General features: G+C 44.0%; 2 protein-coding genes across 2 annotated transcripts in view; both read right to left on the bottom strand.

The window, feature by feature from the left end:
* CPA4 (carboxypeptidase A4) overlaps positions 1–23,125 on the bottom strand; it is a 31,177-nt gene extending 8,052 nt beyond the window's left edge. Inside the window, exons 1-10 of the mRNA XM_007982915.3 lie at positions 22,969–23,125; positions 17,413–17,494; positions 16,826–16,960; positions 15,350–15,448; positions 11,665–11,766; positions 10,322–10,426; positions 9,326–9,436; positions 7,795–7,885; positions 5,198–5,397; positions 4,064–4,148 (exon numbers count right to left, since the gene is read on the bottom strand). Coding sequence (XP_007981106.1) covers positions 4,064–4,148; positions 5,198–5,397; positions 7,795–7,885; positions 9,326–9,436; positions 10,322–10,426; positions 11,665–11,766; positions 15,350–15,448; positions 16,826–16,960; positions 17,413–17,494; positions 22,969–23,036 — 1,078 coding nt within the window. The 5' untranslated portion in view covers positions 23,037–23,125. The remainder of the gene's footprint in view (positions 1–4,063; positions 4,149–5,197; positions 5,398–7,794; positions 7,886–9,325; positions 9,437–10,321; positions 10,427–11,664; positions 11,767–15,349; positions 15,449–16,825; positions 16,961–17,412; positions 17,495–22,968) is intronic.
* Positions 23,126–26,144: 3,019 nt separating this feature from the next.
* Positions 26,145–48,972, bottom strand: CPA2 (carboxypeptidase A2). Its single transcript, XM_007982922.3, has 11 exons — positions 48,802–48,972; positions 46,658–46,739; positions 45,865–45,999; positions 44,876–44,971; positions 42,487–42,588; positions 40,359–40,457; positions 38,864–38,974; positions 37,691–37,781; positions 35,947–36,146; positions 33,427–33,511; positions 26,145–26,688 (listed from the first exon to the last, which is right to left on the bottom strand). The coding sequence occupies exons 1-11, from the start codon at positions 48,876–48,878 to the stop codon at positions 26,501–26,503; spliced, it is 1,266 nt and encodes a 421-aa protein (XP_007981113.3). The 5' UTR covers positions 48,879–48,972; the 3' UTR covers positions 26,145–26,500.
* Positions 48,973–71,637: the final 22,665 nt, after the last annotated feature.

The raw sequence follows: 71,637 nt of genomic DNA, 5'->3' as shown, positions 1-71,637 counted from the left end.
ATTGCAAAGGACATCAATCAGATAAAAGCCACATTTCTTTAGGGAACCGTGAGGCTGACTATTGAGCAAAACACGTCTCAACCAATCATCGAATTCCCCAATACCTATTTCCCCTCATACAACATATCCCCTCCTTTTATCCTAAACACCAAATACAGCAACTAGTTATGCCAGGGGCACAATTGAAACCTCCATACTGGTTCATACAAAACAAATTAGTCCCACCTAACCCTGAAAAAAACAACTCTTTTATGAGACATTCAAAATCTTTTCCATAGTAGCCATTCCCCTCTACAACATTTCATGAGTTCTCATATACACATAACCCCAGATATAAAGGAACAGTTAAAAGCCATTTCCCATCAATGCTCTATTTGCCAGAAAGCATCACCCTATTCCAACACTAAACCTCTTCTTTCCCAAACCATCAAGCCAGGGGACACCTTTCAGGACAAGACCGCAAATTAATTTTACCCATATGCCCCAGGAAGAAAGGCTCAGTTTCTTTTAGTTCCGGCTAATACCTTTTCAGGATGGGTGGAGGCTTTTTCCATCCAACAATAGAATTTCTATTGTTGCCTCCAAATTAATAACAGAAATCATCCCCAGGTTCGGGGTGCCTCTTTCTTTCCAATCTGATAATAGCCCTGAATTCATTTATCAAATTACTCAAACAATTGCACAAGCCCTGCTAATGACCTGGAAGCTACACATTCCCTATCAACCTCAATCTTCAGGAAAGGTTAAAAAAATGAGTAACATTCTAAAAAACAGCCTCACCAAGTACTCACTCCAAACACATACAAACTGGGTTACACTTTTACCTTTGGCCCTTCTAAAAATGCAGGCACTCCCACCTAAACCTCCAATGCTCAGCCCCTTTAAACTTACGTCCGAAAGACCACTCACCCCTTTTGTTCCACCTCAGAGTCAAGCCCCGCCTCTATCCACCCCTCTCATTTCCCCTTTTCTACATACCATCCGCCATTTTATTTGGGAATATGCTGACAAATGCCTGCCACAACCCGTAACCGACTCCTCTAATCCCTTCCTATAGCCAGGAGACTGGGTTCTGGTAAATGATCCCAGTCCTACCCCCAATTACCCCCCTCACACCTAAATGGAAGGGACCTTACCAGATCATCCTTACCACACCCACAGCAGCAAAACTCCAAGGACTCCCCAACTGGTTTCATTATACTTTTCTCAAGAAAACAGACTTCCCTTCACCACATACCCAAACAACCAAGTCTAAAACCCCTTCAGCCTTTTCTTATGTCTCCATAGGACCCACTTCCCTTCACCTCACCCGAATCCCAAAAAAAAAGGAAGAGAAATCCACGTAAGCCACTTACGTCTCTTTCTCTCCCAAACTTTTCATCGCTTCCTAACCAACCTCATTACAGCCCTTCAGTGGTACCCTTACAAAATTCCCATTCTACATCCTGATCAGCTCCTTACTGTGTTGTGGGACCTATGGCTTCAAGGAACTTTCCGGGACTTTACTCCTACCCAAATAACTTTCTTCTCTTTTTGCTCGTTTCTTTCAATATAAATTCCCTAATCACATCAACCTCACCAATACAACCACTCCTCGCTGCTCTCAAACTAGAACTCTCTATAAACCTTACACGATCCCTCTTGCTGCAAGCTAACTGTTCCTTTGCTCCGGAATTCTGAATGTGCTTATCACTGTCTTCCTCAGCTTACACAGCCCTTCCTACACCCCTTCATGACCTTTTAACAGGAAACATAACCTAATTTATAAACTCCAAAAAGGAGCTTCCTTTTTTAAAAGAGCTGACACCCTGGTCAGCGATTTTCCCAATTCCAGGGCCAATCAGGCCAACAAATTATTTCAAACCTATTACAACTCCCTACAACACCTCAAGCCCCAAGGCCCTCCCATTAAAGGGCCCATAACTAAACACACCCACCTTTTACTACAAGCCTCACTTTGCTTTTCAGCCTCTGAGGAAAATTTTCCTGTAGGATCCTTAACACCTAACCAATGCAACCACACTATCATTATTAAAAACCCCTCTGACCATCAAACTAATGAAGTTGACTACCAAGGATCACCAGAAGCAAATGGAGCATTTCTGCAACCAGCTCATTTTACAGCCTCTCCCTCAACTAATGCCTCCGGCCCAACTTGTGTTGTCCCTGGTGCTCACCTTTTTCCATGGTTGTATATCAATGGTGCAACGTCCAACTGCATATTGTGTAAAAAATAACTCTTCCTATATCTCTACTATAGTGGGTGCCTCCCTGGCCTCCTCCTTGTCTACCTGGAGTAATGAACCACAGGAAAGGAACAGTACCCTATCTTTAATTCACTTGTTTTCTTTCCATATCTCCATCTGTATTTACAATGAAGGCTTGTTCTTTTGGTGTGGCACCAACACATGTCTTTGTCTCCCCACCAACTAAACTGGAACCTGTGCCCTAGTTTATCTTTCTCCCTCCACTAAACTAGTTCCTCCTAATCAAACTTTACCCATTCCATCTGTCCGATAGGTTTTAAAAAAGAGGGCCATCCACGTCATTCCTTTGATGGTGGCCTGTAAGTATAACCTCTATACTTGGATTGGGAGCAGGCAGACTTTAAAAAACTCTTTCAACAGAACTACAGGGTTCTTTTAAAAATATAGCCCAAAGCCTTATAAAAGCCTAAGACCAACTAGACTCCTTAGCTGGAGTAGTCCTCCCAAATAAATGGGGATTAAATCTTATAACAGCTGAAAAAGGGGGCCTCTGCCTCTCATTGGGTGAGAAATGTTGCTTCTATCTCAACCAATCAGGCATAGTAAGAAACACTGCTGAAAAACTTTTAAAAAGGGCTAAAAAGCTAAAGAACAGCAAAACAAACAAATAAATTATTGGTTTGGAAACAAAATCATAACACAGGCCATCCCATTCCTGGGCTCCCTCCTAATAATATGCCTAGGACTAATGTTCTTACCCTGCCTAATCAACCTTTTTCAAAGATATTGAAATGACAGAATCATGCCTATCTCACAGACTACTACCCAAAAGCATCTACAGATAGCATTACTCCTACAGTCAATCCGAGACCAAAAAACTCTCCATGCTCCCCTCAGCAGGAAATAGCCAAAAAATAAAAATAAAAAACCCCGCCCTTCATCCTTTTATAATTATAAGGTCTGGATTGACAGAGCAGGAGCATCACCATCATGGGCAAACACCACTATTTTAAGTTCCCCTTGATTAAAAATCAGCCCCAAACATCAGCCTAATGGGTAATGTCAACATGCCCAGAAACATTCCAACTCTAAGATAAACCTCCCCTCCGACCAGATATTCCAACCCTGAAATAAAACTCTCCTTCACACAGAAACATTCTGAGCCTGCAATAAGCTCCCCCTCCCTAAATCCTTAAATACCCTTAGTCTGTAAGAGAGAACACTCCTGACCGAAATCAGCCAGAAGCCCCTCTCAGGTTTATTCCCAGAATAAACCTGTCTTTGACTGTTATGCTGCTTTTCATGTTTCTTTCCTCTTTTTTAACTCTTACAAGAAGAGGGCTTGTGCAGGAAAACTCCTTGTTATAGTAACCATCAGATCTCGTGAGATTTACTCACTATCATGAGAACAGCACAGGAAAGACCTGCCCCCGTGATTCAATTACCTCCCACCAGGTCCCTCCCACAATATGTGGGAATTCAAGATGAGATTTGAGTGGGGACATGGCCAAACCATATCAGATGGGGTCTTGCTATGTTGTCCAGGCTCAATGTTTGTTCATCTCCTTTAGGAAGATGAGGGAGTCTCCCCCAACTCCATTACCACCATCAGTTTACCAATTGAAAGGTGGGTTTCTCTTGAAAATGGAGGGATGGGCATGAGGAATTTTTGATATGATGTTGATGAAGGGGACTGCATGCAACAGCTGTCACCACACAGGCATGACGTAGTTCAGTCTATTACTCACAACAAAAACAATCAGATGGCAAGTAAGTCTAACAGCTCTCCTCCCATTCCATTTCAAGTTTCCTCTCAAAGTGCTTTCTAAGTAACTCATAAATAAGTGAGTACTTACAGACAGTGGTGCAGGTGGGACCCACTTGGTACTCAGTGCCCGACACAGAAGCCAGAGCTTTGGCCGCACGCCTCGCCACCTTGTCCTGGGAAGGGGGAACGTGGAGTGAGAAAAAAATGGATCCTGGAGCTTGACCTTCCTCAGCTGCTCTGCTCTGGGATGGTTTGGAAGATTCTCAGCCCCTCTCCTGATTTCCTTTCTGGTCCCTTCTTTCCCCTTCACCCAGTGCCAAGGCCCAACTGTAAACTGAGGGAGGTGGCATGGTTCCTTCAACTCCTTCTCCCACCACACACCCAGTTTTTGACTCCCAGTTTGGGGGAGGAGATGAGGAGGGAAGTGGAAGCCTGTGCATTATGTACTTAGATTGGAAGAGATGGGGGGTCTAGGGCTACTCACTGACCCGCTAGGAATCTAGTAAAGGCACCATCTTCACCTATCCTGAGAAGGGGGACGTCACTCATACATGAGGGAAGACCAAGTATGTTCAAGGGAAAGCTCTCAAAGAGTTGGGTGTTGCAGAGTAGAGGAGGAGAAGGACCACCATAGGCGAATGGTCCCTGTGTAGAGTGCCTGCTCGAGAGGCCAGCTGGGAGTAGGGGAGCAGAATCAAGCCCACAATTTGCCATGAGCCTGGGAGGGGCTGCATCTGCCCAAGGTTTAAGGGCTGGCTGTGGCCCTGGGCAGCCACCTGCAGTCACCCTCCAGATGTCAGGCCTGCTCCTGATGGCCCACGTTCTGGACAAGACACAGAGCATCCCAGGCCGTGGCCTTCACCCTCCTTAAACTCTTCCTGCACTAGAGTGAGGAGCTCTCCCCATTGCTCACCCGGGTGCCACCCACAGTCCTTGGTAAGCAGCGGGTCCACAACACATGGCAGTCAGAAAAACAAGAGAGAAGGAAAGGCAGGGCAGGCATGGTTCAGGGAACTCATAGCAGACACAGAAATAAAGAGCACTGTCTTCCTGTCCCCAGGAGATGACAGCGTATCCCAAAAGGCAGGGAGAGAAGACTGGGCCTTCAATGAAACATGCCCAGGCTCCTGGACTCTCCCTATAAAGCTGCAGAGCTACCACCTTAGCAGCGCCAGGAGGGTCAGGCAGGCCCCAGGCTGGGTGGGAGGCAGCTGTGACTCACCAGCTCCTTGGCATCTGGGGCCTTTTTGGCTGAGTATCCATATGGATACATCAGCAGCTGCGAGTAGCTGTGCAGATCGATGAAGCACTTGAAATTCCCATGTTTTTGGATGAAATCTACCACCGATTTCACCTCCACTTCTGAATTGGCATGGGGTCCATGGTACACTTCGGAGCAAGGGTTGTCACTGGCTCCCTTTCCTGTTGGGGATAGCCCAAGAAGAAACATTAACTCATAATCCGGGAACACAGAAATGCAAGACATTCCACCTAGAGAGGGGCCAAAGGTATTGGGAATGGGCAGGCCACGGTGAGACGGCCCAGAGCACCTAGTCCACGGTGGGTGTGGACGGCAGACAAGGCACAGAAGAGGGAGGGTTGGGTGTTGGGTCTGCTACAGCTGAGGAGAAAAACTGTTGGAGTTGACCTTGCCTTGTACCAACAGCAGTTGTCATAAATAATTAATAGCACCCTTGAGAATGAGTTGTAATTAATAAGTAGTCTAGATAATTAATACGAATACCAATAAATAATGAAAATGACTCCATTTATTCTGGTGTCAACTTATTCTCTTGGTTCAGATCTTAAAGGCCAAGTGTGCCAGAAATAATCGATTATTGTGGCTAAAATCTCTTGATTATTTGACAGGTTTTTAGAAACACTGCCTTCTGTATTACTTCATAATGTGGTTCCCTTGGGTTTCTAGGGTGTGTGTGTGCACACGTGCGTGTGTGTGTGTGTATGAGTGTGACTGAAACCACCCCAGTGGTGGGAATATCTGACTTAACTTTGAAGCTCTGAGTTCCCACATTTGTATCAGTTCCTTTCCCACAGTCGTCATTTTCCCCCACTGGTTTGTGTGGTATTTCTATACAAGTAAAAGAAGTACATTAAAAACAAACCCTCAGGGCCGGGCACAGTGCCTCATGCCTATAATCCCAGCAATTTGAGAGGCTGTGGTGGAAGGATCACAAGCCCAGGAGTTCAAGACCAGCCTGGGCAACATGGCAAAACCCCACCTTCACAAAAAAATACAAAAATTAGCTGGGCATTGTGGCATGTGCCTATAGTCCCAGCTACTCGGGAGGCTGAGGTGGGAGGATCGTTTAAACCCAGGATGTCGAGGCTGCAGTGAGCCGTGATCATGCCACTGTACTCCAGCCTGGATGACAGAGCACGACCCTGTCTCAACAAAACAAAACAACCAACCAACCCCATCAGCACAGCCATGGAACAGTGGAAGGGAACTGTCTGGATTTGGAATTGGAAGGTGAGTTTAGATCAGAACTCTGATCACCCATGTTATCTTGAGATTGTCTCTGAGCTTCCGCCATCTCATTTCAGATCATAAAATTCACTCGCTAGGTAAGAAGAATAAATATGATAAATATGGGAAGGTACTTGGTACACAGTCAGCACTTTTGTGGAGGGTGGTTTTTAAACCGCTGGCACTCAGAGCCCAGGTCTCCTAATTCTCTTTCCCTTTCCATGACAGCCAGCTGCTAAGGTTCATATCTACACATCTAAGGGTACTGGAGTGGAATTTTCAAGCATGGTCTTGTCTATTGGGGTGACAGTGCTAATTCCTCTCTTCTGAGTTGCTGCCAGGAGTCCTTCCACCCGCTCAGAACTTGCCCAGGCAGGGCTGGTAGGGTCAGGGATAAGGAAGGTTCCCCGTTTTGTATGTCTTAGAAGAGGGCGTTTTTAAAATATTAGTGCGGATGACAATCTCAATGTAAGATGGTCTGTCCCACCATTCTCTCAGGAGGACAGACATTACTATCATTCCCTTTCAAAATTACAAAAATACATTTTAAAAACAACAAACAGGCCGGGTTCGACGGCTTATGCCTGTAATCCCAGCACTTTGGGAGGCTGAGACGGGCAGATGACCTGAGTTCAGGAGTTCAAGACCAACCTGGTCAAAATGGCAAAACCCTGTCTCTACTAAAAATACAAAAATTAGCTGGGCATGGTGGCATGCACCTGTAGTCCCAGCTACTCAGGAGACTGAGGCAGGAGAATCATTTGAACCTGGTAGACAGAGGTTGCAGTGAGAGTGAGCCAAGATCCTGCCACTGCACTCTAGTCAATGGAGCAAGACTCCGTCTCAAAAAAAAAAAAAAAAAAAAGGCTGGGATCGGTGGCTCATGGCTGTAATCCCAGCACTTTGGAAGGCTGAGGCAGGTGGATCATAAGGTCAGGAGATCAAAACCATCCTGGCCAACATGGTGAAATCCCATCTCTACTAAAAAAAAAATGCAAAACATAGCCAGGCATGGTGGCAGGCACCTATAGTCCCAGCTACTCAGGAGGCTAAGGCAGGAGAATCACTTGAACCAAGGAGGCGGAGGTTGCAGTGAGCCGAGATTGTGCCACTGCACTCCAGCCTGGGCAACAGAGCGAGACTCCGTCTCAAAACAACAACAGCAACAAACAAAACACTAAGTCAGAGCCTAAGGAGTGCTCCTCAGTTTCTCAGTGACGCAGCAATGGAACCAGAGTGGAAATGGGCTCTGTCCTGGCCAGCTCAGAGCACTGGTAGACCAAGCGAGCCCAGGGACAGCAGGATTTGAAAACTGTCTCTCCACCACCTACCTGCAAAACTAGCGTTCCAGTTTCTATTTGGGTCAGCACCAACACAGGAGCTTCCAGGATTTAGGGACCGCGTCTTCCTCCATAATCGGTTCTGAAAAAGCCACCAAGGAGGGGACAAACAACCCGAGGCAGATCAGATCACTGAAGAGGGCTAAGGTGGAGACGACACACAGGCAGGGCAGGCTGCTCGCAGTTCTGCCGTGAGGGCCCTGGGGCTCCGGTGTTCACTGAGCAGTCACCTCTCCTCCCGCAGAGAGAGGAGTATTTCCCCTTCTGGCTCTAAGAGAAGGACTTCTTCCAAATGTACTGATGAGACCTTTATGTGCTAGAACCAGTCAGAAACTACCTGAAACCACTGAATCATTTTTGGCTTTGGTAGAAGTGGGACAAATGGACACTATATGCCTCTTTGATAACAGACGTAACTGGAAGTGCACAGCCCGTTTCTTGCTTGCCTAAAAAATTCCCCTGAATCCAGTCAGGCTCTAGACCTGGCAATCTGTGAATAGGAAATACCGCAGATAAGGGAACAAACTAAATGGCATAACAAAGAAGCCATCAGCCAAATTCAGAATGTGAGACACAGTACAGGGCAAATTACTTGGCTTCTCCCCTAAATGAGTGAGACTTTTAAAAGGTGTGTGTGTGTGGGTGCTGTTGTAGAATGAAAGAGACTGCAGAGACACAGCACCACGTGCATGCGCAGACCTTGTTGGGTCCTCACTTGAACTAATTGACTCTTAAAAACACTTTTTTTTTTTTTTTTTTGGAGACGGAGTCTCGCTCTGTCGCCCAGGCTGGAGTGCAGTGGCTGCCATCTCGGCTCACTGCAAGCTCCGCCTCCCAGGTTCACACCATTCTCCTGCCTCAGCCTCCCGAGTAGCTGGGACTACAAGCGCCCACCACCATGCCTGGCTAACTGTTTTGTATTTTTAACAGAGACGGGGTTTCACCGTGTTAGCCAGGATGGTCTCGATCTACTGACCTCATGATCCGCCCACCTCAGCCTCCCAAAGTGCTGGGATTACAGGCGTGAGCCACCGTGCCCGGCCTCGACCTCCATTTTTAAGATAACTGGGGGTGGTGTTAGATGATATGAAAGAACTTCCATTATTCCTTTAAAAGTGATAGTAGCACCACGGGGTTTTTTAAGGTTTTTTTGTTTTTTTGTTTTTTGTTTTCCATCATCAGTTAGAGATGCATACTAAATTAGTTTAGGGTGAAATAACATAATGTGTTGAATTTGTTTTAAACACGTCAGGAAAAAAAATGTGTGGGAGGGTAAGAGATGAAAAGAAGACTGGTAAAATGTTGGTCATTGTTAAGACCCATGATAGGGAGTTCATTAGACTATTTTCTCTAAGAAAAAAATATCCCCTGGTGATTCTCAGCTCTGAGGATGACTAGAAGAAGAAATCCCAAGGAAGCTCATAAGGTGCACATTTGTGGTAATTCTCTCCAAGGTCAGACAATTAGTGGCAAAGCAAGGAATTCAACAGTCTCCAAGCCCAGCCCATTTGGGAATACTCACTTGAGTTTGAGTATACACATATCCATCAGGATTGGCCACAGGCAACAAGAAAATATCCATTTTTTCCAAGATGGAGGTGATAGCTGGATCCCTCTGGTAATCAGATACAATCTAAGCAGAGACAATATACTTGTCAGCTATCCCATAGCAGGATGGGTGATTAGGGCTGAACCATGTATCTTCTAAAGATGCCCAGCATCCAGCTAGAATGGATGCTCCTAGAACAGCATCTAACCTCAAGAGCCTCCCTGCCACCCTCAAAGGCTTTGCTCTCTGCAAAGCCCTCTGAGCCCTTCAAATCCTGGAGAGACACAGCTGCTTGGGGACATGGCTGCTAATGACATCAACTGCAGTGAGTCCTGGGGTACATGCTTTATTCCTTCCTTCCAGGAGGAGGGAGTCACACATCGTAATAGTTTTTAGGAATTTGAACCTCCAATGAAGAGGGAAGGAAGATGTGTCCTCCACATGCAACCCTCCTCTCCCAGCAGCCTTTCTTTCATTCTTTTTTTCTTTTTTTTTTTTTTTTTTAAGACAGGGTCTCGCTCTGTTGCCCAGGCTGGAGTGCAGTAGCATGATCTCAGCTCACCACAACCTCCACCTCCTGGGTTCAAGGGATTCTCCTGCCTCAGCCTCTTGAGTAGCTGCCCTCCCAGCAGCCTTTCTAGGAGATGGAGATGGCATGAGGTCCCCAAGGGCCTGTGGGGCCTCCACTGGGTGTTGCTCCACTCCCTTTCTGTGGGGTGGACTGTGCTCAGAGGCTCAGGCCCACCTCTGCTGCATATCAGCTTGCGCACCAGCAGGAACGCAATCGTTTGGCTGCAATGAGCTGACCAAGGGGCTTTGACCATTTGCTTCTCCACTCTGAAAAGGCCCCCAGCCGACTGGGTCTTAGCAGAGCACCCTCCCACCTCGTGCCCCAGGCCCAGCTACATGGCATGCTTCAGGGGCACCCCGGGCCCATCAGCATTCTTGGCTAATACCAGGCGACATGACCTTCCTTGCCGTCCAGATTGCAGTGGCCTGGGAGATCCACTCTCGGGAATGGATGCCTGCATTCAGCCAAATGGCCGGCCGCCGCGCGCCTTCCCCAGTGCTGAACTGCAGAAGGGAGAAAAGGCTCAAAAATGACCGCCTGCCCACATCTCTGCTCACTTCTCCTCTCTCCAGCTCTCTCCCATTCATTTAATTCATTTAAGATAATTCAGAGACCAAATGTTCCTAAGGGCACCATCTATTTATCGAGCTTATCCGTGACCAGGAAGCTTAATTGGTTGGCTGCGGGGCCAAGCTGCAGCTCCAGGCAGCCTGAACCTCTCCAGCATTCGGAGTAAGTGGGAGGGGGAAACAATCGTTACTGTGTTTTATGATGCTGGTGCCATTAGAGATAATGTTATGTCTCTTGAAAGACCTCAAATGGTATCCCAACAGCGAGAGACACAAGGGTACACAAACCAGGCTGTTTCGGTCGATAAGATAAATGAATTTGGTTTTAAACTAAGAAGAAGCGGGGCTCGCTATAGCTCTTTGTAAATGGCAGTCATGAATCCTGGCTCCTGCCTTTGCCATAGTGTTGGGCTCCCTTGGGTCAGAGCTTGGTGCTAATGAAGCCAGGGTCTCCATCAGATTGGCAAAATATTTAAATGTAATTATCCAGCTCCGCGGCAGGTCTCCTCTCCCACTGGTAATTTGCTTAGTGCCACAACCCTGAGTTCTTTGGGACTTACATGAAGCTGAGGGTTTGGCAAATTCTTAGCACCTTCAGTGTTCCATGGGTTATATGCCCAAATTCCTTCTTATTCATTCAGCTGGATTTTTATGTAATTTATGTCATTATCATAGTTCTTTACCTCTTTTGCCAATATAGTCTTGAATCTGTTAGAAATATTTGGAAATTAGGCTTTGTGCAGCCAAGGATCAGAGGCTGTGCTTAAAATTACACCAACCTTCGAATTCACTTCCTAGGTTGATTTTCCAATAAGTACCCCCTGCAAGCAGAATAGAAGTCAGGCCCATCCCAACTTGTCCTGCTATTTACAGAGGTGAGAATGAAAGTAAAAGACTCTGTCCTATCTGAGAGCTTTCTGGAATACTAATCGCCTCCCTCTGATCCTGTCTTTCAACCAAAACTTGGATGAGATGTGCTCCTTCTAACTCCCCCTACATTAGACAAAAGCAGGGGACTCTGTCAGACCAAATTCCAGCCCAGGTACAACGTGTCCTGATCTCGCTTTCCTCCCTGAAGTCAAGGAGTTCAAAAAGCTGCCCTTTTCAGAGGTCTGAGGCTGGGTCCTGGACATGAGGACCCAGGAGACCCTTCCAAATGCATTTGTCCTCACCTTCAGTACATACATCGGCCGGTTTTCAAATGAATGTCCGATCTTCACCCTCCTCGCCAGGTCAGGAAAGTCTGCGGCAATGTTGTCCATCTCGTGGTAAATCTGAAGCATGAAAGAGTGAACCCAGGGACATTTTAAAAATCTGCTCAGCTCTGGCTGGGTATCTGTGATTTACTTTGTTGGTCTTAATTATCTCTTCCGGGACACTAATCTTGGAGTTGACCATATTATCAGCATGGAAATGCTGATTATGAGAACTGCCTGAATAGTCCTTTTCTGCAGTTTTCTAGAGAGTAGCACACTTTATTTGTTCACAAAATTGTAGTCCACTAAACTAGAGAGGCTTTTGCAATATTGCTCTAACACTGTGTCCTTTGTCACTGTACTAGACTGGACAGTCAAAGACAAGGGGCCAGGCGCAGTGACTCATGCCTGTGATCCCAGCACTTTGAGAGACTGAGGCAGCAGGATTGCTTGAGGCCAGGAGTTTGAGACAGCCTGGGCAACATAGTGAGACGCCATCTCTGTAAGAAACATTGAAAAATAAAAATAGTTCATAAAAAATACGGAAGAGGAAAGAAATTTAAAAATTTAAGAATAAGATTCTTAAAAAAAGAAAGAAATTTAAAAATTTAAGAATAATAATAAAATAAAATAAAAACAAGCCAGGTGCAGTGGCTCATGCCTATAATCCCAGTACTTTGGGAGACCAAGGTGGGAGAATTACTTAAGCCCAGGAGTTCGAGAGCAGCCTGGGCAAAGTAAGGAGACCCCCCAGCTCTACAAATAATGAAAAAAAAAAATAGCCAGCTGTGGTGGCGTGTGTCTGTGGTTCCAGCTACTCGGGAAGCTGAGGTGGGAGATTCATTCAAGTCTGGGAGGTTTAGGCTACAGTGAGCTGTGAATGCACCACTGCACTCCAGCCGGGGCAACGAGTGAGGCCCTGTCTGAAAAATAAAAAATAAAAAGAAAGAGCTCCAAAGCCCTTAAACCAGTACTCTCTAAAATTCTGTGATCACTTTCTCTACTCAAAAATAATAAAAAATTAGCACGCACCGTATATATGTACACACACACACACAATGATACAAATATACTGTGCGCATTATTAAACAATTGAAATGGTTGTGTTAATGATAAACATAAACATATGTAGAAATAGAAATAGAAGTTGTAATCGTTTCTTCCTTCATCCCTGTGGACTATCTTGCTTATACCCTGTGGATACATGTGTGCCGCTTTGGAGATAATTTATCTAAAGGCTTTGAGAGTGCAAGTGAAGAAAGGCAAATAAATGGCTAAGAATACCCTTATTTGCTTTCGGGAAAAAAGTTCAATTTAAATAGAATTTATCCATCTTAGTTTTCAAACCCCTTGAGGGCCAAAAGAAAATAAACAAATGTATTTGTTTCGGCCTTAAGACTGGAAGAAGGAACTATACAGAAGAGGAAAATGTGTAATTAATATAGAACAAAGTCAAGCTTAAAGGGTTTATCAGACTTGCTGTCGATATGGTAGACTGAGCAGAAGCAGGAAACCACCTCCAAATACATAGGCAAACCAGGTAAAATACAAGGAAAATGATTCACAGCCAAGTTAAAAAGCTAAACAAGAGGAAATTGTAGGTGCCAGAAACAAAGAAGGAACTAACTAGGAGGGTAGAGGGTGGCAGACGATGCCACAGAACACCATCTCTGCCTTGGGTGCTACAGGCTTAGGCAAACCTGGGCTAGGAGGGGAGCCATAGGACCCAGCATGGCACAAGGAGCTGGAAACTGAGAGCTAGGAATGGGCAATTTGGGTCACAAAAAGGGCCTACAAATTCTACCCACTCTACCCACTGACCCTAGAGAGTGGAGGAAAAGCAAGGATAGCTGCCTTGAGCCTTGGGAGACACTCACTGCTTGGGCCACACTCACTGCTTTCAAAACACCAAGCTGTGTCCAGGTGTGGGGTGCAAATTCACACTGTCCACCACTGCCACAACACAGACAATGGCTTTGGAACCAGAAACTCTGGCAGAGACCAACATGAAATTCCCACTAGGGACCTAAGAAAGCCTAAGTGGTTATATGAGCCAGTATGAGCCTTTTTTTTTTTTTTTTTTTTTTTTTTTTTTTGAGACGGACTCTGGCTCCGTCGACCAGGCTGGAGTGCAGTGGTGTGATTTTGGCTCATTGCAACCTCCACCTCCCAGTTTCAAGTGATTCTCCTGCCTCAGCTTCCCAAGTAGCTGGGACTACAAGTGCCTGCCACCATGCCTGGCTAATTTTTGTATTTTTTTAGTTGAGACAGGGTTTCACCATGTTAGCCAGGCAGGCTGGTCCTGAACTACTGACCTCAAGTGATCTGCCCACCTCGGCCTCCCAAAGTGCTGGGATTACAGGTGTGAGCCACCTTGCCCAGCCTAGAATACGAGTTCTTAAAAGCTGTTTTTAGGAAGAACTGCATGTGACTGAGCTAGGATGGTGGTGGCACAGTTATCCACAGCAGAGAGCTTCACAGTGAGGACAAGATTGCTGTAAAGGGCGCCTCAAACCAGAGAAACCAGAGGTGAGCACGTGAGAGATGGTGAGGCTCCAGCAGCCGGCAGGTGAGGCGATGGCCCCTCCAGGGTCTTGGGTGACATTTGCAACTGTTTAGCTCAGTTGGCGAGGGCCCCATGTTCATGAGGCTTATGTCACGAGCTTGATCCCTGTGTGGGCTCTGAGCTCTGCTTTCGTCCATGGCCTGAGACTGAACTCCTAACTTTATCCAGCTGTTTTGCAGATGTATGTCACTGGTCTCAAGAGGGATCAAGGGTCAGAGCCGTTGGAAGTGTATGCAATAAACAAAGCAACCGACAAGCATGGGAAAGAAGTGGAAATAGTCAACCTTTGAAATCCTCCCTCATGAAGAGAAACAACTTGAAGTACACGCCTTGTGAAATGCATGCCAACAGCACCATGTCTGTATATCAAGAACAACATGTATTAAGGTACACCAGAGGGAACACTAATTTAGATGTGGGGGAGTGTTCCTGAGCTAGTTGTCTGCAGATGAATGGAGACACTGAGGGCTGTAAGAGAACTGTACCGCATTCATGGTACAGTTCTATTCTACAGCCTCTCTTGATTTCTCAAGTTCCAGTATCCCAGGAAATTTTTCTACTTCAAGTTTTTCATTTGAAGGTTTGGCTTACCTTGAAAGTCAGCCATCTGTATCAAGTGGTTCCTAACTAAACACAGCACCAAAATGCATGATGGAACAACTATATACATTATAAGTAGTCATGATAAATGAGTGGAAATACTTGGTTAACCTTGGAAATCGCCGCTTGTCTACTTGCCTGGAATAAGTAACATTTTATTTTGAGTGAGTAAAATAGAGGGGTTATGGTAGGGTAGAAGAAGTTTGAATTACAAGGACTAGAAATGATTGCAATTATTTTCATGGTGTTCTGAAGGAGTTGCTTAAGGAAAGAAGGATGGTTGAGGGAGGAAATAGCCAGGCTGTATTTCATGACACTCAGGTGCTGGTAGGAGTTAAGCAATCCAAGAATTAGACAGGAATTGAAGTGTACACATCTTAGCCTCTCAGTGAGTGGATACTGTGCTGAAGACTAATGTCTCCTGGAAGTAAGGAGAGAGGTTACAAAATTAAGGAGGCAGAGAACCTTGATCTTAACCCACTCTGAAACACTTACAGCTTTCAGGGAATGGTAAGCCCCGTAGTTGAAGTTATTACTGCGCCGTTCTTGCCCTTCATTCTGTTGCATTTCTTCATCTTCATTGTCTAAAAGGGCCTAAAAACACACAGCAATGCTGTGAAGTGATCCACTGCAGACGCAGGTTTTACGTTTTTTCTGCCATATCTTGGCATATGGGTCAGCCAAGATGGCGGCCCCTTCAGCCCATCAAGCAGCACAAATGTCAAGATTTAAAAGGGGGTCAGATTTCTTTCATATCTTTATAAAATTTTACTTCTTGGCTGGGCGCAGTGGCTCACGCCTATAATCCCAGCACTTTGGGAGGCCGAGGCAGGCAGATCACAAGGTCAGCAGATCGAGACCATCCTGGCCAACATGGTGAGACCCTGTCTCTACTAAAAATACAAAAATTAGCTGGGCGTGGTGGCGCATGCCTGTAATCCCAGCTACTCGTGAGGCTGAGGCAGGAGAATTGCTTAAACCAGCGAGTTGGAGGTTGCAGTGAGCCAAGACTGCACACTATACTCCAGCCTGGTGAAAGAGAGAGACTCCGTCTCAGGAAAAAAAAAAAAAATTTACTTTTTGGTGTCCAATTTACATGGCCTCATTCAAAATCCACTTACTCCCTGGAAGCAACATATGCGCTCTTTGGCTGTTCTATAGTATGAACTCTCTAGACATGAGCCCGCATCTGGTATCCAGTGCCTCTGAAATACACTGCTTGGGAAACCATTCAGAAACAAAGAAATTCTTATAACCACTCATACTTTGAAGGTTCCTGGCAGATGTCTGTGACATGTGAGGATGATTAATAAGCTCATAGCTGCTAACTCCATCAGGAAACTCCCGGGCCAGATCACCAATTAGTCCATAACCCACCTCAGTGAAGGAGAGAGCATGAGCCAGATACAGGTCGTGAGGCCAGAGGATGGCGTTCCCTCTGCTGGGAATATCCATGACATTCTCCCTGTCTCCAAGGGTGCCTCTGTGGCGGGTCCCCCACACCCTCCCCCTGCTCTGCTCTTGCCACTTGACTTCAAAGAAGAAAAGAAAGAGGGACTTATGGCTTAATGGCAGATCTAGGATATGCCAGGCACTGTTAGACATTTTACATACATTTAATCCTTCTCAACAAATCACATGACAAAGGTCTCACTATCACCATTTTACTGATGAAGAAACGGAGGCTCAGCAGGTTAATAACTTGTCCAAAGACATAGCACACAGCACTAGTAGTTAGCAAAATCAGGATTTGGATCCAAATCTGTGTGGTTCCCTGGCCTATTTATGCCCTTTCTACTACAAAATGTTGTTCCTCTAACAAGTCACTGCACTTTACTTCCATTTGCCTCCATTTCCTCATCCATAAAATAGAAAAGGATAAAACCAGAACTTGCAAATCACTACGGTCTACTCTGGACTGGCTGCCTGGTCCTATGCGAGACCAGGAGGCAGGGGGCATAGTCTACCTACCTGCAGGTCCTCAATTGCCACTGCGTACTCTAAGCCCTGGGATCTCAGGAAGGATTTAACTGCCTGCAGACTGACAGATGGGACCAGGACATCCACAGGCCGATTGAAGGTGGAGAGAGATTTCCAGACATCGAGCTGAAGGGAACAGAAATGAAACCAGGTTAAAGGACAGTTCAGGTAAAATGTACAATGAGCTCATTCTTCTAGAACACTGCCAAAAGCCAGGGTGATCCCTGAGAGGTTGGGCTCTGCCCAAGGTCAGAGTTTGCCCGTTTCACAATTGTGTCTGGTCAGACCCGCCCAACAAGCAGTATCTGGCAGAGACCGAGCATCATAAGCGGATGGCAGCTAGAAGGATGGGGCATATACTGTTCAAGCATCTCCTCTCCCAGGACACCACAGATGTGATGTCAACTACAGTGCTCCCTTTCTCCCATTGGCCCCCTCAATTGTGTAAATGGCCTGTGGACTCACACGGGATTATATTCAGAGACTCCTCGGAAATAAAAATAATAATACCAGTAGAGCAAGAGTCTTCTCCTACCAAAGTTAGAAAACACTCAGGAGAGCTAAAAAGAAGCAGATACCTTCAAGTTGTTTGAATTCACTAGTTGACTCAATTTGCTGATCTCGTCTCCATTTCTGACATTAATCCTAAAAACTTGGTCCCTGGGGAAGAAGAAAAAAGAGAAAAAGAGCAAAAGATAATGATGAGCTTTCAGCTGGCAAAGAAACCCCAAGCCTCCTATCCCAGACGCAACCAGGCCGAAAGAAAGGAAATGGTCTAGTCTTTGGTTTTAATGTATGGCCATTAAAAATGAGGCTACATGGCAACTATGAAAAAGTGCTTATGGCATAACTTTAAGGGAAATATTAAGTGAAAGAGCAGGACACAAAATTGTATGTATGCCATGATTATAAGTATGGAAAAAGCAGATGCATTGGAAGAAAAACAGACAGCGGAAATATACCAAATGCTGACAGCCCTTATGTTCGGGTCGTGGGATTATGGATGACTTACTTTTTTCCCCCTTGTATCTGTTTTCTGTAATGTGGTCATATTACTTTATAATGAAAAACATATATTTTACAGGAAGGAATGTGCCTGAGTTACACGCAAAGCTAACTCAAGACATAAAGAAGCACTTCTTCACTGTCAGGGCTGAGGACGGAAACCCTGGCGGCACCTCCGTGCTGGAAAGAAAACAGCATCTCCATGCTGGGAGGGTGAGCTGTGCCCTCTTAAAACACAGGCGAGGCTGGTGCTCGCTCAGTCCTTTCCAGCTCCAGAACCCCATACAAAGGCTCGTTTGGGTGGAAACTGACTATGGCCCATGGTGCTGAGGCTGGATTTGGGATCCACTCCTCCCCACGGGGAGAGAGGGTACCCTTAAAGGACACAGACGGGGCCGGTCAGTCTCAGTCCCCTTTGTTGTTTGTCCTGAGCTTGCTTCATATACGTGATTTAGCTTCCGCAGCGGCGGCAGGGGTAGCGGGCCCCCAAGGTCCTGTGTGTGGGTGGGAGAAAGCGGGGCCTGAAAAGCTGCCTTTGTGCTCTCAGCTGGCTGGGGGAGACAGGGGAGCCATTAGGCTGTTGCTAGGTGACGGCCCCAATGAATCCGCACTCGATGCTGTCACTGCGTCATCCCTTTGACACAAGTGAATGCAAAGAGAGCCGCCGTGACTCACGGACCTGTTGAGAGTGAATGGCTGTCACAGGGAGCTGGGTGCGCAGCCTCACGGGGCAGCTCCTCAGCCGAAAACCGGTTTCATCCAGATGGCCCTTCAAGGTTTTGCTGGGTTCTGGAAGGTTCTAGGGGCTCTCCAGTGGGTCTAGGCCAGCCTCAAGGAGTCAAGGTCCACTGCAGAGCCGTTCCTGCTGCAGGTGGCTGGCCAGGAGGAGATGCCAGTGCCGAGGGTTCCCTTTCTCCTAACCCACCTGGTCCCGCCACAGGGTCCTGGAGGAGAGCAGGTAACTGCACCCTGTGGGCACTGCTGAGGGCCCTGAAGAGATACCACTGGGTGGGCAGGTCTCAGTCTGAACCCTACAGGCTTGCCAAGAGTTGAACCTGCTGCCCTGGGAAGATGAGGCATCAAACCTGATCTTTCCCCGACCTCGGCAAGCACCCTTGAAAAAAAGGCACCGATGTAAGACAGAATGGAGCCAGGCACCGTGGCTCACACTTGTGATCCCAGTGCTACAGGAAACCAAGGTGAGAGGATTGCTTGAGGCCAGGAGGTCAATATCCTCCTGCACAAAATAGTGAGACTTTGTCTCCACAAAAAAATGAAAAACTGTTAGCTGGGCGTGGTGGTTCACAGCTGTAGGCCAGCCACTCAGGAGGCTAAGGCAGGAGGATCACTGGAGCCCAGCAGTTCAAGGCTGCAGTGAGCTATGATCACACCCCTGCACTCTAGCCTGGGCAATAGAGCAAGACCCCCATCTCAAAAAATTAAAATTAAAAATAAATTTTAAAAACAGAAAGGAAATCTTTACTCCTGGATGGGGACAAGGGCCCGTCTGCAGAACTCATACTCTATCACAACCTACCGCCAACACTCCAAAAAGGGGGAATCTTTAAAATGGCAATTCTATACTCGGGAGACTGAGGCAGGAGGATTGCTTGAGCCCAGGAGTTCAAAGCTGCAGTGAGCTATGATTGCATCACCGCACTCCAGTCTGGCTGACAGAACAACACCCTGTCTCAAAAAAAAAAAAAAAAAAAAAATATGGGGTTTCTAGAAAGATCTTGTGTGGTGACATATTTATTAGCACAGGCATGTGTAAAATACAGCACTGGCTACAGCAATCACAAAGAGGAAAGGGAGGAAGAAGGAACAGGAGGAGAAAACAAAGGAGGACATAAGAATAAGAAGCTCTTTGAGTATGAAAATCATGTTATGCATTCACCCAACACATGCATTTTAGTTTTTCCAAAGTGGTGACTTCACAACAAAACTTGTGCACATTCCTGGGCACAGTCCAGGACAATGGGACACCGTGTCTCTGCCTGGCCCTGAGGATGATTAAATCCGCAAACCCATTTCATCCTGCTCTAATCAGCCAAGCTACAGAGGTCAAAGAAATACTGTAGCATGCAAAGCAGCAGGGCAGAAGAGCAGGTGCAGAGTGGAGGCCATTTCATCTGTCTCTTCTTCACCTCTCCCTTCCACCCCACCTCGGACCCAGCCCAAACTCACTATGTACTTTTGTATGCTTTTGTACACGCTGTTCCCACTGCCTGCAATCCATCCTTTTTCTCATCTGTCAGGCCCATCTAGTCCCATCTAATCTTTAGGACCGACTCATATGACCCATGAAGCTTTTCCTGACCAGAGGAGGCAAAGTCTTAACAGTCTTCAGATAGTGCTGAACATTGGCAGTGGTGGGAGTGTGTAGCAATATCCTTTTTTTTTTTTTTTTTTTTTTCCCAGACAAAGTTTTTGCTCTTGTTGCCCAGGCTGGAGTGCAATGGCATGATCTCAGCTCACTGCAATCTCCACCTCCTGGGTTCAAGTGATTCTCCGAGTACCTGGGATTACAGGCATGCACCTCCACACCTGGCTAATTTTGTATTTTTAACAGAGATGGGGTTTCTCCATGTTGGTCAGGCTGGTCTCAAACTTTCGACCTCAGGTGATCCACCTGCCTCGGCCTCCCAAAGTGCTAGGATTACAGGCGTGAGCCACCGCACCCGACGGTAGCATTATCCTTGTGAACAGAAGCACAGCAACACCCGAAAGCAGGGAGGACGCTGAGGGGTGCCATGTGAAGAACAGCCTTTTTCTTGCCCTCACTGTCCTTGTCTGTATTTGGAAAATACGCTTGTCAGTTCATGAGACTCAAGATGGTGGAGCACATCCTATCTCTACTATCTGGATATTCACTCAAAGACTTGAGCTCTTTCTGAAGATGGAAGATTGGCCTAGGAGTCGGATGTGTTGGGATTTACAGGCGGCCATGTCTGCCCCTCCTGCTCCACACAGGTGTTCTCGCAGCTCCTCTTAACTCGATCCTCTCCAATAGCCAGGGCGTCCGGCTGCTGCCAGTGCAATGGCTGGCACCCCTGCTCCCTCACCCTCACAGGCGTCTGTGCTTTGGACAGTCAATCCCCACTTTGGTGACTGAGCATCTATCCCTCCCCTTTCACCATGCTGGCAACCAAGTGGCCCATTCTTTGTGCCTTTCTCATCTGCCTCCCTAGCCAGGCTTAGCAGCCACCACAAATAATATTAAGAGATGGTTTCACAGAACCCTTAGATGCCTGCCAACTACTGCTGATGCTATAACAAGCTCTGCAAATGGTTCCTGTTCTCTGCCTGCCCGGTTCCTTTAGGCATCCTGGCGATTGTCCCATCCAGAAGATCTCTGAAGACCAGGGCAGAAGACTCCAGTAAAGCAAGAGAGACTGGGGAGATAGGTGAGGCAGATAGAAGGAAGGGGAAGGGGTGGTGGGTGGTGGAGAGAACCATCATCCTCATCTTCAGCAGCCAATCCAGAGCCTGGTTTCCCAACCACTCAAGTGCTCAGAGGCCAGCTTCTCCTTGCTCTAAATGTTCCCTTTGCTCTAAAAGCTGGGTGTCCGGGACATCTCTAGAGAGCCCAGGAAGAATTCCACTACCTTTGCTAGGTTTCCTACTGTGGCGTGAGAACAGATTTGGGGATGAGAATGACACTATCAGTTAAAACCATCTGCAGTCAGCTCAGGCACACAGCTTTTTCTGTGCAAAATTCCTGCAGAGAGCATTTTAGGGCCTGGCCCAGCTGTCACAGCCCAGGTGCCCACCGCATTGCAAGAGAGGTCTGTATCTTGTGAAATAGAGATCTTTCAGCCACATGAATAGCTGCAGTGGGAGCCTGACTGTTCCATGTGTCAGCCCACACGGCAGTAAGTCTAGTCACTACACACCTACTGCTGAGCCACCTGTGGGAAAATCATCCCTGGCCACCTGCTACGCCTAACCCCTCTGAGCTGTTTGGCAATAGAGACACAGGTGTGAACAGAAGACATCATCATAAAAATTAGTCAATCTCATATAAGTAATTACCTCAGAAAACAACCCCAAAGTCTCATTAACCAGATAGTAAAATAGAAAGTAAACTAAGAGATAGATCCAAGAGATACAGGATTTTATTTGGAGACGAACTTGTGTTACAGCAAAAAGAGTTTTACGTTCAGAGTTCCAGCTCCCCTGCTTCCCAACTAAGTGGCCTTGGGCGTGTTCCTTAACATTTCCAAGGCTGAATTTTTTTTCATGCTTAAATGGAAGAAAATAACACCCCTGCCTGGCAAAGTTGTTGCGTGATCCAAAAGATAATGTACATGAAAGCTCTTTGCAAATGGCATAGTATTATGCAGTAATGAGTTATTGTAATTCAGTCTTCTAACAGGGCACCATGGTATCCCTTTTATCTCTCCTACCACCTGAATGTCCTCTCCCCTGCAAACCTCAAAGCATTCTGCGTGAAGCGTGTTGAGCATGTGTGTGTGTGTGCGTGTGCACACACACACGGGGTACAAGCATGTGTCTCTGCATGTCATTTCATAGCTGTGTCTAGGCAAGACCTGTGAAATCTCCACGTCCCAGAAGCCAATGAGAAAGCACCAGCTCAGAAGTGGGTATAGCTCAGGGGTAGAGCATTGAACTACAGATCAAGAGAAAGCACCAGCTCTGCAAAGCCTTCGCCATTAACAAAGAAGTGAAACCAACAAGCTTGAGACCCAGGGTTTCCCTTTAAGCATGGCGGAAATTGGAAACAAACCATTTCTGGTAACCAGTAACTCTTAGTAATTAATAACGTAGCTCTTAGTAACCAGTAACTCTTAGTAATTAATAAGGTAGGAGTAAGAAAGCAGATGCCTGGAACTGACCTTATAAATAAGAACTAGGCAGAAAAAGAACTGGCAGGAGATGAGGGAGCTGGGGAGAGACTGCAGCGATCATCTAGTCCTGATTTCACAGATGAAATTGGGTCTCAGAGAAGAGAGTGGACTTGCCCAGGATGACACAGGGACAAAGCTGGAACAAGAGCCCAGGCCTCCTTCCTCCATGTGAGCTATGATCAGCCATTCATTTTCAGTTCCATTTGGCTCCCATATTTCTGAAATAACCAAAGAAGAAGAAGTCCAAAAGGAACTTACCCAAAAAATTTTTCTCGGTCACAGATGCTGGACCCAATGAGGGCCCCAATGAACAGTGTCCACCTCATGTTCCCGGGGAGTCAGTCATACAGTGGCTGAGTCAAGCTGTATTTATAAAGCGTCTGAGAGTGACTCAAGTCCTCAAAAATGCTAATGCGATTCCCAACCACCCTTGCAACTCTGACAGTGTGACAGGCAGGCCTCACCAATGCCTCTCCCATTCCTTTCAAGTGATAAAGGTTGAGCCTCTCCATTTACAAGGTCAGGAACTTGCTCCAGGAGCTGAAAAAGTCTGTGCCAAGGGTACCATATTGCTCATCACTTGGCATTTAAACAGTGTTTTTTCAGTGAATAAGAAAGTTCCACAGTGTTGGATGGAATTTATCCTGATAGGAGAGGTCAGATTATAAACCTGGCATAGAGTTACCTCTAGAATAAAAAAACAGAAACGTTAAGACTATCTAAGCAACCCTGAGCTGGCTCCAAGACCACATGCTTGACAAGCCCTGCCAGAGAATTTCACCAGGGCAAGTCAGGATGAGGAAAGAGGTTTGTGGCCTCTTTTATGGATCTGAAGCCTAATTCTTATGACCCCACTAAGAAAATAGAACTGTATCAGGCAAATGATATACAAAGGATGTTTCAGTCTGAATAAATTATCAGTGTTCCTTGGGGTCTGAACTATAGGGAAGGCTTAATGGTTTTATCAATAATAAGATTTTCGGCCGGGCTCAGTGGTTCAAGCCTGTAATCCTAGCACTTTGGGAGGTTGAGGTGGGCGGATCACGAGGTCAGGAGATCAAGACCATCCTGGCTAACACAGTGAAACCCCGTCTCTACTAAAAATACAAAAAAAATTAGCCGGGCGTGGTAGTGGACACCTATAGTCCCAGCTACCCAGGAGAAAGGCGTGAACCTGAGAGGTGGAGCTTGCAGTGAGCTGAGATCGCGCCACTGCACTCCAACCTGGGCACCAGAGCAAGACTCCATCTCAAATAAATAAATAAATAAATAAATAAATAAATAAATAAGAAGACTTTCTTATACTTCCTAGACTGTGGGTCTGGTATCCTTTCCACCAAGTCACAGCTGAGTAAATGGAAGACACTCATGATCTCCATAACGTCTTCAGGGGCTCCGGGACCTCTCAGACTGTCCTGGGAGCCCCAGTTCCCACAGCCTTTCCCATCCTACCCTCCCTACGGTCTACATGCTTTCCACATCCACACAAGGGAAGTGGACACAACCAAGGGTCACAGTTGAGAGAGTTAAAGAAAAACTATTCTGACATGTGTTAAAATGTAAGACCTAATTCAAGATTATGATTGGAACCATGGCTCTTTCAATAGGAGAGACTTATTGTGCTTAAACTGAATATAGCAAAGAAAACAGAGAGGATCAGTGGGATTACTAAGAGAAGACATCGAGGTAGGGGGATTCTTGCTAAAGGCAGGCCAAGGACTTATACATCAAAGGTGGGGATGAGGAACTTGATCGGATATCAAGGTGGGAGGGATGACTTCAGAGGATCTTTGCTCAGCCTGGCTTAGCCAGGGCTCAAGAACCAGCCTAGTCAAAAAGAGGGTGCAGAATCTCCAGTGTGGTCCCGGAGAGAGCCTTTGTCAGGAGCTGTGGAGTTAGGGGCCATCATCTCCTCTTGCTCCCTCAGGGTCCTTCTGTCCTCTCAACACTTAAACTGAATTCCTACACCCACCCTGTCCACCACAAAGCGTGGGTTTAGTGTCACTGAGATCGATGTCAGCTTTGAAGTTAGCAACAAGAACAACTGAGACCCAAATCTAAGAGATGTGAAGTGGAAGAATCAAGGACCCAGAATTCTAGGCAAGCTGAAACTTAGTTCTTATCTTTTTCTCCCAGGGAAAATCATCCACATGAAGAAAACCTAAATCCCCAATAGAAGTCAATATCTAAAGAGAAACTGTGTGCAACCTGAGACCAAGGCTCGACAGGGGGGCAACCAGGAAAAAGGAATATCGTTGGCTTGGGTCCCCACCAGTTTGTGTGTTTGTTTTTTTGAGACAGGGTCTCACTCTGTCGACCAGGCTGGAGTACAGTGGTGCGATCATAGCTCACTGCAGTCTCAAACTCTTCGGCTTAAGTGATCCTCCCACCTTAGCCTCCCAAGTAGCTGGGACTACAGATGTTTGCCACCATGACAGGCTTTTTGTTTTGTTTTGTTTTGTTTTTGTAGAGACGGAGTCTCACTGTGTTGCTCAGGCTGATCTCAAACTCCTGATCCCAAGGGATCCTCCCACCTCAGTCTCCCAAAGTGCTGGGATCACGGGCCTGAGTCATCATGCCCTGCCCCACCAGTCTTCATAAAACAGCACAACACACCAGGAAAGAAAAAACCAAAGGCAACGATGGAACCAGGTATAGCACCTGGGACAAGGCCTGGCATAGTGCAGTTGCTTAATGAGTATTTACTGAATAAATGAACTTGAAAGTCCATTGCTAGCCCTAAAATGCTACACTCTTAAGATGAAGGGACTGACACATGCTACACCATGGATGAATCTTGAAAACATTATACTAAATTAAAAAAAAAAAATGCCAGCCACAAAAGGGCAAATACTGTTTAATTCCACTTATATGAAGTACCTAGAATAGGCAAATTCATAGAGACAGAAAGTAGCTAGTAGTTGCCAGGGGCTAAAAGGCAACAGGAATGGGGAGTTATGGTTTGATGGGGAAGAGTTTCTACTTGGGATGATAGGAAAGTTCTGGAGATGGATGATGGTGATGGTGGCATAATGTTGTAAATGTACTTAATGCCACTGAATTGTTCACTTAAAAATGGTCAAAATGGTAAGTTGTATATATAATTTAACACAATAAAAAACTGTCAAATGGGGCCAGGCACGGTAGCTCATGCCTATAATCCCAGCACTTTGGGAGGCCGAGACGGGTGGATCACTTCAGGTCAGGAGTTGAAGACCAACCTGGCCAACATGGTGAAACCCTGTCTCTACTAAAAATACAAAAATTAGCTGGGTGTGGTGGCAGATACCTGTAATCCCAATTACTTGGGAGGCTGAGGCAGGAGAATTGCCTGAACCTGGGAGGCAGAGGTTGCAGTGAGCCGAGATCGCACCATTGTACTCCAGCCTGGGTGACAGAGCGAGACTCCGTCTCAAAAGAAAAAAAAAAAAAAACTGTCAAATGATGTTGGGAGCACTCTTCTCAGAATGGATTTTTTTTTTAATATTATTATTTTTAGAGATGAACTCTCCCCATGTTGCCCAGGCTGGTCTCAAACTCCTGGACTGAAGCAGTCCTCCCACCTCAGCCTCCCAAAGTGCTGGAATTTCAGGTGTAAACCACCACATCTGGCCTCAGGATGGATTTTTAAAAAGATGAAGGGGTACAATGCCATGACTTGCTGTGTTTGCGGGCAGCAGAAAATGGAGAAACAGTGCTCCCAGATCAGGCTTAGAAAAATAAACAATACAACCCAACGTTGCTTCAAACCAAAGAGATTTTAATGGCTCTTGTTTTCTTCCTCAGGGCCCTAATAGGGGTGGTCTCGCACATGCTCCATAATTGCCTTCAAGCCAAGCCAGGTCTCCTCAGCTGTGGGAAGGATCTGATGGGCTGGCAAGAGGAAGCCATAGCGCCCTGTGTCTCTCAGTTCAAAGGCAAATGAGTACTTGATGCCGTAATCATAGGACCAGTCAATGCTTCCTCCACTGGCTTGGTCTGAAGGGCAAATGAGAATAAAGTTTGGTTACACGACTTCACAGCAATGGAACCTCTATATTAAATTCTACCTTCATAGGTAAGCCAGGCCCCTAGGTGTGAATTGTAAGAGGGGGAAGAGTTTAGTAGAGGATCACATTTATGAAAAAATACAATAATTTGAAAAGCAAAAGGTGTTATTCAATGGACACTGAACTGAGCCTTCCTTTGGTGTTCTTAGGAGCCTCTGGTTTTACCTACGTCATCCTAAGTGGCCTCTTCTCCACCTTAGGTAGGCCACACCGCTTCCTTCTTTAGAAGGTACAGATGTGGTTTTCGCTAGTGGGAGTGGAGGGATTATAAATGCAGTAAGAGGTTCGGTCCCTATCCTCAGAGGACTTTCAGCATTAAGGGTGGGGCAGGCTCTGCTCTGCTACCAAGTCGCATGTCCAGCACCTCTGTGTGGTGGGTTCAGCCAACACAGTAATGTGCACCTGAGATCTGTGTGGCTGCTGATGTGACAGATGATGAAGGAAGATGGCATTAACCTACGAGTCAGTCATGACTCAGAAAAGCCTAGCAATGGACCAGCCCTGTGGCCCCTCCCAGGAAGGGCAGTTAGAGGTCACAGGAGGACTTGGCAAGGGCACAGATGGTGGAAGAATGGAGCTGGAAAGACCAGGGAGGTTGTACCAGAAAAGAATAGGGCTAGAGGTTAGTATTGTAAATTAATATTGTCAACTTCCATGAGTTTTGTCTTTGCCTTCACCCAGCAGAGCAGCTTGGAAATTAATGCCTGGTAAATAATAAATACTAAATGGTTGCTGATTTGAACTGAATCTTCCCTGGACCAAAATTACCCACTCACACCTTTTGGTGTGGCTACGTGACACGGCCAACCACACTAAGAGGTCCACTGTAGACAGAGGCCACAGAATACTGGCCTCAGATAAAATCCCAACCCTATAAATCATTATCTGGGTGACCTAAACTAAGTCATTTATTTCCAGATGCTTCACTTGTTACATAGGGATGATATTACTACTTGTTTCACAGGGCAGTGAGAATTAAATAGCATAATGGTTGTGATGACACTAGTTGGCTGTGTCCTTAATGTGCTAGGCTCTATGTTAAACTGGTCCATGAATCTCTAGGTAGGTACTAACATTATTCCCATTTTACAGATGAGGAAACTGAGATTAAGAGATTAAGTGGCAAGGTGTCGTGGCTCTCTGCCAACACTTAGGGGACCAAGGCAGGAGGATCACTTGAGCCCAGGAGTTTGAGACCAGCCTGGGCAACATAGTGAGACCCTGTCTCTACCAAAAAAAAAAAAATTTTTTTAATGAGCTGGGTGTGGTGTCGCATGCCTGTGGTCCCAGCTACTCAGGAGGCTGAGGTGGGAGGGCTGCTGGAGCCCAGGAGGTCCAGGCTACAGTGAGCCATGATCCTGCCACTGTACTCCAGCCTGGGCAGCAGAGTGAGACCCTGTCTCTAAAAAAATAAATAAAACAATAAAATAAAAATAGAGATACTAAGTGAAGGAGCTAGGATAACAAATGTAGAATAAGCATTCAATAAATGTCAGTTATGTTTATAACTATCATTGTCAACAAATGACCAGGATGCAATTAAAAAAGTTAGGCCACATTAAGGATCGGAGTTACCTGTGGGAGAGCATTCACCAGGAAACGAACAATCGACATTTATATAGTACTTTAGAATTAGGGAACACTTGTATTCCACATATCTTTTGAACCTCTCAACAACCTATTTCACAGATGAAGAAACAAGGGAGAATAAGTGACTGGACCATGGCTACTTCGTTCCAAAGCGGCAGTGCTATAACTCAAACCCAGGGCTCCGTACCCAAGCCCTGTGTTCTCTCCCCACTATGCCTGTCTGAGAAAGAATTCAAAGAACAACTTCTGGGCCAGGTATAGTGGTTCATGCCTGTAATCCCAGCACTTAGGGAGGCCAAGGTGGGCGAATCACCTGAGGTTAGGAGTTCAAGACCAGCCTGGCCAACATGGTGAAACACTGCATCTACTAAAAATACAAATTAGCCAGGCATGGTGGTGCGTGCCTGTAATCCCAGCTACTCGGGGGGGTTAAGGCAGGAGAATTGCTTGAACCTGGGAGGTGGAGGCTGCAGTGAGCCAAGATCGCCCCATTGCACTCCAGCCTGGTAACAGAGCAAGACTGTTTCAAAAAAAAAAAAAAAAAAATTAAAAAAAAAAAAAAGAACAACTGCTGAACCAAACACCTACTGTAGCACAACTCCTCAAAGCCCTTTCCAGATGGGAAGCTGCCCAGGAAATATCTCACCTACTACAACCATATGGCCACCTCTTGGGTGGAGTGAGGCAGGTGTTCTGCCCAGAGCTGCATACTGACCTGGGGCAGGAAGCAAAAAGTGCTGAATTAAAACTAGTGCTTAGAGGTAGAACTTGTCCCAGCTGGAATGAGGCCAGGATAAGAGTCAGCTGTGGACAATGATGCAGCTAGAACTTGCCGGGCCATTCACAGTGAGGCTCCAAAAGATCATACAGCAAATCCTACACCTGTCCAATATCTGCTTATTGGAAATATCTTCCATTTCTGTGACCTCACCAAAGAAAACATACTAAACGTCAGCTTCCAAGGTCTATCTTACTAGTAAATACCTCCAGATAAGATGGATGAAAAGCTAGATTCCTTGTAATAAAATGGCTGAGACGTATGTAGGGGTCTCGAGGATACACAATGCTATTCGGCTGACACTCTGAACTCCAGCCTCCACTCAAAAGCTGCCAAGCAAAGGCACTCATTCCTCAGTCTTAAGCTGCCATCATGTCTCAAGCTGGGTCCATCCTCTGTCCCCACTGCCACCACTCAGAAGGCCCTTCTCCCTGGGGGTATCCCTGATCAAAGTGAGGACAATCCCATGTTAAAAAGGTCTCAGCAACTGTAAGCAAACCAGTCTTCCCAGAGAACTGCCTAAAAAATATGTAACAAGAGGCCGGGCGTGGTGCCTCATCCCTGTAATCCCAGCATTTTGGAAAGCTGAGGAGGGCAGATCACGAGGTCAGGAGTTTGAGACCAGCCTGACCAATATGGTGAAACCCTGTCTCTACTAAAAATACAAAAATTAGCAGGCATGGTGGTGGGCGCCTGTAATCCCAGCTACTCGGGAGGCTGAGGCAGGATAATTGCTTGAACCCAGGAGGAGGAGGGTGCAGTGAGCCAAGATCACGCCATTGCACTCCAGCCTGGGTGACAGAGCAAGATTCCATCTCAAAAAAAAAAAAAAACAAAAAGTAACATGAGCGCCAAAGCTGTTCATTCCAATTAACTTGACAATCTTGCCTCAGGAATATACTCCAAAAAGATCATCTAAGAGAAAAAGGAGTTTATACAAACATGTTTATAGTAGCACTATTTAGCAAAAAGATGAAACAATCCAAAGACTCAGTAATTGGGATATAGCAACATCATGGAATAACAAAAAACTAGAATGTAAATTCATAAAACTATAAAGGAAATGATGTTAATTTTAAAAAGCTGAACATATCGGTAATCCCAATACTTTGGGAGGCCAAGGTGGGTAGATCGCTTAAGGCCAGGAGTTCAACACCAGCCTGGCCAACATGTCAAAACCCCATCTATACTAAAAATACAAAAATTAGCCTGGCATGGTGGCACACACCTGTAATCTCAGCTACTTGGGAATCTGAGGCAGGAGAATCTCTTGAAGCCAGGAGGCAGAGGTGGGAGTGAGCCAAGATTGCACCACTGCACTCCAGCCTGGGTGACAGAGCGAGACTCTGTTTCAAAAAAAGAAAACCATGACTAGCAAGGGTGCATTCCCATGATTCCCGCCATCACCCCTCCTATGGCTGTAGCTACATCCAAGCCCACAACACATCCAAAGACATGCTTCTCTCATTCCATCCTGAGCCATAACTTCTGCCCACCTCTGCCTGTCCTCCTTTCCCCAGCTCTGGAACCTCACTGCACTGGTCATTTCTTCTCTCTCCTGTATCTTCCACCTCTCCCTCTATTTGTTCTTTCCCACAGTCAATAAATACATTTCTTATCTCAAAAAGAAAAAAGTCTTCCATTCTGCTCTCCTTCCCTTATCCACTCTTCTGAAACTGCTCTGGGTAAAGGTCACCAGTAAACTAGTGATGAAAATTCAGCGGAAAATGTCCTGTCCTTATCTTAGTTGACTTTTCATGGCCTTCACCATTGTTAACCACCGCCTCCTTTTCAATAATTACTTTTCCCCTGCTTTCTGACATCCAGGGCTCTCTGCCTTTCTGCCTAGCCCTTGCTGCTAACCCCTTCTGCAGCTTAACACCTTGCTCCCTGCTTTGCCCAGGGTTCCTCTCACTCCAAATGTTCTCCGTGCTCTACTGGTCCAACCACCCGCTCTATACTAACTCTTCCCAAATCTCTCTCTCCACAGAATCCCAGGGCATATAGTCCAAAACCTACAGATCATCTCCATTTGAATACCCTACAAGGAGCTCAGCCTCAATATGTCCACAGTTGAACTCATTATCTTTACAATCTCACCCCTCTTTCACCTTCCTGGACTTCTCCCTCAGTGACTGGCACCACTCAATGACTTTCAGTGAGGATCTCTCCCCATCCAATAAATGACAAAACTTCTTGGCTTTACCTCCTAAATCCCTTCCATCATCACTGGCCCTGCTGTAGTTTGGGCCATCGTCTCTCACCTGAACTCCTCCTCCTCTTCCCATGGGATGTCTCTACTGCAGTCCCTCATCACTCCATCCACACTGCTGCTATGTTTTAGCTAAACACAATGCCTCAATTCCCTCACCATCCTGCTGAAAACCCCCCAATGGCTTTTAGAATCCTCTGGGTTAAACCTAAACTCCTTACCATGGCACACAAAACCCTGAACTTCCCCAGCTCCCTTTTCTCCCTCTTTCATTTCAGCAATCTCAACCTCCTTGTAGCTCCCAGAACCCATCATGCAGTTTTATACTTCTATGCCTTTGTATATGCTGTTGACTGTGAGAATGCCCCATCCTTTTTCTCCTTCTCTATCTTCCTGGTGATCAGTCTTTACAACCCTACCCTCTTCCTACATGAAGTTTTTCTGCTTCCGTCAAATCCCCAGACTTTCTAATACTTCTGTACCATGTATACCCCACTATTGCACACATAATACAAAAGCTCGCTTGCCTTCCTGTTCATCTCTTCTATTAAAGAGTTCTTTGAGGGCACATTATGTCTCCAGTGCTTGGCATAATGCTTAACATATAATAGATGCTTAATTTAAAAGTCTGTTAAGCAGAATGGGTGGTCAGGCGTGGTGGCTCACGTCTGTAATCCTGGCACTTTGGGAGGCAGAGGCGGACAGATCACCTGAGGTCAGGAGTTTGAGACCAGCCTGGCCAACATGGTGAAACCCTCTCTCTACTAAAAATAAAATAAATAAATAATAAATAAATTAGCTGTGTGTGGTGGCGGGTGCCTGTAATCCCAGCTACTCCAGAGGCTGAGGCACAAGAATCCCTTGAACCTGGGAGGTAGAGATTGCAGTGAGCCAAGATGGTGCTACTGCACTCCAACCTGGGTGACAGAGCAAAACTCCATCTCCAAAACAACAACAACAACAACAACAACAACAACAACAACAACAGAATGGGTGCCTATTAAAGGCATTGGTTTCCAAAGGATCCTTGGGCATGGAAGCACTAGGGAACTCCTGGGCATGGAACTGTGTGGTCCTGAGTTTCCAGCTTTGTCCATAAGGAAGGGACCGTGCCTTTGAAGGACTCAGAACCTGCACAAGCATGCTCTGGGATTTCCCAAAGCACTGTAGTCGCTTCTTGTTTTTATCTCAATCCATTGGAGAAGAGGAGGGCCTAGAAAGTCTGATGGCAGGCTCCCCAGACTTATTCCTCACACTGCCGCTATTGCTGACTTCTCCTCCATCTTCACATACTCTGCATCAACACATGCCTGCCAACAGTCTATCCACAGAACCACCTGGGTCCTGTTCAAGAGTCACACCCATTCTGTCCCCGCAGTCCATGGAATTCTAAGGGCATGAGCCCCTCTTAGCCAGGAAAGGGAAGATAATAAAACAGCCAGGTCTTAGGCCAGGCACAGTGGCTCATGCCTGTAATCCCAGCACTTTGGGAGGCCAAGGTGGGCAGATCACCTGAGGTCAGGAGTTCGAGATCAGCCTGACCAATATAGTGAAACTCCGTCTCTATTAAAAATACAAAAATTAGCTGGGCTTGGTGGCACACACCTGTAGTCCCAGCTACTTGGGAGGCTAAGACAGGAGAAGTGCTTGAACCCAGGAGGTGGAGGTTGCAGTGAGCCAAGATCATCCCACTGCATTCCAGCCTGGGCAACTGAGTGAGACTCCATCTCAAAAAACAAAAACAAAAAAAAAAAAACAAAAAAAAAAAAAAACAGAGCCAGGTCTTGATAAAGGCTCATTTTTAGATAAAGAAATTCTACAGAATGAGAGTGAGCTGTAAGGATCTGAACAGGCACAGGAGAGGGCACAAAACATATACTTAGGGAGTCCTTTGTTCCGGCCATCACACAGTAAGTATCTCATGGAGGAGACTAGATTCACTGAGAGAAATTGGGGGAGTTTGGGTTCCATGCATGAAGAACTATCCCTTTCACATAAAGGCATGTAAAAGTTTTGGCCCAAACTCACACAGTGCCTGCCATCTTAATGGGTCATTCGTAAAAACTTCCAGCACACTGGATACTTACAGATGACAGAGCAGATTGGTCCCACTTTGTACTTGGTGCCATGCAGGCTTGTCAGAGATTGGGCAGCCTTTTGGGCCACTTCACTCTAGAGTAAGAGAACCAAAGAAAGGTGGACAGATAACACTTGTCTCTTGGGAGATCAGCTGCCCAACAGCAGAACATAGAATGCTCTAACTTAATGCTCCAGTTAATTGAGGTGAAGGCACAATACCCTTTTTATTTCAACCATTTTCACTGAGAAGTAAGCACAAGTTCACTTCTATTGGCTTTGAAAACACAACATGAAGGTCCTCATTGTCTATTTGATCATCCTGGTGTTTGCAACACTCACGGATTCATTATTTTGCCACCAGTTCTCCCTGGTGAGAGGTGAGGCTAGAAATAGGGTAGATTTAAGGGGTCTAAAGAGAATGTGGACTGACCCCAGGACATATGTGGGAAGCTGACTTTTCTTTTACTAGATCCCTACATTGGCTTATTTCCCTATGGCTGTCTCTTTTTCCAAGAAGCAGAGCTCAGAAAAATATTTTCCATTATTTGAGGCTTCCAATTTTGACTGATTGAGGCTTTACTGTCCTTGTCAGGGATAAATGTAAGGTCTTGAACTTGGGTCCAGGAAAACAACTGTACGATTACCAGATGGGAGAAACCTGGCGTGGTCGAATCCTTGGAGAGCCTGGGGGTTACTCTTGTCAATGAGCCCGACATGAGTCAACATTACAGGGCTACAGCCAAAAAACTAATGTGATCCTCAACTGAATGTGCAGAAGTGCACAGTCTGGCTGAGGGTAGTTATGGTCACACTCTGCTCTGTGCTGGGTAACCCACAACATACATTTCACATTCACTTCTGGGAGCTACCTGCTATAGTTTGGATGTTTATTTCCCTCAAGCCTCATGTTTAAATCTCATCCCCAATACTGGCGGCAAGGCCTAACGAGAGGTGTTTGGATCATGAGGATAGATCTGTCATGAATGGCTTGGTGCAGTCCTCACAGTTAGGAGTGAGTACTTGCTCTATGAGTTCCCTCGAAAGCTGGTTGTTAAAAAGAGACCGGCACCTCTCCACTCTCTCTCTTGCTTCCTCTCTCACCGTGTGATCTCTGCACCATATCAGCTCCCATTTGCCTTCCATGAGTGGGAAGCAGCCTGAAGCTCTCACCAGATGCCCAATCTTCCAGCCAGCAGAATCATAATCCAAATAAAACTTTTTCCTTAATAAATTACCCAGTCTTAGATATTTCTTTACAGCAATGCAAACAGATTAAGACACCGCCCTTGAAGAAGCATATTCAGAAAACAACAACCAGAATAGTAAGGGAACTTGAGCCCATAATGCGAATGCTTGAAGGAATTGAGGTTATTTAGAAGAAATAAGAGCTAGAAGAAGCAGGCTGGTGGTCTTCAAGTAATAGTGGATTCACCTCTTAAAGGGAAATAAGCTTGCTCAGTAGAACTAGATGATAAACCAGGCCTGATAGGTGAAAAACACAGAGATTTCGCTCTCCCTAAAGAAGAACACTAACAACCTAACAACCTTCCCCGACAGAATGGGCTCCCTTGAAGGCAGGAAGCCATCCAATCATAGCCTAGATTGACTATCTGCGAGAGGTTTGAGCACCAGGTTTAGATAATTTAAGGTCATCTAGGTCTAAAAAAAGAACATTTTAGAACATTCTTTTTCCCTGATACGACCTTGAATGGTAATACTCACCATCAAAACCTCACAGAGCTCAAATCTAACTGATGAGACGAAAGGCACTCTTGAATGGGAATAATATAGCCTATTTCTGTGTGGGGCTGCCGACAATAATCTACTCGAAGGTAAATTGACAAAAAGGTTCCAATTCTGGGCTTATTTCTAACATATGGGTTTCACAAATCCAGCCTAAAAGCCAAATTGGAAATATTTGCACATTCTTTTTAGCTGGGGATAGCTCTTGCTCCATTGTGAACAGCCTCCTGAGATGTCACCATCTGATCTAAGGCTGGGGCCAGTTGGCTTATTCCTGAAACAGGAAGGGTGACAGAAGGTATCAAGTTAGGGAAGTGAGTGTTTTACCCCCAACATCATACACCAGTGCATCATCATGGTAGATCATAGAGCCAAAGTCCCCAGAAAAGTATAAGACAAGTTGCTGAGAAGCAGAATTGCTCAACTTAGAGCATTTGACTACCAATCCAAGAGTCTCATATCCAAATCCGAGGGTTTTTCCCCCCATATGCAACGGAATAGCATGTTCTGGGAATCTATGCTCAAACTAGGGTCCTGCTCATCTAGATTAAGGTAACAATAACTTCATGAATTCTATTTCCCAAAGAAACTTAGTTTAGTAAAGTTCAAAACCAGTCTTTCAAACCTTTGGCTGCATATCATAATTTTCTCTGTGTCTGACTTTATGTCTCATTCATCGTTGTAATGGTACACCTCCACCTCAGGGCACGACTTTATGCCTGAAACTTACTTGACCACACAATGCACGTTTGTTGCTGGGCTGAAATTAAGTTTCAGAAACTCACCAGCTCATCAGAGTTATCTGGATTGGTACATTTGTACCCGTAGGGGAACATCAGCAGCTGGGAATAGCTGTGGAGGGTAATGAAGGCCTTGACTTTTCCATGACTCTTGATGAAGTCCACTATGGATTTCACTTCAACTTCAGAGTTGGCACTGGGTCCATGGTATGAATCAGAGCAAGGGTTGCTGCTGGCTCCAGGTCCTGGGGAGATGCAGAAGTAGCCCAGTGAGGACAGCGAGCTCTAAGAAGACACTGTAGGGAGGAGGTCACCATGCATCACTAATTTTCTCCTCTGGAAGTCAGGGCAAGATTGTCATTGTGTTAGATCAAGTGTCTTCCAAAGGTTATAGTCAGAAAGCCTAACTGAAGTGATTCTGGACACATCTCTTCTTCAAAAAAATATGGTTTCTCTATACAGTAGAAAGAGCCATCTAATTAGATCATCTCCTCTCTGTAGGAGTTGTTGGAAGAAAAGCTAGATTTAATATTATAGATGGAATTCCTGCATTGGGTGGGAGTTTAGCAAGTTCATTTTCTGGGATCTCATCCAATTCTTAGAGTCCAAGAGTAGAAGATTCTATGCTCTGTAATTCCAAGGCACAAAGCCACAAATGCAAGGAACCTCTGACACCCTTTCTGCAGTGAGGAAATCATGACTACATTTGACAAGGCCACCTTTGGCCTTGATTGTCTCAGCAACTAGAGTGGTTCAAGACCCCTGAAATGGGTCCATTGTAGGCCTGGCCACTGTAGAGAAACTTCCAGGGGATGAGTAGGGGTTAGGATTCCCTAGGCTCCCCATGTGATACAGACAAAATGTCACCTTATTTTAAAATGATTTAATGAAAATAATATTGGGGAGGATTGACATTGAACCGTGGGCCATGGCTCAGTATTGTGCTTTATTTTTCCCCTACACTAAAAAAGAAAAAAAAAAAAAAAAAAAGAACTATAAAAGCAATGAATGAAGTTGCCACTCATCCATATCCTGTAGCAGTTCTCTAATATGTCCTGTCTTAGTTCCATAACTCTAATTAATTAATTTGTCTTACAAATACGTAGTGATTGCCTTCTGCGTTGCAGACACTGTGCTAGCTGTTAGGAATACGTCAGTGAAAAAGACACAGCTCCTGACTTCAATCTTATCATAGCCTAGCGAGAGGGAAAAAATTTTTAATTCTATGGTTAGTGAGACATAAGGGGTTTTCTCCAGTGGCTGAGGGCATAAAGGAGCCCCTAACCAGCCTGCCACGGAACTCCAAAATGTAAGAGCTGTCACAAAGCCAGGGCAGCAAGCTCACATTTTATATTTGAATCTGTTTTGAAAGTCAGTTTCTTCATCCTGTGTGTACGTACTTCTTTTTAGTTTTCTTTCTCGAAGCATCCACAGATGATGTAATGCTTCTCCTTAGAATAGATCCTAACCCCCTCTAGTGGCTGGCTCAGGGCTTCCCGAGTCCTCCTGCCATTGCGCAAAGTCTTGCTCCGGCTGCACAGAAGGCTAACCGGGCAACAGCTTGTGGGAAAACCAAGATGTGAGACAAAATATATTAAATGCTGCTCAGTGCTCTGTGACAGCACTGTGCTCCTGTGAAGGGAATTTAGTTAAGTGTTTTTCAAAGAGGTTTTTAAATGGCTTAAATCCTGGATGGGCTTAGCCAGCTGATGCACTGCAGGGCCATCTGAACCAGTTTGTGGGCCAGACCATGGGTTGACCATCCCTGGGGGCAAGTCCCAGGGCTCACCTCCAAAACCTGCATCCCAGTTCCGGTTAGGATCCACACCAACACAGAGGCTTCCAGATACCTTGGACCGGGTCTTCCGCCACATACGATTCTTTCAGATCCCACCCAAAAAGCACATGGAAAAAAAGAAAGAGGGTCATTCAGCCTGATCAGAAGGTTCCTTTAGAATTCTGTCAGTTTCCCTAGTTCTCTGGAATACTCCTTTCCCTTGGTTGGGGCGGTGGTGGACAGTCCTCATACAGGTTCTGCTAGGAGTTTCTCTGCCATTTCACCAAAGTGAGACATGAATACACCCCCATCTCCTCAAATGAACCTGCCAAACACGTGTCATGGAACCCTAGTTCTGTCCAAGGCCAACAGCAACAACCAAAAGCAGAAGAGAGGGTTCTGTGATGAGGCTATTTGGGGGAAAATATAGGGCTAACTTGGTAAACTTTCTTCAGAACTTCTAAGGATTGTTAATGCCTTGTTTTTTATGAACTTCTAAGAAACGGATATGGTGGGTGGTGTTTCCTAGACTTGACAATGGAACCCTTGATTCATATGGTATCTCATGGGATGAGTACTAGTATTAGTGTGAGTTTCTTTGAAAATGTCTTTGAAAACGCTACTGTAGTTAGCTCTCTCTAAAAATAAACTTGAAGCTGTCATTCATTTTGAATATATGTGGGGTCACAGTTGCTACAATAGTGTATTGTAATGAGATTTTAAGGGAGAAAAAACTACGTAACTCCTTTTAGTGATATTACAGAGGATTTCTCCCACAGATTTTAAGTAAAATGCTAGATGCACTGTACTGCCCACCTAAATCCTACTGCAATCTAATTGTCAGCAGGTAACATCCGCCTCCTCATTTCTATCAATCCTAACACAAAAAACGCAGAGATAATTGGAACAAATCTCCTAGATGACTCACGGTGAACACTGAGCTCTAATAGCCCAGCCTAACAGCTGAAATGGGCTCTGGCTGAGGCAACATGTAAAGACATCATGCATTGGAATAAGAAGTGATTATAACCACTTCTCTATCCCTCATTTCTGGGCGACTACTGAGAAATTAGGCATTCCATTTAGAGTAAATCAAGAAGAGAATGATTACTTTTATTTTACTTTTGAAGTTCCTACATATCTCCTTAGGTCCTTGTTGAAGAAGGAAAAAAAATCCAGGCTTACTTTGGTTTGAGAGAACACGTATCCATCAGGGTTTGTGACTGGCAGGAGGAAGATATCCAGGGTGTCCAGAATGGAAGTGATGGATGGGTTTTTTCCATAATCAGAGGCAATCTGAGCAAAGACAAGATAGATGTCAACTTCACACACCCCTTTTGTCAGGAACACAGGACAGAATAGTAAGGGAGTGGTTTTTTTCCAGATGTGAACCGGGGATCACTATTGGTCAAGGAAAGTCTTCCAGGCACCCAGCAGTACGGTCTCCTGCAATGTTAATGTGTTGAATATGCTAGCGCCTATACTTTTATTTCTAGTCAGAATAATTTACTTCTATTGAGTAAAAATCAGATATCATGTATCTACTCTCTTTCAAAAGCAGTAACATTCTTCCTGTTCATTCCAGTGAGACATTTTGCTATAGTGAGCAGTGATATATGTGACTTATGTGGACCTATGCACCAAAGAAATTTTGTTTGGTATTCCTTAATCCCCTACATGGGCTCACTTTCCAAAAGAACTCACAACAAACATCAGATTACTTAAATATGCAGAGACATTGCTAAAGACACAGAGAACCAGTTAAATTCCATTTGGGGAATTACATTTTTATTTGCCATCAACTGCAGTTGAGTTGAAGTTTCTGCCGGATTAAAATTTATTCATTTCCTGTGCTCAGCCATCCTAAGGCATTATTATTCAACTGTTAAATATCCATTTCATAATACCCTAAAGGTAACCGCATTTTAATTGAAGGGAAAAATGTATCAGTCGGTATGCACGTGGTTGCACATGCTTGAATGATCTGATGTGGATTGATTTCCTCTGCTCATGAATTAACATTCTGATTTATAGCATGTCATTTTTGAATTACTTAAGAAATACCAGACTAGGTCACTCCCAGCCCCAGGTCCTGACTCCAATACCAACAAACTTGTGGAAGATAGCTCTTACTACACCCTACCTTCAAAATCAAATTTGGGAAATTTTCAGAACAACCCAAACACCCTTAGCCAACTCCACTTTGGATCTGTGGGTTAAACTCTTCTTGCACCTGTTTGTATTTTCCAGCTGACTCCCTTTCATGATTTTTTAAATTTCTAGTACATCACACCTCAGCCCTCAGGGTTCCAGGCAGCAAAGTGATTTTTCTCTAGTCGGTTCTTATGCTGAAATCTGGCTCCCAAGGGTCCTCCCTGGCCACCCGTTCCATCTCTTTAGCTTACTGAGTCTTTTTTTTCCCCCTCTCTCTCACTCAACAGCAATCACCACATCATAGTGTCTTTTAACAGAGCGCACAGTGGGCTGCCCAAGGGGAGGAGCGTGGGGTGCTGGATGGGGCAATATCAAAAAAGGCTGGATTGGTTCATTGCCAGCCCGTGTGACAAGAGAAGGGTTTTGGCTGAGAGCGCCAGCCATCAGGACCACTGGGACTGTCATGGGTTTCAGTGGGCCTGACCCCAGAAAGGTAAAATAAGCGAGGAATGTTAGGCAAAATGACCTTATTTGCTGTCCAAAGTGCCGTAGCTTGTGTAACCCACTCTCGAGCATGGATCCCAGCATCCAGCCAGATAGCTGGCTTGTCTCCTCCGGTGCTGAACTGCAAAAGCAAGTGTGGCAATGTGAACGGCTCCACTGCCGTGGCACCTGGTTGCCTCCTCTCTACCCCAGACCATCCTTCTTTGTCCCTCTCTCTGTTCTTGATGTGATTAACAGAGAAGGAAATACAGACAGTGATGCTGTCGACTAACTCTCATTTAAGGAGAATTTTCTTTTGTCCCCTTCTTCGAATGCAAGTGTAAATGCAGACTGAGGGGCATAGACAATTCTCCGATGTTTGTAAAAAATCGTTGTAGATAATGACAGGAAAATATCTTCATATGCTGAAAATTGGAAAAAAATGGATTACAGGATTTCATTTTTATTTTTAAAGAAACTAGTTCATTTATATACCCACATACATATGGAAAAAAGGAAAAGGAGAAGGAGGAAGAGAGAAAAAGAAAAAGAAAAGAGAGAAAAAAGTAGAAAAATATACAACAGATTGTTTTTTGTTTGTCTGTTTGTTTTTTTTGTTGAGACGGAGAACAGATTGTTAATAACTATTATCCCATAGTTGTGGGATTAGAATTATGAGGATTTTTTTCTTTTTTGTTTCTTTTGTTGCTCTATTTTCCAAATGTATGCAATAATAGTGTTTTATTATAAAAATGCTTGTGATAACCTTTTGAGACCTTCATAAAAACATGATAGCAAACCTCTGGAGGTACTTTCCAGAGTTTAAATTTTATGATCTAAGTGACTTAGTTTTATTTGAAACAGTGGCTTTGCCAATTGGATCAGTAAATGGGGAGGAAAAGATTATTTTTGCACCATCAACTTCTATCTCTGTGCTGCATTCTAAACACAGCAGATAAGGTAAATGAGAAATGCAAATCCTTGCTAAAAATTACAGTTCATGGGTTCTAAGAGTTTTAGTTAAAAGTGTTTTGTGGCTTTTCCTCTAAAGAGCTCAAACGTAAAAAGCAGAGAACTTTCAAAAACACAATATCTTCCACCGCCGAACCACCCGGGAAAAGGGAAGGCCAGGGAAGACCACGGTGGAAGACTCTGGGGTTTTCTGACCCAGTTGGTGGGCGGGGGGTGCGGGTAGAGGAAATAAAAAGAAAGAAGGGAGGTAAACATTAGCAAATGTATCCCTGTGGTATAAAGCAGGCAAATCACTCCTCTCAGGCCTGCTTTGGGAAAAACGCTCTGGAGAAATCCATCTGTCCCAGTTAGTCAGTTGGTTCCCAGCCATAACGTTTCCAAATTTAGCGAGGAGTTGTGACATTACCTCTTTTTGATTTTTTTTTTCTCTTAACAAACTCTTTCTAGGAAATCTGGGGAAACAATTTCCACTGTTTTTGAGGACAAAGTGCAAAGCTTGAAATTATGTGCACAAAGACGGTCAGAGGTTACGAGATGGCGTCAAACCCTAACCTCTTTCCGTCTATATCCTTTTTCAAAAGATCTTCGTTCGGGGCATTTGTCTTTGCGGTTTAGGGTTTAGTTGTTCTGCATTCGACCAGAACTCTTCTTTAAAAACTAAAAACAAAAAAAAAGAAAAAAGAAAAAGAAAAAGAAAAAATGCAGCTTAGGCAATTAGTGCTTTTTCTTTTTTAACTGGTGTGCTTGTGTGTGTGTGTGTGCGCGCGCGCGTATGTGTGTGTGTGTGTTTAAAGAGGAAAGAAAAAAAAAGAGAAGGGGAGGGGAGCCAGAGAACTCCCAGCTTGATGAATTACAGCCCCCAGCCCACAACCTCCCCCGGCCCGCACCTCCCCCTTCCTCGGCTCCTATTGGCGCGTTTGCCCCGGTTCCCCGGGAGCTCATCTCTCAGGACGCGAGCATTAATTCACTCCTGCAGACCTGCGTCAGCTTGCGCAGGAACAGAGAGAAAGAAAAAGAAGGGGGCGGGGGTGGGGGAGTGGATACTCAAAACCAGCAAGGACCGGTTAGGAGGCAAAGAAAAAAAAATAAAAAGTGATAAAAAGGAGCCGCTCTGTAGCACAAGCCGGGACTGTTGGCTAGCCTGGGAGGAGGGGGATTCTAGAAGCATCGAGAGGAAGAACCGCCCCTGCACCGTGTACCTTAAGCACGTTCAAAGGCCGCTTCTCAAAAGAAGAGCCAATATTCACTTTGCTCACTAGACCAGGGTACTCAGCCACGAGGTTATCCATTTCTTGGGAAATCTGAAATGTTTCAAGTGAATAAATAGACATTTGCGAGTGAACCATCTGTTGCATGAAATCTGATCCCCTGGTGATTTTCCCCATTCCCTCGGGACACAGCGGAGGGGGCAGCGCGGCTCGAGCTATAGGGTCGGAGGGTTTGGATCCAGCTGAGTGCTGCTGAGTCCATCGGCGTCTGCGGGGGCTGCAGTCCAGCCGGCCCTTTGCAGTTTTGTGCAAAGCAAAATGACACACTTCCCTGGGGTACTTGTGGCTTTTGGCGACCCCAGCCCTTAGGTGGGGTTTCTCGCCCTTGCTAGCAGAGGAAAACAAATGGTAGTGCCCCCTCAACCCCAAAATGGATGTAGAGGCGATCGCTACAAAATGTCTTCCGGCTAAATCAGGCCCGGGGACAATGGGGTTTCTGCTGCAGACGCCCTAAGGCCACAGGCTACTCCAGCTCCTATTTTCAAGGCGACTGAAATTTTGTGCATCTGGGGAGCCCTAACTATGTCCCTTGCTGGGATTGAGACGTGTCCGGGTGCATTTGGAGAGCTAGCGGGAGGAAGTCAGTCCCTCCAGCTGTTGCCAGTATTTGCACTCCGTAGGAGACAGACATCAGTTTGTCTGGGAGGGAGGGAGGGCGTCCTGTTTGCTCCACTTCCTTTTCTTCCTTATTCTCTGTGCTGGTCCACAGTTCCCTATCTGAAACCCTTGAGGCCATATATATTTCAAATAAGATTTTTTTTTCAGGGGAGAATTTTAGAAAGGTAATAGGAAATATATATTATGTATTACACATGGGACGTTGCTCCGTATTCAAGCACATTAATATTTCTGGCAGTGAAACAAATGAGCAGTGAGGCACTTCAGGTCAGATTTTGCTCCCAAATGAGTTTAGGTCAAATCAGCTTTTCCCATCAAATAAATTAGAAGAAAAAAAATGTTTAAAGCTTTTTGCATTTAAAAACTGCCAACTTGGAGACTTGATGCCTACCAGATACCTCTTCTCTGGCTCTTTCCTACTCCCCATGCCACCCCTTAGCCCTACAACCACCATCCCCTCCGGCCCCTTTCCATCCCTCGACTCTTAAGTCATTGCAGATAGATTCCCGTGGGCCTGGAGAAGGGCTCTGTGTCACAGAGGTAAATGCGCACTGCCCAGGATCCCCACAGCAGCATGGAGCAGCCGATGCAGGAAGGGGATAGTCTCCACAGAAACAACAAAGCCCAGGAAAGACAGCAGAGACTCCATGAGGGTTTGCTGCCATGAGGTCTTCCAGAGCACATTCCTGGGAGGCAGAAGAATAGGATTTGGAGGCAGGGAACCTAAGGCCAATTCAGGCTGACTCCCTAGAACTACATCAAAAAGCAAACCCCAACTTTCTATGCCCAAGTAACAAAAGGACCAGGGGCTACTCCCTTTGCACCTACCACCCCTCCTCTTTCTGGCGTGGCAGAAGAAAAATTGAAACTAACTCTAATTGGCCCCCTCCCACAACGAGTCAGGTTGGTTGCAAGCCAAGTCTTCATTTGCGTAGGAGTATAACTTTGTAACTTCACTTCAGCCTCTGACTGGCTGCTTTCTGCAACCAATCAGACTGATCGAAGGCTACTACTGCATTTACATAGGGCGTACACCAAGTAACCAATGGGAAACCTCTAAAGGGTATTTAAATCCCAGAAAATTCCGTAATGGATTTTTGGGCCCCTATGCTCGGGCTGCTCTCCACCTGTGGAGTATACTTTTGTTTTCAGTAAATATCTGCTTTTGTTGCTTCATTCCTTCCTTGTTTTGTTTGTGCGTTTTGTCCAATTCTTTCTTCAAGAACCTGGACACCCTCCACCAGTAACACTTGGATGGAAGTCAGAGGCGTCAAAGGTGGTCCCTGATTCCATCATCAGTGGCAGCCCGGAAGCACAGCTCTCATTTGGCTTTGTGTCCCCATTGCATCGTCAGTGGCAGCCATGATGGCTTCCCTGGCTTTGTGGGCAGCACAGGTCAGAAGTCAGCAAGGGGGCTTAGGGCAAGATCACCAGCCTGAGAGGTCTGCTTGTGGGTACCCTTTAGACACTCCACAGTGGGTGGCCGTTGAGATGAGCAAGTGGACTTCAGCTCCTACAGTAAGCAAGAGTGGGTGCGAAGCCAGTGACACTGGTACTGGCTGTGAAATCCTAGGGAAACTTAGAGAAATTAGAAAATAATAGAAGAATAATTTCTAGGCCATCAAGTCACCACGTGGAAGTAGGAGCTTTATCCCTAGAGGAGAGAATGGCCCCTGTGTAATGTTCATTTTGAAACACCTACCTCTTCCAGGGTATGGTAGGCACCAAAATTGAAGTTACCACTCTGTTCTCTTCTCCTGTTAAAAAGCATTTCTTCATTCTCTTTGTCCAACAGGACCTAAGATAAAACAATTCTATCTATGATTGGTTTACAGCAATGTATTTCAGTCTGTAGTTGTGAAGGAAAGGGTAACACTCGGGTCCCCAGTACCAAGCTGTCCTCTTCTTGTCCTGTAGGCTTTGAGGTCATGACTTTCCCTTATTCTGGCCCCACTGTGAAAGGGGATGGAGCATTAATGGGACTTCCTACCAGCCAGATACTGCAGGTGTGCCAGGGTGGATTTGCAGGCATGGTCTTATGGCTCATCTTACCTTTCTGGGAGCTCAGGGCCTGAGTTAACCTCTAAACAAAAACTAAATCAGGCTAGACTTGGTGGCTCACTCCTGTAATCCCAGCACTTTGGGAGGCCGAGGCGGGCGGATCACTTGAGGCCAGGAATTTGAGATCAGCCTGGGCAACATAGTGAAACCCCGCCTCTACTAAAAATACAAAAATTAGCTGGGTGTGGTGGTGCATGCCTGTAGTCCCAGCTACTCAAGAGGCTGAGGCTGGAGAATCGCTTAAGCCTGGGTGGCAGAGGTTGCAGTGAGCCGAGACTGTGCCACTGCACTCCAACCTGGGTGACAGAGTGAGACTCCTTCTTTTCCTTCTTCTGCCTAATACCCTTTGGTTTGTACTTTATATTTCATGCTGTAGCCTCTCTTTTGCCGTTTCCCTTAAATTCTTTGTTACAAAATTCTGCATGTATTCTGCATGTGCCAAATTCAAAAGAGAGAAAGACAGTGCCCTCCTACCCACCTTGCAAGGGGAGCCCAGACTGCTGGAAGGTCCTAGTGGTACCCACAGGTCCCTTCCCTGCAGAGAGTACTCAAGCATGAAAGAAGATGGAACTGAACTGACGTTCATGTGGCCCAGCAAGCTGCAGGAAGGTGAGTCCGTGGCATAATTACCTGCACATCTTCAATCATGATGGAATAGGCAATTCCCTGGGACTCCAAGAATGCTTTGACTGCCTGAACGCTGACAAAGGGAACTCGGATGTGGGCTGTCTCCCCTGGGGTGCTGGGTGATCTCCAAAAATCAAGCTGAAAGGGATAAAAGTCCAAGCCAAGGCAATGAATGGGCTATTCTGGGGAATGGACAGTTCAGCACTGATGGATTTCTAGAAATCAATTTGCATCAATTTTATCTTGAGCCCACAAGTTTTGGAATCATTGTGGAATCACTATGATATTGCAACAACGGCGTTTAAACATCCGTGTGTCAGCAAATCCATTATATTGTTTCCTCTGCCCCTATGGCTAGATATTAAAACTGGCAGAAGGAAAAGATTATTAATACGATCGCAGTTTTTTTAAGCTGGGATTCTAGTGATCCAATTCATTTAATAATAGGATATAAATGCTATAAATTATTTTACAAGGGAAATATGCACTAAGGGTGCTTAATTTTTTAAAGTAACTTTCACATTTGATATCTCCTTTCGTTCTTACAATAAACCTGAGAGATAGAAGAACGATATATTTATCGCCATTACTCTGAATGAGAAAATGAGACACAGGAAAGGTAGGTGACTTGCCCAGTATCCTGTAGTTGGGACTAGAGCCCAGGTTTTCAGAAACCCAGCTGCATAAGTTAGCATTTCACACTATGTCATGGGAGTCAGAATACAGTCCAAAATAGATCTCAATCATGTTTAACAGTATTCGTTCTGGGAACAGAAACTCGCGCTAGATCAAATACCTGGAGATGTTCTTGAGCCTCCAATTGTAGCAGATTTTTAACTTGTTCTTCATTGCTTGGTACAATCTCAAGAACTTGGTCTCTAAAGAAAATTAACCACAAATGTGACCTTAAAAGCAAAACCTGGACACTTTCCTGTTGCTTTCTGCACCTGTTAGTCTCTGTGTATAACAGGTTAATGCAACGGTCAATAATCTCTGTGACAATCCAGAAACTAATAAATAGTATACTAAACCCACATCGCCAGAATGAGAAGGTGATAGAATGGCATTATTTCTTCCCAGGAAATGTTATCTAAATAATAATGAAGAGGTGTACCTGCTCCTAGCAGGAAGCCTGCTGTTAAAGTTACCTTTCCCTTAGCTAATGAATCAAATAACACCTGCTGCTCGTGGAGTGTTAGCTTTTAATACTTGCCTGTTCCTGTTGTTCAGAAGTAAGTTTTTAAAAAGTGGAATAATTTGGTGCTTGTAAGAGGAAACAGTTCATATGTGGGTAGACCTAAGGGTTTGTTTTTAATGGTTTTGGGGGTTTTGTTTGTTCCTTGTTTTTGTCAACTGAAAATGTATCAAGGTTCTATCCCCAAACCCCATTTATGTGGCCCAAACATGGGGCATGGCCAGAGATAGTTGGGACCTTGACAAATTATGTGCCGTGCCTCTCTTTATACACACACACACACACACACACACACACACACACCCTTCATAGGGAATGAAGGATGAACAGGAAAGAGAAATCTCAAAACAATCAAGCACATATCTTTACGAAGAGTTCCCTTGGTGACAGAGCTTCGCCTTCTAGCCTTTCTCCAAGTAGGCAGACTTCCTAAGTCATTGTCCCAACCATTTGTAAAGTGGAGAAGGAATCAATACAATGAACCATGTACAGAGACCAGAATATGGGTCTTCTGAAACCAAGCCCCATGCAATTTCCTACGAACTCCAGTGGAATACAGAAGTGATGGAACATGAGCTCTTTGAGGCTCATCTGCCACAAATGGTCTGAAAATTCTTCCATTTAAGTCTCATTATTTTTGGTTAATGCATGGACTCCCAGGAGTCCTCCTTTAAAATGGGAAGGCACTGAGAAAAGTAATACAATAGGCTCATATTTCCTGTTGTGTGTTCTGAAGAATAGTAGTTCTTTGAGTTACTCAGAGACAGAAAAGGAAGGAAGGAAGGAAGGAAGGAAGGAAGGAAGGAAGGAAGGAAGGAAGGAAGGAAGGAAGGAGAGAGAGAGAAGGAGAAAGAAAGAAAGAAAGAGAAAGAAAGAAAGAAAGAAAGAAAGAAAGAAAGAAAGAAAGAAAGAAAGAAAGAAAGAAAGAAAGAAAGAGAGAAAGAGAGAGAGAAAGAAAGAAAGAAAGCTGGAGGCAGTGGGTAGTTGATAATTTAAAAAAAGGGTACATGCTGCAACCTAGATCCCCTCTTATAGATTTATAATGCACACTGATTTAACCAAAGCTCCTAGAAATCCTATAGTTTGTTTAACCCTCTGATTCCCACATTTATTTGACCAGTGGTTTTTTGGAACCAAACTTATTTGACTGTTTTCTTAGTTCCCTGGACCACTCTTCAAAAAATGTTGCCTAAAGCCCTTCATAGAATCATGAAGCAAAGTACTGCGGAGCAAAAATGAGTCCTCCAAAGCCAGGAGAGGAGGAGTTGAGCTGAAATCTATAGCCCTGGCCTTTCTACTTCATGAGGTTCCACCGCCTAGATGCTGAATCTAAAGATCGGGGGGTAGGGGACAAGGGCTAATGTGCATGGTAAAGCCCAGAAGAACAGGAGGAGGTGGGAGAGTAGCCTTGACACCAGCTGAGTTACCTGAAACAAATGGCTACACAGTTGTATTTTCCTTGATGTCTATCAAGCCTACAGTCTGATCACTGGAGGGAAAAATGAGTAAGGACAGAGAGAAATAGGGTTATGTGTGTTCAGTTTTCCCTTTTGTCTTCCCCTTTAAGTGTCATTCATCTCTTTTTTGATCATCCACTCCTATTTTTCCCACTATCGACTTATCCCTAAATCTAAGAGAACTTCTCTGAAAACACTGAACACTTATACCCATTTACTCTGTAACAATCAAAGGCTCCATCAATCAGGTAAGTAAAATTCAAAGAAGCACCAGAAAGCATAACTTACCCCACAAATGTTTCTAGACAGTAGATATGCCCAAAAAGGGCACCAAAAAACAAAAACAGGATCGACCTCATGGTCATGGGTTTTCCTGGAATCCAGAATTCAGAGTCCTTCCTGAACTTTATTTATAGGGATGGCAGCTGAGGGTGATGTACTGGCCCTCTGAGAACTCATGTGAATTCCCACATGAGAAAATTCCCACCTGCATGTGAAATTCTCAAGGTTGTAGACATCCACCTGTGTGATATCACCAATCTGTACATTTTCAGTTCCTAGGATGAGATAACAAACTTTGATGGAAAGAGACCAAAATTGCTAGAGCATACCAAGGGCAGTATAGGTATGATTGAGAACATAAAATGCCACTAGCTACCCTGCGATAGAAGCCAGATTAATAGACCTAGAGGTTAGTCTTTTCTGGGTCTCTGACAAAAATAAAAGGCCAGAGCATTTATAGTAATTACTCAGGCATCCTGTCTATCACATTCCATTAGCTTACTCATTTGTTTATTTTTATAATGTTTACCTTGAAACACTGCAATCACTCAGTTCACATCTGCTGAGTGTCCCTGTAGATGTGACCCATTCCAATCCTCACTCTATATTAAAACAAAACAGAAGGCCTTTTAATATTCAATTTTGCACTGTCTCAAAAGTGATCCATCTGCATTTACACCAAATTGATATCCCTCTTTCTGTGCTTTTTCCCAAAATGAAAATGTCTTTCTGATGACATTTCCTATAACAAGCAACAATGAAGTTGCTTGTTATAAAAAGTATGAATTAAAAGGAAGTGTTTTCTTTAATCATCAATAATTCTTCCATCCAAAGAAAACCATTTGGCATATATCTTTAAAAATTTCTTTCTCTGCTTTCGAGTTTTTTTCTTAAACAAAGATTAGACCATATCGCGTATACTGTTCTTTAAACAAAGGTGATCTTTTCTTGTTCATAAACATAGATCTACATTAATCTGACTTTGTTCTTCATTGCTTAAGAAGAAAATACACCTGTTTATTTTTAGAAACCATAGTTTATTTAATTTTAGCTGTTCATACACATTATATTAAGCCTAGAAAGACTTAACCACAACAAGCAGCAAGGAAATTTTCGTCTGTCCTCTGTGTGTCAAATTTATCTGCACACACTTTAAATTTCTGGGTTTGCATTCTCAAATATCTGCTTGAAGGGGAAAGATATATACACAGTGTTTCTGATTTCAAGAATGACTGGATTAACTTGGTTTTTCATTCTCTTGGGAGTCAGAGAGAAGACAGAAACCAAAAGGCAGAGGCCGTCATTCATCCTCATGTCCCCAGCATCTATCAAATAAACAGGAGTTCAATAAATTGGAAGTATGTACTTGGAGAATCAATAAAAGCTTCCTGGAAAAAACGGAGTTTTAGGCTGGACGCAGTGGCTCACACCTGTAATCCCAGCACTTTGGGAGGCCAAGGAGGGTGGATTATGAGGTCAGGAGATCAATACCATCCTGGCTAACATGGTGAAACCCCATCTCTACTAAAAATACAAAAAATTAGCCTGGCGTAGTGGCGGGCACCTGTAGTCCCAGCTACTCGGGAGACTGAGGCAGGAGAATGGCGTGAACCCTGGAGGTGGAGCTTGCAGTGAGCCGGGATCGCACCACTGCACTCCAGCCTGGGCGATAGAGTGAGACTCCTTCTCAAAAAAAAAAAAAAAAAAATGGAGTTTGAGCTGAGACTTTGGGCAGGCAGGATCGGCCAAGGCAATTGTGAAAAGAGCTTGAATTTCTGGTGGTAAGAAAATATGAGCTAGACAGGGAACCAGGGGACAGCACATGATACACATCTGGGTTAAGGAGGAAACTTGGCCCAGCGGAGCAGGGACTTGACCCTGGGAGTGGTGGGGAAGGTAAAATACCAGAAGGTGGGCTAGAGGGCAAAGGATCTCACAATCCATACAGAGGAGTTTGCTCCAGATGAAATGGAGAGCCTTGGAAGGTTTCTGAGCAGGTAACTGATTGATGAGGGCAATGCTAAAAATTGTGAACCTTGCAGGATGGTGCCTGGCAGAGATCCTCTAAGCAGGGAGCCAAAAAGGAGCCACTTGGGGAAACCCAGATTTAGGATGATACCTCTGGACTTGTGGATGGCAGAGGATATGTCTGAGATGAGCTGCTGAGACCAGCTCAGTAGGGGAGACCCTAACCCAGCGGTGCTAGAGGAATTAAAAACACACACACAGAAATATAGAGGTGTGAAGTGGGAAATCAGGGGTCTCACAACCTTCAGAGCTGAGAGCCCCAAACAGAGATTTACCCACATATTTATTAACTGCGAGCCAGCCATTAGCATTGTTTCTATAGATATTAGATTAACTAAAAGTATCCCTTATGGGAAACGAAGGGATGGGCCGAAGTAAAAGGATGGGTTTGGCTAGTTATCTGCAGCAGGAGCATGTCCTTAAGGCACAGATCACTCATGCTATGTTTGTAGTTTAAGAACTCCTTTAAGCGGGTTTTCTGCCCTGGGCAAGTCAGGTGTTCCTTGCCCTCATTCCGGTAAACCCACAACCTTCCAGCGTGGGCGTTATGGCCATCATGAACATGTCACAGTGCTGCAGAGATTTTGTTTATGGCCAGTTTTGGGGCCAGTTTATGGCCAGATTTTGGGGGGCCTGTTCCCAACAATGGGCTTGAAGAGAGATTTCAGTGGAAGAAACACGAGCCCATGGTGAGTAATTGGTGCATGACTGGATATAGAAGCAGAAGGTAGGGGAAGGAAGTTCCAGCCAGTGTTAAAGGAGGGACAGGTAGCCACCTCCATGGCTGCCCCCACAACATCTCCCCATCCATTGTGACACTGTGTGAAGTTCCACTGTAAGAATTTGTTTTGATTATCTCCCCTACTGCTAAGCTTTCAAAACGAAATTTCTGCTGAGAAGTGCTACTCAATGATTGAATCCACTCTAAGTGCTAGGAACATGCTAGCTCTCTTTCCTTCCTGGGAAGAACAGTGGAGGCGGGTGTTGAGCCTAGAGCTATAATGGGAGTCCAAAAGATGCCTTGCCCCCACCTCACTCCTGAGTCCAAAGGACTCAAAGATGATGCCTGAGTGACAAAAATAAACATTCTCTGGATGGATGTGTCAAGTAAAAATTATAGAAAGCCATTGTTTTGGACCAAGCTTCCATACCAAACCCCAGCAGACCAGACTAAAAATCAAAGCAGAGCCACCCATGCTAAGGACCCAAGATAGGTTGTTAACTGACCTGAGAAATCAGGAGAAAGAGATAACAGGCAATTTCCCAAACAGGCCCGTTTAAATCTTCAATAGGCATGATAATGAAGTTCCTTTGCTTTAGTCCTTACACAAAAAATGTGGCCTGAAGTCACCTGAGTTATTTTTCTATTGTGGTGTCTCACTGTCCCCACCTTAAAAGAAAAGTAGCTTGGAAAGACTAATAGTCTTTGTTTTTTGCTTCTGTGCTATCCAGCCCGTCTTTGTCTGTAAGGCCAAGCCCTTCTGCTTAGCTCATGAGAACACTCACTGTATTTTATGGGATGAAGTGTTGCCCTATTCTAGAATCGCAAATCAAGCCAATTGAGATTTTTAAACTGAATTTGATGTACTTTTGTCTTTTGAATGGTGAAAATTGTAATTTTAAAAAATAAATAGAGGAAGTTAGAGAAGAAGAAAGCGCAAGCCGCCGTAGGAGGTTGTAGGAAAAACTTAAGAAAGCTCTGTTTTCTGTTTGTGACAATATAAACTGATATATATCAGAATAGGGCATCGTCATTTCTACCTCCTCACCACTATACAAGCTGGGTGAAATCTATTTTTTTAAACAGGCATATTGAGGTATACATGATGTATAATAAACTGCATATATTTATTTTTAATTTTTTATCATTCTCTTAAGAAACTCAGTCTATAAACTACATATATTTAAGACATGCAATTTGATATGTTTTGACATAGGTATACATCCATGATGAAATCATCACCACAATCAATATCACATATCACAGATCCATCATCCCCAGTAAAATCTGTTTTTGAGAATCACTAAGAAAATCTCCAGCCAGAAAGAGATCATTGAAGCCTCCTTGCTTTGCAGAGGAGGAAAGGAGGCCCCGAGAGGAGAAGCAACTTACACAAAGCCTCAGGGCTCATTTGGGCTAGAGTAGGCACCAGGAGCTCCAGCCTGAGACCCTGGTTCACTGTTCCATCCAACTAACCAAGGTAATTCTACTCAGTTCTAGGAAAAGACCATGTTAGACCAAATGCTTCTTCATCAACCTATCCCCCAGGAAGCTGTAATTCAGAAAGAGAAAGATGATAGCTCTCTTTAGAGAAGTGTTTTAATAGCATATCACTCCCTATGAAGATGATGTTAGGCACACTTCGCCTTTCTTGCCCTTTAACCCCAGAAGGTGAGATAGCCTAACAGTAGGGTGAGTAGGTCACTAGATGGGACCATAGGAGAAAGAACCACAGATTGAAGCCTTCGGTAGAGTTACTAGACTCTAAAGCACTTCAAACTTAAAACTCTGAATGCCTTTGCCTGTAGAAACATGGTTATTTGTAGTACTTTTTGTCCCCCTGCCTTGGGTTTATTTGTACAAATAGCACTAGAGGACATCAGCCCCATGCAAATGGCAGCCCAGGGGTCACACCAGTCCTCTGTCCTCATATTGGCAGACAGAGGTCTCTACTCTGAAGCATTTGTGAGAGCCTGGACACCTTTTGGAGTCTAAGCTAGAACTGAAGCTAGAGCTGCAGCCTGAGCCTTGCTTTGATACTTGGCCTCGGCTTTTGGCTGGCAGAGTCTGAGACCCTTGGCAATGCAGGCACAAGCACAATTCCCAAGCTGTGTTGCAGAATTTTTGCTCCTCAGTTCAGCTAAAACGGGGTTCTTGTCACACAACCAGGAAAGATTAGGCACGCAGACACATTGAAGGGTGAGTAGAGTGGAGTTTACTGGGCAAAAAAGAAAAAACTCTCAGCAAAGTGAAAGGGGGTCCTGCTAACAGGCCCCCACTTCACAGATTGATTTCAGGCCGCCACACATGAGCTGAAGATGCCAGGTTCTTCCTCCAGCACAAGGTGTGAACTTCCCATGGCACCACCCCATCCTCCCAGTGCACAGGCGGGTCCCTGGTCCATTGCGGGCAGGTACAGACAAGACCCTGGGCAGGTTCCCCCATCTGCACAAAAGCATCTGATGTAAACACTTGTGGGGCAGGTCAGAGATTCTCCAGGGACCCCTCCCCATATCTGCCTCCTGCATCTATTATTTCCCCCTCTAAAGAAGTCCATCTAACTGCCTTTAGAATAAGGATTAAGATAAGGATAAGGATGAAGACCGATCTTAACTGCTTCATGCTGACAGGAGGTGCTGTTTTGGGATAACGGCAGTGAGATCTCCCTCAGAGGCCTATCTAAGGGTCCCCAGGAAAAGGGGCCATTGTCCAAGTCCCAAGTGGCATGATCATTTGGAGCTTGAGGGCCTGAAGGTGAGAAAAGACAACCTGGGTTATTAGAAAACATGTCTCAAAATGAAATAAGGGAGGGTAAGAACAGCTCAAAAACCACAAGGCTTTTCACCAGTTTGCACAAGAAGAAGCAGGCCAAAAGCCCGACTGATAATAAAAAGCTTTTACCCTTTTGCCAGCATGTCAGGCTTCTGGTTTCTCTTTCCCCAAGCCCAGTCCTAAGTCAATGAGTTTAAGGTTTGGAAAATTAACTTTTTCCAGTTTGGAAGAGGTATCCAAGTAGAAGGTATTGTAATACAGAGACACAATTACCTATCAGTGAAGAGAGCACAGAGGAGGAAAAAGGAAAAAAGAAGGTTTTCTTTTTTTCAAAGGAGCCCCAGGGCTTCAGGATGCATTTGAAAGGGGTACAGACTGAAGATGAATGGCTACTCATTTAGAAAGAGGGGAGCGAGGCATCCCAGGTTCCCTTCTCTTCCTAGAAAATATCCAGGGCACATGATAGAGAAAGTGAGGTGTTCCTCCTGGCAACTGTGACAGGGTGCCACCCATGGGTGTCAAAGTGGCTTTCACGTATGTTAACAGGGGGGCCTTGGGGGTGAGAATATCCACTCTTACCAACATATGCCATATCTCCTCTGCCGTCAGTAGTCTTCGAGTTTTCTAGACCTCATTTATGCCACGGATACTAGCATAACCTTTATCCACGAAACAGGAAGCTTGGCTTAATCAGCAGGACTCCGTCACACTCTGCTGTGCCTTTTAACTTCCATTATCATCTACCTCTCGATCCCTCAGATCCAGTTTTATTTCCTAGGGCTTCAAGCCGAAGCTTGGAATTGAGTTTGGGACAAAAATGTTTGTCTGGAAGGGGGAGGCAGTGTTGCATGGACTCCTTATCATAAATTGAACACTAAGGTGAAACTATGGAATTGAGCCATCCTCCAACAGGGAGAGAAAAGGATGTCCTGTGACATGCCCAGATAATTGGTGGCTATAGTTATGCTTGCTGAGATTTGCGTATGTGAGGCTTGGCTTTAGTTAACTCCCTTGGTCTTACTTTCCCAAAAAGGAAACCTCCAGTTGATGGACATTCTATTTATTCCCATCACCTGGCAGAATTCACAGGCTAATTGCTCAGAACTAGAATATTGATCCAGATTTTTACATCATCCATCCCGTTTGTTCCTTCCGAGTTGCAGCCAGGGATTACTGGTTAGTTCACAAGAATAAGCATGATTAGTATAAAATGTAGGCAAGAACTTAAAAACAACTAATGAGTCTAGAATTTAATGACAAATGTATGATAAATTTTAAAACATAATTTCTCTCTCTTTGGTCCTCATTTTGTTAAAAACATACCATGATAGGACTGAGTTGTTTGCAAATAGACTTTAGTCTAATACTTGGTCTGATTATTTGCATAAAATAGCCCTTTTAGACTGGCTTTGATGAAACTCTGTTCCACAAGGAATCTCACATAGGACTTTCTAAAGCTGAGCCCAGGCATGGGTTTGTACCTTCAAATACCTGTGAGTTGGGTAAACTCCTCCCTTCTTGAGGTCCCAAGAGCATGTGGTTCCTGGCCTGTTGGAATGTGACATTACTTACCACTGGTTAGGAACCCTGTACAGGGACTATGAAGACAAGGTATGAGGCCAGTTTTCCCAAGGGGCTTTTATCAGCTCTGCAAGTTGAACTTGACCCTTAAAGGGAAGCAAACTCATCCAGTCAAAGCTTTGGTAAAACAACCAGTTTCTCCAGTCGCATCCTGTTGCAAAAGAAAATGGATTCTTATTGCACTAATGGAAACTATATTGCCATAAGTTAAGAATACTCACAACTAGTTTCCAAATCCTGGGCCTGGTGTGGTGGCTCACGCCTGTAATCCCAGCACTTTGGGAGACCAGGGTGAGTGGATCACCTAAGGTCAGGAGTTTGAGACCAGCCTAGCCAACATAGTGAAACCCCATCTCTACTAAAAATACAAAAATTAGCTGGGCATGGAGGCAGGTGCCTGTAATCCCAGTTACTCAGGAGGCTGAGGCAAGAGAATCATTTGAACCCAGGAGGCAGAGGTTACAGTGAGCTGTGATCACACCATTGCACTCCAGCCTGGGCAACAACAGCAAAACTCCATCTCCAAAAGAAAAAAACCAAAACAAATTCCAGAGAAGCCAGGCAGAGAAAGAGAGACAAACATGCTCCAAATTTTGTTCACAGGAGTATAGCTTACTTAATTATTAAAGGCCATAAATAGTTCAAAATAAGTATCCTTGACTCTGAGAAAATAAGGATTAACAATGTTCCAAGCAAAAGTCAAAAAGATTCCTTTAATTTTCTATTAGTTTAGTCAATTCGGTTAATTCTTGTTTTGCTTGATATTCATGAACATTTCTGCTCTTCATGAGTTCTGTGTGTTTTCCTTTATTCCAATGTCATAATCTCCAAAGTTATCAGAAACCTCCATTTGAGAGCACCTGTCAAAGTTCTATAGCTGATTATAAATCATCTTTTGAGGAGGATCAAAACAAGACAACCATGGTCTGTGAATAACAAAATGTCCAGGGTAGTTACCATCAGAAACATGATTGACAAATACATTTGGTTATCCCCGTGATTTACAATACATAACAACCTTAATTGTGATTGATAGCATATACTTAGACATTAGAATTTTTTAAATCCCATATAATTTTGGAACATGTATTAATATTATGTCCTAAAATATAACTTGAAGAAGATTAAACATCATTTTGGGAATCCCATGTACCTAAACATGTCAACGAATCCTGTTTACCTCTCTTCTGAATGCTCCAGGGGCCCTCTGTAGCATCCAAAAGCTAAGTGTCAGGAAAGACAATTTTGAAACTGAAGTTTGATTTTGGGAAGCCTGTTAAATATGTTAGAGGTTTAAAACAGTTGATGTTATAAAACAGAATTCCAGATTACCATAAGTAATTTATTTTGCCAAAATGGTGACTCAAAAATTTTTTAAAAAGCAAAAAACTTTTATAACTCTTTTGAATTTAGTGAATGTTCACACAGAGAATTTATTTTGCAAGATCAATTTTTTAGAAACCTTCCATAACTTGTTTAAACTTTTAGCTTTATCTTAGCTAATTCAAAACAATCCTTTAACCCCAGGCAAAAATTTACATTTTGATGATATCTGCATTTTACCAATAATCTTTAAGGCTGTTTTTATTTCTCAAAGATTAAAGTCACATGAACTAAAAGGTACTATAGCTTTTATATTCCCTTTAAAAACTATTTGATCCAAGTGTTTATCCTTCTTTAAGTCAATAAGTTAGAGCTCTTTTTATAGACATCACATACACAATACATGTACCACTAAACAGAGAGGTAAAAGAAAATCCAGTAGCCATACATTTGCCAATCTCCTAAATGGATTATTGGCTTCTGGGTGAAGCCTTTTAAGAACAAGTCTAGGAAAATATGCCATTTATAGGGCCTAATACACAAATACAGCTGGAAGGCAAAAACAGATTTTGAAAGGGATCCATTGAAAGGACACAAAAACACAAAGTCTTACCTACCCCCTTGCTCCCTTGCTCCCTATGGTTACACCCTTTGTTCTGCTTCTGCTCTCTTATCTCTGCACGTACCAGAGGTTTCAAAAGTTCTGTAAGTACCTGTTTTTCTTCCCAGGGGTTAGGTCACAAGACATGTTTAAGTAAGATAAACCCCTGCTGCCATAAACTGGTTGTGCAACCTGACGCAATATGATTAACTGCCTTTGTGTAGAAACTGCTCTTCCGTCCCAAATGTTAAACTGAAATACCCCAAATGGCGGGAACCAATCATAGTTAGCCAAATCGCCTTGTTCAAACACTAGCCAATCATACATCTGATTTGTATAATAATTCTATGCCCACTTTTCTTAGACTATATAACACTGTTCGGAGCTCAGTGGGGGAGCTCTCCTGCCCGTCTCGTTTCACGAGCGAGTGAGAGTTCCAGTTTCGAACCTGTAATAAAGATCCTTGCTGCTTAGCTTTGACTCTGGACTCTGGTGGTCTTCTTCAGGGAATAAATGGTCTGGGCATAACACCATCTGCCTTTAATTCCCAGGGATCCATGAGGAAAACAGAAGTCTCTCCCCTCTCATGCTTGCGTTAAGAGTGGTAAGGCAAATGAAGAAAAATATTTCAGTTAATAAGAAAAAACCTTTTTCCAGCAAACAAGATTCAAGAAAAGAAAAACACAGCTGGGCGTGAGCCACACCTCTAATCCCAGGACTTTCGGAGGCCAAGGTGGGTGGATCACCTGAAGTTGGGAGTTCAAGACCAGCCTGACCAACATGAAGAAACCCCATCTCTACTAAAAATACAAAATTATCCAGGCATGGTGGCACATACTTGTAATCCCAGCTACTTGGGAGGCTGAGGCAAGAAAATCACTTGAACCAGGGAGGCGGAGATTGTGGTGAGCTGAGATCATGCCATTGCACTCCAGCCTAGGCAACAAGAGCAAAACTCCATCTCAAAAAAAAAAAAAAAAAGAAGAGAAAAACTTAAAGGCTTTTTAAATATACTCATAACTTGGATATTCACTTTTAATGAAGATGGGCACTCTTTAAGAAAGTCCTTTTAAATCCCTTGTTATCCAACTTTAGCCATGCCAAGCAGCCAATATTTCTGACAGAGAAAGGAAAATCCAAGGCAGTTCATGGAGGGGAAAAGAATCAACAAACGGCAAGAAGTCATGTGGATGTCAAACCAGAAAGAACTCATTCCCTAAGCCACGATTGAATCTAGGCCGCCATTGTAAAATGGCGGATGCTAAAATAAAGCATTGCCTTGTGGTTACAGGTCACACTTCCAAAGATGTAAAACAAGATGGAGACCTGCAGCAAAGTTTGCTGCTGACCATACGGAAAGGTATGCAAAGCACACCAGATTGGCTACAGCTTAAGACAAACCTGGCAAATCCTTTTTCATAATCAAAACTTTACAGAGAATATTAGCTGTGTTAGTTGGGGTCCTGGCCTAGTAAAATGTTTTCTAAAAAGGAAAAAAAAAAAAAGTCTCACTTAAAATTTAACTTCTGACCTGGTAGAGAAAAAGAAAACAAAGCAAAACAAAAACAAAAAAAACTTAAATGCAGGGCTGTGTTAACTGCCACAGGGTGGAGAAAAGAAAAAGATGCCTTTGGAAGAACCTTTTTTTCTTATGCATATGGATTCCTGCAACAAGGAGAGATACTTAATTGCTGTCTGATGGAGCTGGCCCCCTAGGCCAGGGAAGGGGAAGACTCCATGGATGCATAGCTGGGCTGGCCAACGTGCCATTCAGCACCCTTGGGAGCCCCAGCCCCAGCCAGGAGGGGAGCAGGGAGCTGCTATTCGCCCATCCATCCTGCACGAACTTGCAGTCACTGAGGTCAGGTGGTGCACAGTTTCCTTTACCCTCAGAAAAAGTCTGAGGACAAAAAGGCTTAGAAGCAAAAGGGAAAAAGATGTTTTGGTTCACATCTTACTCACCCTTCCTCAAGTCCCTGTTCAGGCACCAAAATGTTGCAGAATTTTTGCTCCTTAGTTCAGCTAAAACCAGATTCTTGTCACAAGACTGGGAAAGATTAGGCACATTGGCTGGTGAGTAAAGTGAAAAGTGTTGAGCGAAAAGAAAAAAAACCTTTCAGCAAAGCAAGAGGGGTCCTGCTAACAGACCCCCACGTCACAAAATGATTCCATGCCACCACACAAGCTGAAGAGGCCAGCCTCCTCCCTGTTGCCCAAGGCGCAAAATTCCCATGGCTCTACCCCATTCTCCCAGTGCACAGGTGGGTCCCCAGTCCATTGCAGGCATACACAGACAAGACCATGGGCAGGTTCCCTCATCTGCACAAAAGCATCTGATGTAAACACTTGTGGGGTGGGTCAGAGGTTCTCTAGGGACCTCCTTATCTGCCTCTGCATCTATCACTTGGGGTGGGTAATGTAAGCAAGACGATTGAGCTCACAGCTGATGCCCTTTGGGATCTTGGGCTTAACCTCCTCGGGCTTTACAACGGCCTTGATAACTTTGGCACATGCATCTTCTTTAGGACCTTCTTGTGCTTCTTGTAAAAGCAGATGTTCCTCAGGAATATGGGGTCCACTCCCTTAAAAGATGCATATCTTTATGATGAGGGCTTCCTGATGCCATTTCTGTGCCATTTTCAGGACTGGTTGTGTATGGTATGGTTGTTGGACTTGGCCATGTCTGCACCATAACATGTGACTCCCGAAGGGATTGATACTAGAAGAGAAAAGCTATTCATAATAAAATGAGTTCTACAGTACTATTAATAAACTATTAATGATACGTTTCAAAAGATTATGAATTAAATAGACATTGGTACTCTCACAGGGAAATACATAAAATCATGGTTGGCAGAAGTAGGATGAACCTGGGAGGCAGAGGTGCAGTGAGCCAAGTTTAATCAACCAAACTTTAAACAAAATTTTTCATTACAAGAAGATGAAGGTTGTATCAGTTTCTTCTTTCTCTGGAACCATGAACAAGGCTCGATTCTCTGGAGCCATGAACATTTAAAACCTTATGGGATTTTTTTTGTTTTGACAAATGTACCATGGCCATGTAAGATGTTAATATTAGGGGATCCTTGGTAATCTAGTGGCTGGGAAAAAAAATTACAGGTAGCTGGGTGAAGGTATACAGGAACTCTCTGTATTATATTTGCAACTTTTCTGAAAATCTAAAATTATTCCAAAGATTATTTCACAATAGAAAGTTTATTTTATAAAATAAAACTTTCTGAAAAATCACATGCCAAAAACAATGAAAAGGCAAATAATGTACAAGAGGAAATATTTACAGCATGTATAATAAAGGGTTAATAGCCTTACTATGTAGAAACCACCTACAAAATTCTATAAGAAAAATCTTGCAAAAAATAAATAATGAGTCTCTGTTCCAAGATGGCCAAACAGGAACAGCTCTGGTCTACAGCTCCCACTGTGATCAATGCAGAAGATGGGCGATTTCTGCATTTCCAACTGAGGTATCTGGTTCAACTCATTGGACTGGCTGGACAGTGGGTGCAGCCCATGGAGGGCAAGCCAAAGCAGGGTGGGGCATTGCCTCACCTGGGAAGTGCAAGGGGTTGCGGGATTTCCCTTTCCTAGCCAAGGGAAGCCATGACAGATTGTGCCTGGAAAAATGGGACACTTCCGCCCAAATGCTGTGCTTTCCCCATGGTCTTAGCAACCGGCAGACAAGGAGATTCTTTCCCATGCCTGGCTCAGCAGGTCCCATGCCCATGGAGCCTTGCTCACTGCTAGCGCAGCAGTCTGAGATCGACCTGCGAGGCTGCAGCCAGGCTGGGGGAGGGGCATCCGCCACTGCTGAGGCTTGAGCAGGTAAACAAAGCAGCCAGGAAGCTAAAACTGGGCGGAGCCCAATGCAGCTCAGCAAAGGCTACTGCCTCTATAGACTTCAACTCTGTGGGCATGGCATAGCTGAACAAAATGAAGCAGACAACTTCTGCAGACTTAAAAGTCCCTGTCTGACAGCTCTGAAAAGAGCAGTGGTTCTCCCAGCATGGCGTTTGAGCTCTGAGAACGAATAGACTGCCTCCTCAAGCGGGTCCCTGACGTCTGTGTAGCCTAACTGGGAGACACCTCCTAGTAGGGGCTGACAGACACCTCATACAGGCGGGAACCCCTCTGGGACAAAACTTCCAGAGGATCAGGCAGCAATATTTGCTGTTTTGCAATATTTGCTGTTCTGCAGCCTCCGCTGGTGATACCCAGGCAAACAGGGTCTGACGCAGACCTCCAGCAAACTCCAACAGACCTGCAGCTGAGGGACCTGACTGTTAGCAGGAAAACTAACAAACGGAAAGGAATAGCATCAACATCATCAAAAAGGACATCCACACCAAAACCCCATCTGCAGGTCACTGACATAAAAGACCAAAGGTAGATAAAACCACAAAGATGGGGAGAAACCAAAGCAGAAAAGCTGAAAATTCTAAAAACCAGAGTGCCTCTTCTCCTCCAAAGGGTCGCAACTCCTCACCAGGAATGGAACAAAGCTAGACGGAGAATAACTTTGACAAGTTGACAGAAGTAGGCTTCAGAAGGTTAGTAATAACAAACTTCTCCAAACTAAAGGAGCATGTTCTAACCCATTGCAAGGAAGCTGAAAACCTTAAAGAAAGGTTAGATGAAGTGCTAACTGAATAAACAGTGTAGAGAAGACCTTAAACGACCTGATGGAGCTGAAAACCATGGCACGAGAACTTCATGACGCATGCACAAGCTTCAATAGCCTATTTGATCAAGTGGAAGAAAGGGTATCAGTGACTGAAGATCAAATTAATGAAATAAAGTGAGAAGACACATTTAGAGAAAAAAGAGTAAAAAGAAATGAGCAAACCTTCCAAGAAATGTGGGATTATGTGGAAAGAGCAAATCTACATTTGATTAGTGTACCTGAAAGTGAAGGGGAGAATGGAACCAAGTTGGAAAACACTCTTCAGGATATTATCCAGGAGAACTTCCCCAACCTAGCCAAGGCAGGCCAGCATTCAAATTCAGGAAATACAGAGAACACCACAAAGATACTCCTCGAGGAAAGCAACCCCAAGATACATAATCGTCAGATTCACCAAGGTTGAAATGAAGGAAAATACGTTAAGGGTAACCAGAGAGAAAGATCAGGTTACCCACAAAGGGAAACCCATCAGACAAAAAGTGGATCTCTCAGTAGAAATCCTACAAGCCAGAAGAGAGTAGGGGCCAATATTCAACATTCTTAAAGAAAAGAATTTTCAACCCAGAATTTCATAGCCAGCCAAACTAACCTTCATAAGTGAAGGACAAATAAAATCCTTTACAGATAAGCAAATGCTGAGAGATTTTGTCACCACCAGGCCTGCCTTACAAGAGCTCCTGAAGGAAGCACTAAACATGGAAAGGAACAACTGGTACCAGCCACTACAAAAATATGCCAAAATGTAGAGACCATCGATGCTATGAAGAAACTGCATCAACTAATGGGCAAAATAAACAGTTAACATAATAATGACAGGATCAAATTCACACATAACAATATTAACCTTAAATGTAAATGAGCTAATTGCCCCAATTAAAAGACACAGACTGGCAAATTGGATAAAGAGTCAAAACCGATCAGTGTACTGTATTCAGGAGACCCATCTCACATGCAGAGACACACATAGGCTCAAAATAAAGGGATGAAGGAAGATCTACCAAGCAAATGGAAAGCAAAAAAAGGCAGGAGTTGCAAACCTAGTCACTGATAAAACAGACTTTAAACCAACAAAGATCAAAAGACACAAAGAAGGCCATTACATAATGGTAAAGGAATCAATTCAACAAGAAGTGCTAACTATCCTAAATATATATGCACCCAATACAGGAGCACCCATATTCATAAAGCAAGCCCTTAGAGATCTACAAAGAGACTTAAACTCACACACAATAATAATGGGAGACTTTAACACCCCACTGTCAATATTAGACGAGATAGATGATAGATAGACGAGACAGAAGGTTAACAAGGATATCCTGGACTTGAACTCAGCTCTGCACCAAGAGGACCTAATAGACATCTACAGAACTCTCCACCCCAAATCAACAGAATATACATTCTTCTCAGCACCATATTGCACTTATTCTAAAATTGACCACATAATTGTAAGTAAAGCACTCCTCAGCAAATGTAAAAGAACAGAAATCACACCAAACTGTCTCTCAGACCACACAGTGCAATCAAATTAGAACTCAGGATTAAGAAACTCACTCAAAACTGCACAACTACATGGAAACTGAACAATTTGCTCCTAAATGACTACTGATTAAATAACAAAATGAAGGCAGAAGTAAAGATATTCTTTGAAACCAATGACAACAATGACACAACGTACCAGAATCTCTGAAACACATTTAAAGCAGTTTGTAGAGGGAAATTTATAGCACCAAATTCCCACAAGAGAAAGCAGGAAAGATCTAAAATCAACACCCTAACACCACAATTAAAAGAACTGGAGAAGCAAGAGCAAACAAATTCAAAAGTTAACAGAAGGCAAGAAATAACTAAGATCAGAGCAGAACTGAAGGTGATAGAGACACAAAAACACCCTCAAAAAAATCAATGAATCCAGGAGTTGGTTTTTTGAAAATATCAACAAAATTGATAGACTGCTAGTAAGACTAATAAAGAAGAAAAGAGAGAAGAATCAAATAGACACAATAAAAAGTGATAAAGGGGATACCACTGATCCCACAGAAATACAAACTACCATCGGAGAATACTATAAACACCTCTAGGCAAATAAACTAGAAAATCTAGAAGAAATGGATAAATTCCTGGACACATACACCCTCCCAAGACTAAACCAGGAAGAAGTTGAATCTCCAAATAGACCAATAACAGGCTCTGAAATTGAGGCAATAATTAATAGTCTTCCAACAAAAAAAGTCCAGGACCAGATAGATTCACAGCCAAATTCTACCAGAAGTACAAGCGGAGCTGGTACCATTCCTTCTGAAACTATTCCAATCAGTAGAAAAAGAGGGAATCCTCCCTAACTCATTTTATGAGGTCAGCATCATCCTGATACCAAAGCCTGGCAGAGACACAACAAAAAAAGAGAATTTTAGACCAACATCCCTGATGAACATTGATGTGAAAATCCTCAATAAAATACTGGCAAACCAAATCCAGCAGCACATCGAAAAGCTTATCTACCATGATCAAGTTGGCTTCATCCCTGGGATGCAAGGCTGGTTCAACATATGCAAATCAATAAATGTAATCCATCACATAAACAGAACCAGTGACAAAAACTACATGATTATCTCAACAGATGCAGAAAAGGCCTTTGACAAAATTCAACAGTCATTAATGCTAAAAACTCTCAATAAACTAGGTATTGATGGAATGTATCTCAAAACAATAAGAGCTATTTATAACAAACCCACAGCCAATATCATACTGAATGGGCAAAAACTGGAAGCATTCCCTTTGAAAACCAGCACAAGACAAGAATGTCCTCTCTCACCGCTCCTATTCAACGTAGTGTTGGAAGTTCTGGCCAGGGAAATCAGGCAAGAGAAAGAAATAAAGGGTATTCGATTAGGAAAAGAGGAAGTCAAATTGTCCCTGTTTGCAGATGACATGATCGTATATTTTAGAAAACCCCATCATCTCAGCCCAAAATCTCCTTAAGCTGATGAGCAACTTCAGCAAAGTCTCAGGATACAAAATCAATGTGCAAAAATCACAAGCATTCCTATACACCAATAACAGACAAACAGAGAGCCAAATCATGAGTGAACTCCCATTCACAATTGCTTCAAAGAAAATAAAATACCTAGGAATCCAACTTACAAGGAATGTGAAGGACCTCTTTAAGGAGAACTACAAAATGCTACTCAACAAAATAAAAGAAGACACAAACAAATGGAAGAACATTCCATGCTCATAGATAGGAAGAATCAATATCGTGAAAATGGCCATACTGCCCAAGGTAATTTATAAATTCAATGCCATCACCATCAAGCTACCAATGACTTTCTTCACAGCATTGGAAAAATTTACTTTAAAGTTCATATGGAACCAAAAAAGAGCCCGCATTGCCAAGACAATCCTAAGCAAAAAGAACAAAGCTGGAGGCATCACGCTACCTGACTTCAAACTCTACTACAAGGCTATAGTAACCAAAATAGCATGGTACTGCTACCAAAACAGATATATAGACGAATGGAACAGAACGGAGGTCTCAGAAATAACACTACACATCTACAACCATCTGATCTTTGACAAACCTGACAAAATCAATAAATGGGGAAAGGATTCCCTTTTTAATAAATGGTGCTGGGAAAACTGGCTAGCCATATGTAGAGAGCTGAAACTGGATCGTTTTTTACACCTTATACAAAAATTAATTCAAGATGGATTAAAGACTTAAATTTTTTTTTATGGTTTTAGAAACCATAAAAACCCTAGAAGAAAACCTAGACAATACTATTCAGGACATTGGCATGGGTCAGGACTTCATGACTAAAACACCAAAAGCAATGGCAACAAAAGCCAAAATAGACAAATAGGATCTAATTAAACTAAAGAGCTTCAGCACAGCAAAAGAAACTACCATCAGAGTGAATAGGCAACCTACAGAATGGGAGAAAACTTTTGCAATCTACCTATCTGACAAAGGGTTAATATCCAGAATCTGCAAAGAACTTAAACAAATTTACAAGAACAAAACAAACAACACCATCAAAAAGTGGGCAAAGGATATGAACAGGCATTTCTCAGAAGAAGACATTTATGCAGCCCACAGACACATGAAAAAATGCTCATCATCACTGGTCATCAGAGAAATGGAAATAAAAACCACAATAAGATACCATCTCATGCCAGCTAAAATGGCGATCATTAAGAAGTCAGGAAACAACAGATGTTGGAGAGGATGTGCAGAAATAGGAACACTTTTACAGTGTTGGTGGGAGTGTAAATTGGTTCAACCATTGTGGAAGACAGTGTGGCAATTCCTCAAGGATCTATAACTAGAAATACCATTTGACCCAGCGATCCCATTAATGGGTATATACCCAAAGGATTATAAATCATGCTCCTATAAAGACACATGCACATGTATGTTTGTTGCCGCACTATTCACAATATCCAAGACTTGGAACCAACCCAAAAGACCATAAATAACAGACTGGATTAAGAAACTGTGGCACAGGCCAGGCGCAGTGGCTCACGCCTATAATCCCAGCACCCTGGGAGGCTGAATCAGGTGGACCATCTGAGGTTGGAAGTTCAAGACCAGCCTGACCAACATGGAGAAACCCCATCTGTACTAAAAATACAAAATTAGTCGGGCATGGTGGTGCATGCCCGTAGTCCCAGCTACTCAGGAAGGCTGAGGCAGGAGAATCGCTTGAACCCAGGAGGCAGAGTTTGCAGTGAGTTGAGATCGTGCCATGGCACTCCAAAACTAGGTCTAAAAAAAAGAAAAGAAAAGAAAATGTGGCACATATACACCATGGAATACTATGCAGCCATAAAAAAGGATGGGTTTATGCCCTTTGCAGGGTCATGGATGAAGCCGGAAACCATCATTCTCAGCAAACTATCACAAGAACAGAAAACCAAATGCCGCATGTTCTCACTCATAGGTGGGAATTGAACAATGAGAACACTTGGACACAGGGCGGGGAACATCACACACTGGGGCCTGTCAGGGGGTGGAGAGCTGGGGGAGGGAAAGCATTAGGAGAAATACCTAATGTAAATGACGAGTTGATGGGTGCGGCAAACCAATGTGGCACATGTATACCCATGTAACAAACCTGCACATTGTGCACATGTACCCTAGAACTTAAAGTATAATAAAGAATTTTTTTTAAAAACCTACAAAAAAAGAAAAAAAATTAATTCTTTTGGATTGAAATTACTTCTATCAAACTTCATTCATTAAAAATCGCTTGTTTCATTTGACCAACCCTAAAAAAAATGAATAATGACAAAAATAAGCAGCTGTCTCTCTCTCTCACACACACACACACATACACAAACACACACACACACACACACACACAGAGAGAGAGAGAGAGAGAGGGAGATGACCAAACTCTTTTTTAAGTTCAATACCTGCAGTAATCACAGAAATGATATTTTAAAAAATAAGATGCCTTTTTTTTCATCAATCAGGTTAGTAAAGCTGTTAGGTTTTTTGTTTTTTGTTTTGTTTTGTGTTTTTTTTTTTTTTTTTTTTTTTGCTGTGGTAGGTTGTTTTTGAGGGGGGTTTCTGTTTGTTTGTTTGTGTTTGTTTGTTTCTTTTGAGACAGAGTCTTGCTCTGTCACACAGGCTGGAGTGCAGTGGCACGATTTTGGCTTACTGCACCTCTGCCTCCCAGGTTCAAGCAATTCTCCTGCCTCGGCCTCCCAAGTAGCTGGGATTACAGGCACATGCCACCACACCTGGCTAATTTTTGTATTTTTAGTAGAGACAGGGTTTCACCATGTTGGCCAGGCTGGTCTCAAACACCTGACCTCAAGTGATCTGCCCTCCTTGGCCTCCCAAAGTTCTAGGATTACAAGAGTGAGCCACCATGCCCAGCCAATGTGGTAGGCTGTTTTTTGTTTGTTTGTTTTTAATACTACCCAAAGTTGGTGAGGGTTTGAGGAAATGAGCAGCAGAGGAAGTGTGTATACTGTTACAGCTGTTCCAAGAGTGGGATTTGGCAATTCAAAGGCAAAAACTTACAGATATGTCCTTCTGTGCCTACTATTTTACTTTCAGGAATTTATTCTAAGGAAAATCACCATGGATACACACAAAGATGTACCTAGGATGTATGTTGTTTAAAATGATGAAAAATTAGAAAAATCCTACTGTCTTCTAATTGGCATTTGGTTAAATCAAGCAGAGCAAATTCACACCAGAGATAAGGCTACCATTAGAAATGATATATATAAGAGCCAGCCAGGCATGGTGGCACATGCCTGTAGTCCCAGCTACTGGGAAAGCTGAGATGGAAGGATCCCATCCCTTAAACCCAAGAATTCAAGTCCTTCCTAGGCAACATAGCAACAAGACCCTACCTCTTTAGGGGGAAAAAAAAAAAAGTATATAAGAATGCTAAGAAATCTGGCTGGGCAGGGTGACTCACACCTGTAATCTCAGCATTTTGGGAAGCCAAGGCAGGAGGGTCATGTGAGCCCAGGAGTTTGAGACCAGCCCTGGCAACATAGCGCTACAAAAATTACAAAAATTACAAAAATTAGCCAGGCGTGATGGCAAGCACCTGTGGTCCCAGCTACTTGGGAGGCTGAGGTAAGAGGAGCCCCTGAGTCTAGGAGGTCGAGGCTACGGTGAGCCATTGGCATACCACTGCACTCCAGCCTGGGTGGCAGAGAGAGACATTGTCTCAAAAAAATAAAGAAGGAAAGAAGGAGGAAAGAAAGAAAGAAGAAAGAAAGAGAAGGAAGGAAGGAAGGAAGGAAGGAAGGAAGGAAGGAAGGAAGGAAGGAAGGAAGGAAGGAAGGAAGGAAAATACTAAGAAATTTAAAGATGTGAAAAGATGTTCACAGAATATTAAATTGTTTGGGGTTTTGTTGTTGTTTTTAACTTTTAAGTTCAGGGGTTGATGTGCAGGTTTGTTAAATAGGTAGACTCATGTCATGGGGATTTGTTGTACAGATTATTTTGTCACCCAGGTATTAAGCCTAGTACTAATTAGTTATTTTTCCTGATCCTCTCCCTCTTCCTACCCTCCACCCTCCAGTAGGCCCCAGTGTTCTCCTCTATGTGTCCTTGTGTTCTCCTCATTTAGTTTCCACTTATTAAATGTAAGTGAGAAGATGAGGTATTTGGTTTTCTGTTCCTGCAGTAGTTTGCTAAGGATAATGGCCTCCAGCTCAATCCAAGTTCCTGCAAAGGACATGATCTCATCCTCTTTTTTATGGCTGCATAGTATTCCATGGTGTATATGTACCACATTTTCTTTATCCAGTCTGCCATTGATGAGCATTTAGGTTAATTTTATGTTTTTGCTATTGTGAATAGTGCTGCAATGAACATGCAAATGCGTGTCTTTATGGTAAATGATTTCTATTCCTTTGGGTATACACCCAGTAATGCGATTGCTGGGTTGAATGGTAGTTCTGTTTTTAGCTCTTTGAAGAATAGCCACACTGCTTTCTGCAATGGTCGAACTAATTTACCCTCCCACTAACAATGTATAAGTGTTCCTTCTTCTCCACAACTTTGCCAGCATCTGTTATTTTTTTACTTTTTAGTAATAGCCATTCTGACTGGTGTGAGATGGTATCTCATGGTAGCTTTGATTCGACCTTCTCTAATGATTAATGATGTTGAGCTTTTTTTCTTTTTTTTTTCTTTTTTCTTTTCTTTTTTTTTTTTTGAGACGGAGTCTTGCTCTGTCACCCAGGCTGGCGTGCAGTGGCGGGATCTCGGCTCACTGCAAGCTCCGCCTCCCAGGTTCACGCCATTCTCCTGCCTCAGCCTCCCGAGTAGCTGGGACTACAGGCGCCCGCCACCTCGCCCGGCTAGTTTTTTTTGTATTTTTTTAGTAGAGACGGGGTTTCACCGTGTTAGCCAGGATGGTCTCAATCTCCTGACCTCGTGATCCACCCGTCTCGGCCTCCCAAAGTGCTGGGATTACAGGCTTGAGCCACCGCGCCCGGCCTGTTGAGCTTTTTTTCATATGCTTGTTGCCTACATGTAGGTCTTCTTTTGAGAAGTGTCCGTTCATGTCCTTTGCCCACCTTTTAATGGGGTTATTTTTTTTCTTGTAAATTTGTATGTTCTTTATAGATGCTGGATATTAGACCTTTGTCAGATGCATAGTTTGCAAAATTTTTCTCCCATTCTGTAGGTTGTCTGTTTACTCTATTGATAGCTTCTTTTGCTGTGCAGGAGCTCTTTAGTTTAATAAGATCCCATTTGTCAATTTATTTCTTTTTTTGTTGTTATCAATAAGGCTGCCAGTCAATGTCATTTTTTTGTTTCTGTTGCAATTGCTTTTCATGAAACTTTTGCCCGTTCTAACAACCAGAATGGTATTGCCTATGTTGTCTTCTAGAGTTCTTATAGTTTGAGATTTTACATTTAAGTCTTTAACCCATCTTGAGTTGATTTTTGTATAAGGTGTAAGAAAAGGGTCCAGTTTCAATCTTCTGCACATGGCTAGTCAGTTCTCCCAGCACCATTTATTAAATAGAGAGTATTTTCCCCATTGCTTGTTTTTGTCAGCTTTGTCTAAGATGAGATGGCTGTAGGTGTGTGGCCTTATTTGTGGACTCTCTACTCTGTTCCATGGGTCTATGTATCTGTCTTTATAAGTACCATGCTGTTTTGGTTACTGTAGCCCTGTAGTATAAAGTCAGGTAGCATCATGCTTCCAGCTTTGTGCTCTCTGCTTAGGGTTGCCTTAGCTATTCAGGCTCTTTTTTGGTTTGATATGAATTTTAAAAGTTTTTTTGCTAATTCTGTGAAGAATGTCGTCAGTAGTTTGATAGGAATAGCATTAAATCTATAAATTGCTTTAGGCAGTATGGCCATCTTAACAATGTTAATTCTTGCTATCCATAAGCATGGAATGTTTTCCATTTGTGTGTGTCATCTCTGATTTCTTTGAGCTGTATTTTGTAGATCTCATTGTGGAGATCTTTCACCTCCCTGATTAGCTGTATTTCTAGGTATTTTATTCTTTCTGTGGCAACTGTGAATGGGATTGCATTCCTGATTTGATTCTCAGCTTGACTGTTGTTGGTGTACAGGAATGCTACTGATTTTTTATACATTGATTTTTGTATCCTGAGACT

The sequence above is a fragment of the Chlorocebus sabaeus genome, chromosome 21, assembly GCF_047675955.1.
Source record: "Chlorocebus sabaeus isolate Y175 chromosome 21, mChlSab1.0.hap1, whole genome shotgun sequence".
NCBI lineage: Eukaryota > Metazoa > Chordata > Mammalia > Primates > Cercopithecidae > Chlorocebus > Chlorocebus sabaeus.
The sequence above is the reverse complement of the archived record's forward strand: the minus strand, read 5'-3'. Positions and strand labels throughout refer to the sequence as shown.

Coding starts and splice junctions, on each gene's coding strand:
- CPA2 (XM_007982922.3), bottom strand. CDS start 48,878: ATGACCATGAGGTCGATCCTGTTTTTGTTTTTTGGTGCCCTTTTTGGG. Junction 33,512..35,946: donor CAGATAACTCTGATGAGCTG/GTGAGTTTCTGA, acceptor CTCTTACTCTAG/AGTGAAGTGGCCCAAAAGGC. Junction 26,689..33,426: donor ACCAATCTGCTCTGTCATCT/GTAAGTATCCAG, acceptor TTTGCCCTTCAG/ACCAAGCCAGTGGAGGAAGC.